The sequence below is a fragment of the Triticum aestivum genome, chromosome 6A (assembly GCF_018294505.1).
Source record: "Triticum aestivum cultivar Chinese Spring chromosome 6A, IWGSC CS RefSeq v2.1, whole genome shotgun sequence".
NCBI classification, from domain to species: Eukaryota; Viridiplantae; Streptophyta; class Magnoliopsida; order Poales; family Poaceae; genus Triticum; species Triticum aestivum.
The window spans coordinates 82,874,005-82,946,093 of NC_057809.1; the positions used below are offsets into that span (position 1 = coordinate 82,874,005).

A 72,089-nucleotide genomic window follows, 5' to 3' on the forward strand; every position below is an offset into this window, starting at 1 on the left:
TCAAACCAAATATCCGTGGAAGAAGAACTAGAGCTACAAGAATTCCCACCTATGAAACTCCCGAACCTTTCCGGTTATGCAATTAAGTGTTGGGGATACAGGGGAAGCATAATATCTCACCCAAATCTAGCAAATCCTACATCCAGCTGTATCCATCCTTCAACACATAACCGAGAAAAACTTCGGAAACCATCTACCTCAACCTTCGAAAAGCATCCGTTATACAAGTTATGGCGATACTCCCGAACTCCCGGCCCAGTACTGGGTGGCGTCGAGGTTATCTCACCAACGAACTGCATAAAAGAGATTTTCGATGTCGGCGTACTAAACTCAGGTATTCCAGAACTGCAATGATAAAATTATGACGACAACACCTCAGAGCTCAACTCCCCGGGACACTTCCACAAAACCCCTGACAGGAGGCAGCAAGACAATGTTCTCATCATAAAACCATCGGAACGATTCCAAGATACCCGCGTGATCCTAAATTTTTTTTTTGTGGAATTTGAGAAGAGAAGAGTCAAAACTCTACGTCAGGATGCCTTACCAGAGCGATGAGGAGACTGGGAAGTAAAAAGAATTCCTAAACTCTCCGATATATAATTCCTAAATGACTCAAAACATTTTTCTAGACACAACTCGGCCGCTAAAAACGATCAAGCAATGGAGCTCCTAAGGTCGGGGAAGGCTCTGATTACCAACTTGTAACACCCTCGATGCGACTATATCTCCCACGTGTCGAGGCACGACTTAGAGGCATAATCGCATTGAAGGCATATGTCGCAAGTTAGGCAATCTTCACAACATCCCATGTAATATAGATAATAAAAGGGGAGATAACATAGTTGGCTTACACTCGCCACGTCAATCAAGTACATAAATAACATTACATCATTCAGACACTCATGGCCCGACTACGGCGCCAAAAATAAAAGATAACCCAACATGCGACACGGTCCCGATCACCCCCAACTGGGCACCCCTACTGATCATCAGGAAAGGAAACATAGTATCGTTGAGAGTCCTCGTCGAACTCCCACTTGAGCTCGAGCGTGTCACCTGGAGCGGAATCATCAGGCCCTGCATCTGGTGTAATAGTAATCTATGAGCCACAAGGACTCAGCAATCTCGCACCCTCGCGATCAAGACTATTTAAGCTTAATAGGTATGGCAAGGTAAATATATGTGGACCTACAGCAAGCGACTAGCATATGTGGTGGCTATCCTGTTCGCAACGAGAGCGAGAAGAGGAGGCAAAGCGCGAGCGAGAAACTAGAGAGCAACCTGCGCAAGCATTACTCCAACATCGTGACCACTTCCCGGACTCCGCCGAGAAGAGGCCATCACGGTAACACACTCAGTTGATTCATTTTAATTAAGTTAAGGTTCAAGTTATCTACAACCGGACATTAACAAATTCCCATCTGCCCATAACCGCAGGCACGGCTTTCGAAAGTTCAAATCCCTGCAGGGGAGTCCCAACTTAGCCCATGACAAGCTCTCACGGTCAACGAAGGAATAGACCTCCTCCCGTGACGTTCTGATCATACTCGGTATCTCGGTTCTTCAAGACACTTCGACAGGTTAAAACAAATCCAGCAACACCGCCCGAATGTGCCGACAAATCCCGATAGGAGCTGCACATATCTCGTTCTCAGGGCACACTCAGATGAGACTAGCTACGGGTAAAACCAACCCTCAAGTTGCCCCGAGGTGGCCCCGCAGGCAGCTCAGTCAGACTAACACTCAGAGGAGCACTGGCCTGGGTGGGTTTAAATAAGATGACCCTCGGGCTCCGGAAACCCAAGGGAAAAAAGGCTAGGTGGCAAATGGTAAAACCAAGGTTGGGCATTGCTGGAAAAGCTTTAATCAAGGCGAACTATCAAGGGGTTACCATTATAACCCAACCGCGTAAGGAACGCAAAATCTGGGAACATGACACCGATTTGATGAAAACTAGGGCGGCAAGAGTGGAACAAAACACTAGGCGAGAGGCCGAGCCTTCCACCCTTTACCAAGTATATAGATGCATTAAGATAACACGGCAATATAATGATATCCCAACAATTAAATAAATGTTCCAACAAGGAACAGTCTCCAATCTTCACCTGCAACTAACAACGCTATAAGAGGGGCTGAGCAAAGCGGTAACATAGCCAATCAACGGTTTGCTAGGACATGGTGGGTTAGAGGTTTGACATGGCAATTTGGGAGGCTTTAAAGCAAGTGGTAGGCATCGTAGCATTGGCATAGCAAAAGAGCGAGCATCTAGCAAAGCAAAGATAGTAGTGATTTCGAGGGTATGGTCATCTTGCCTGCAAAATTGTCAGAGTTGACTGGATCCTCGAAAGCAAACTCAACGGGCTCCTCGTTAGCGAACTCGTCTCCCAGCTCTACCCAAACAAGACAAACAAACAACAAGGACACAATCAACCACGTGCAAAAGCTCAAACAATATGATGCAAAGATGGTATGCTATGCGGGATGCGATGCGGGATGCATATGCAAGATTTGACAAGGAATGAATGAACCTGGCCTCAACTTAGGAATCCAAGTGTGCCACTGGAAAGGTGAGATGAAATCGCTTGAAAACGATATAAAGAACGCCGGAATCGGAGTTACGGTTTGGAAATGGCAAGCGATTCAAATATGACCCCGTTCTGCGATTTACAACAAGTAGCCATCTAAATGCAATGAGATGAACATGCTACAGCACCCAAACATGGCAACAAAATACATGGAAGGGATGCATTCAATATGCTTAACAAAACTATAGCACTGAGCTACGGCCAAATCATCCATTAACAGGTTCAAACAAGCATGGCAAAAATGCATATGGTAAACAGATCTCAGACTTAGTGAAATTAACACTTGTCTGGAATTTCAGATCAGGTAGCACACTTCGGAGCAACAAAACTATATGCTACAGGACCTGACATGGCAAAGTAAAGCATGGCATAGAGCTACTCAAAGAGCTTAACAAACGTCCCTTAGTGACCTTGAGTCAAAAGGGATCAGAAAATACAATTGTAAGCATGTGAACATGGCAAAAACATTATCAGATCTCAGACTTAGTAAAAACTGGAGCATGCTGAAACAGATATCAAGTAGGCATGTTTACGAGCTCGATGCACTCACTACAGAGCAAGTCATGACAAGCTAAGCATACACCCATCAAGAATACACAAAATGCAAGCTAGACATGACAAGAACAATAGCATAGCATGCACGGATCAACTATAACATCCTCGGCAAAATCGCTAACAAGTAGACAATCTGCCCAGATTCATGAAGTAGCAAAAGTAGAGCTTGATTGACTCAATCTAGGGTGCTCCATAATTTCAAACAAAGACATGGATGGATAGAGCACTACAAGATTAACAAAACATCCTTACTGATCATCCTCAAAAGAGGCACGGATCTCTAGGAAACAACATGAACATATGGCCATATGAGATAAACAGCTCAAGGACTTGGTGGAAATGCTAAGTCCCTGAAATCAGCATTACCAAGTGCCTCACTTTGCAAGCTTGTGCTAGTCACCACACACATCACAAAAATACATGGGTTGCACCTCTGGAAAGATGGCAAAACCCCTAACAAAACATATGTAGAACTCATGGGCATATCATGCACACAATAATCATGGCAAAAATGACAAATATCTAAATGGAGCAGCAGATCTGACAATTATCTCAAGTAGCACTCTTCTAACAGCATTTCGGGCATGAAGATGAACTCAAATGAAAATGATGCAATGAGATGAAATGATGTGCTCTCTGAGGCGAACATTTTGATATGCTATATGCCCAAAACGGAGCTACGGATGCAAAGTTACGACACGATGAACATGGCAATATGAACTAGGGTTTCGGGAGAAAGTCAACCGAGATTTAAATCTCAGATCCAGATACGGGCTTCACACGAAACGAGGTTCACCGGAACTTCGCCGGAATCGCCGAGGAACTTTCCGGGGCGCCGGATCCGGGTGGCGAGGGGCCGGAGCGCTTGCCGGAGTGAGGAGGACGGCGAGGCGCCGGCGGGCGGCGGGGCGAGGCGCGGGCACCGGCGGGTGGCGGGACGAGCTCGCGCCGGCGCGGGGCGCGTCGGCGGCGGCGACTGGCGACGTGGCAGGAGCCGGGGGAGAAGATCCCGGGTGGCGGCGGGCGGCAATGGGCCTCGGGGGCCCCTCCTGGGCCTCCCGGGCCGGCGACGACGGGGGAGTGGGGCGGCGGCGCGGCCAACCCGCGGGCGACATGTGGCGGCGGCAGGGCTAGGCGGACATGTCCGTCGGTGGCTGTTTTTGTCCGGCGGTGGCGGATGAAATGGATCTAGGGTTTCGGGGGAGGAGAAAGAGAATTTCGGAGGGGGTTCTTTAAATAGGCATAGAGGGAGCTAGGAGAGTCCAAAAGAGGTGCGGTTTTCGGCGACGCGATCGTGATCGAACGCTCTAGATGATGGAGAAGGTTTTGGAGGGTTTTGGTCCAACTTGGAGGGGTGTTGGGCTGCAACACACACGAGGCCTTTTCGGTCCCTCGGTTAACCGTTGGAGTATCAAACGAAGTCCAAATGATACGAAACTTGACAGGCGGTCTACCGGTAGTAAACCAAGGCCGCTTGGCAATTCTCGGTCCAATCCAGAAATGTTTAATCCCCACACACGAAAGAAAGGTAGAAATGACCACCGGAGGAGAACGAAGCGCCGAAATGCAAAACGGACAACGGGGAAAATGCTCGAATGCATGAGATGCACACGTATGCAAATGCAATGCACATGATGACATGATATGAGATGCATGAAAACGAAAAAAAAACACGGAGACAAAGACCCGAACTTGAGAAAATAAAGTAACTTAACGCCGGAAACGGCAAGAGTTGGAATACATATTGGGTAAGTTACAACTGGGGTGTTACACAAACCCCCTGAGGCGAGATCCTCTACATCCTCCAGCTGAATCGTGGAGTGAATCCAGTCGCTCTGGATCTAGCCGGGCGGCAGGCCAGACCTCGAGGAAGACCCCCCCTGACTCGTATTCTTGCCCTTCAGCCTCCCCACCGCTGTCGCCTTCTTGGCGCGCTCCAAAGCCGCCGTCTTGTCCTTCCCCATCGCTGCAGGCTGCTCACGAGTGGTGCAAAGGTGTCGAGAGCGGTGGAGGACAAGGTGAAGAAACATAGGAAGGAGAAGGGGAATGGGATGCGCTGTGCAAACACACTGGCCGCGGAGCCTTTTATTCGCCCATTTCTGAGTGACTGACATGCGGGCCCGAGAGATCCTGTCAAATCCCGCAATAGCTGCGCACTCGGTACGTGGCAAAAAAGGCGGCGTGGAAATCGAGGCGCCCCTATCTAATTTGTCCTGATTATTGCGGCGCTCTCCGTCCTGCGCACTTCCCCAAATTTCGAATCCCGTGAGATTCGGGAATGGCAGCGCAATCAGTCACGCCGAAGATTTCGTTCTACTCCAACACTCGAAGCATTCTAGGATAATTCACTCGACAAAATTCTGAATGGATCAAGGCGATTGAAAATAAAGTTGAGGATCTAGCGTGGTTCACCAACACTGGTACGATGCCCCCGAAGCATGAGTACTGAGTCGGAACCATCTTCAACCTCTTCTACCCTCGGACCTCGATCCATTCAGGGGCTAATGACGAGGACATGTACCTAGGGTAGGGTAATAGGCCTGACCTAGACGCCCTCCCCAAGTTCACTACCTTAAGATCAACGACATTCAAGGCGCAATAGTTTTCACCGACTGGAATCACCTCAGAGTGCAACCCACTCGATCAATAATTCCACTCGGATAACCCAATTCCATTCGACCAGTATATCATCACTCGACCGAACAAGAAACCACTCGGAGTACAGAAGATCTAAAGTCACTCAGGATGGCAACGGTAAGGCGTTCACTCTGTAGTGTTAATGATCATCTATATGTCTTTATTGCTGGTGTTACTAGTAATGTATCACCTTAGTGTACATTGAACGCTGTGTAACATGGGACGGCTGGGGTCCTGGCGCACTCTATATAAGCCAGCCCCTCCTCTGGCACAAGGGTTCGCACCCTATGTAACTTCTAGCATAATCCAGTCGACCGCCTCAAGGCACCGAGACGTAGGGCTTTTACTTCCTCCGCGAAGGCCCTGAACTCATAAATCTTGTGTGCACAACCTCATCATATCTAGGATCTTGCCTCCTCCTACGTACCCCCTTTCTACTGTCAGACTTAGAACCACAACACCCGCCACGAGCCTCAACACTCATCGGATCGCATACATCAGTATGTATTATTTCCAATAAGTCAGTTGCGCGCTCCATTGTTCTGGAGAACGGAGTCTTAGTCATCTTGCCCATGAGGCATGGTTCGCAAGCATCAAGTGATTTATAATCAAGTGATTCCAAAAGCCCATCAGCATGGAGTTTCTTCATGCACTTTACACCAATATGACCTAAACGGCAGTGCCACAAATATGGTGTACTATCATTATCAACTTTGCATCTTTTGGCAGCAATATTATGAATATGTGTATTACTATGATCGAGATTCAGTAAACCATTCACCTTGGGTGTATGACCATAGAAGGTTTTATTCATGTAAACAGAATAACAATTATTCTTTGACTTAAATGAATAACCGTATTGCAATAAACATGATCCAATCATATTATGCTCAACGCAAACACCAAATAACATTTATTTTAGGTTCAACACTAATCCCGAATGTAAAGGGAGTGTGCGATGGCGATCTTATCAACCTTGGAATCAATTCCAACACACATCGTCACCTTGCTCTCAACTAGTCTCTGTTTATTTTGTAACTCCTGTTTCAAGTTACTAATCATAGCAACTGAACGAGTATCAAATACCCAGGGGCTACTGTGAATACTAGTAAAGTACACATCAATAACATGTATATCATATATACTTTTGTTCACTTTGCCATCCTTCTTATCCGCCAAGTATTTTGGGCAGTTCCGCTTTCAGTGACCATTTCCTTTGCAGTAGAAGCACTCAGTTTTAGGCTTGGGTCTACCTTTGGCTTCTTCATGGGAGTGGCAACTTGCTTGTCATTCTTCTTGAAGTTCCCTTTCTTTCCCTTACCCTTTTACTTGAAACTAGTGGTCTTGTCAACCATCAACACTGTATGCTCTTTCTTGATTTCTACCTTCGCCGATTTCAGCATCGCGAAGAGATTGGGAATCATTTTCGTCATCCCTTACATATTATAGTTCATCACGAAGTTCTAGTAACTTGGTGATAGTGACTAGAGAACTTTGTCAATCACTATTTTATCTGGAAGATTAACTCCCACTTGATTCAAGTGATTATAGTACCACAACATTTTGAGCACATGCTCACTAGCTGAGCTATTCTCCTCCATCTTGTAGGCAAAGTATTTGTCAGAGGTCTCATACCTCTCAACACGGGCATGACCAATTCAACTCTTGGAACATCTTATATGCTCCGTGGCGTTCAAAATATTTTTGAAGCCCCGTTTCTAAGTCGTAAAGCATGGTGCACTAAACTATCAAGTAGTCGTCATACCGAGCTTGTCAAACATTCATAACGTCTGCATCTGCTCCTGCAATAGTTGTGTCACCTAGCGGTGCATCAAGGACATAATTCTTCTGTGCAGCAATGAGGATAATCCTCAGATCATGGAGCTAGTCTGCATCATTGCTACTGACATCTTTCAACATAGTTTTCTCTAGGAACATATCATAAATAAAACGGGGAAGCTACACGCAAGTAATTGATCTACAACATAGATATGAAAATACTATCAGGACTAAGTTCAATAAATCATATTACTTAAGAACTACCACTTAGATAGACATCCCTCTAATCATCTAAGTGGTCATGTGATCCATATCAACTAAATCATGTCCGATCATCATGTGAGATGGAGTAGTTTTCAATGGTGAACATCACTATGTTGATCATATCGACTATATGATTCACACTCGACCTTTCGGTCTCAGTGTTCCGAGGCCATATCTGCATATGCTAGGCTCGTCAAGTTTAACCCGGGTATTCTGCATGTGCACAACTGGCTTGCACCTGTTGTTGTGAACGTAGAGCTTATCACACCCGATCATCACGTGGTGTCTCGGCACGACGAACTATAGCAACGGTGCATACTCAGGGAGAACACTTATACCTTGAAATCTAGTGAGAGATCATCTTATAATGCTACCATCGTACTAAGCAAAATAAGATGCATAAAGGATAAACATCACATGCAATCAATATAAGTGATATGATATGGCCATCATCATCTTGTGCCTTTGATCTCCATCTCCAAAGCATCGTCATGATCTCCATCGTAGCATCGTTGTCGTCTCGCCAACTATTGCTTCTACGACAATCGCTACCGCTTAGTGATAAAGTAAAGCAATTACATGGTGATTGCATTTCATACAATAAAGCGACAACCATATGGCTCCTACCAGTTGCCGATAACTATGTTACAAAACATGATCATCTCATACAATAATTTATATAATCACGTCTTGACCATATCACAACACAACATGCCCTACAAAAACAAGTTAGACGTCCTCTACTTTGTTGTTGCAAGTTTTACATGGCTGCTACGGGCTTAGCAAGAACCGTTCTTACCTACGCATCAAAAACCACAACACGGTATAGTGATTGCTTTTTGATCTTCAAAAAGAACCATGTTCATTGAATCCGATTCAACTAAAGTTGGAGAAACTGACACCCGCCAGCCACCTGTGTGCAAAGCACGTCAGTAGAACCAGTCTCATGAACGTGGTCATGTAATGTTGGTCTGGGCCGCTTCATCCAACAATACCGCCGAATCAAAGTAATACGTTGTTGGTAAGCAGCATGACTATTATCGCCCACAACACTTTGTGTTCTACTCGTGCATATAACATCTATGCATAGACCTGGCTCAGATGCCACTGATGGGGAACGTAGTATTTCAAAAAAATTCCTATGATCACACAAGATCTATCTAGGAGATGCATAGCAACGAGAGGGGAGAGTGTGTCTACGTACCCTCGTAGACCGAAAGCGGAAGTGTTAAGTAATGTGGTTGATGTAGTCGAACGTCTTCGCGATCCAACCGATCAAGTACCGAACGCACGGCACCTCCGCGATCTGCACACGTTCAGCTCGGTGACGTCCCTAGAACTCTAGATCCAGTTGAGGCCGAGGGAGAGTTTCGTCAGCACGACGGTGTGGTGATGGTGATGATGAAGTTACCGACGCGGGGCTTCGCCTAAGCACTACGACAATATGACCGAGGTGGAAATCTGTCGAGGGGGGCACCGCACACGGCTAAAACAATTGTCAACTTGTGTGTTCTAGGGTGCCCCCTTCCCCCGTATATAAAGGAGTAAGGGGGAGGCCGGCCGGCCCTATAGGGAGCGCCCAAGGGGGGCAATCCTACTCGTAGTAGGAGTTGACCCCCCCCCCCTTCCTAGTCCTACTAGGAGAAGAAGGAAGGAGAGGGGAAGGAGAAGGAAGGAGGGGGCGCCGCCCCTCCCCCTAGTCCAATTTCGACTAGGCCCATGGGGGGGTAAGCGGCCAGCCCTTGGCTGCTCCATCTCTCTCCCTTAAGGCCCAATAAGGCCCAAAACTTCCCCGGTGGTTCTGATAACCCTTCCGGCACTCCGATAAATACCCGATACACCTTGGAACCATTCCGGTGTACGAATATAGTCATCCAATATATCAATCTTTATGTCTCAACCATTTCGAGACTCCTAGTCATGTCTGCGATCTCATCCGAGACTCCGAACTACCTTCGGTACATCAAAACACATAAACTCATAATACCGATCGTCATCGAACATTAAGCGTGTGGACCCTACGGGTTTGAGAACTATGTAGATATGACCGAGACTCACGGAACCTGGATGCTCATATTGGTTCCTAAATATTCTATGAAGATCTTTATCGGTCAAACCGCATACGTTGTTCCCTTTGTCATCGGTATGTTACTTGCCCGAGATTCGATCGTCGGTATCATCATACCTAGTTCAATCTCGTTACCAGCAAGTCACTTTACTCGTTCCATAATGCAACATCCCGTAACTAACTCATTAGTCACATTGCTTGCAAGGCTTATAGTGATGTGCATTACCGAGAGGGCCCAGAGATACCTCTCTGATACACGGAGTGACAAATCCTAATCTCGATCTATGCCAACTCAGCAAACACCATCGGAGACACCTGTAGAGCATATTTATAATCACTCAATTGCGTTGTGACGTTTGATAGCACACAAGGTGTACCTCCGGTATCCGGGAGTTGCATAATCTCATAGTCAGAGGAACATGTATAAGTCATGAAGAAAGCAATAGCAATAAAACTCAACGATCATAATTCTAAGCTAACGGATGGGTCTTGTCCAACACATCATTCTCTAATGATGTGATCCCGTTTATCAAATGACAACACATAATCATCTTTGATTAACGAGCTAGTCAAGTAGAGGCATACTAGGGACACTCTGTTTTGTCTATGTATTCAGACATGTACTAAGTTTCCGGTTAATACAATTCTAGCATGAATAATAAACATTTATCATGATATAAGGAAATATAAATAACAACTTTATTATTGCATCTAGGGCATATTTCCTTCAGGCCGCGTCAAGCAGGAGAAGGACGACGAGGACAACGGTGATGGTGGCAACGTCGGCGACTTCGCCACGCTGAGCGAGTTCTTCCTATAGTCTAGGCCTTTGCTTTTTAGTAAATTTTAAATTTGCTATTCTAAAATTGTTTTAAGTCGCCGAAGTTTATGCCCGTTTGCCGAATAATAGACGAATATCTTTTAAAAAAAGCCTTCTGGGGCGACCCTGGGGCCGGCGCCTGGGAACCCGTTTGGCCCCAAGCCGATTTTATCGTCGGGTCGCCCCCAGGCGGCGATTTTTCGAGCCCCCTGGGGTCCAACGGCTGGAGATGCTCTAATGCTTGGTTAGACGAAGCGTCTGGTGACCTTAGGGCATCTCTTGCAGATCCCAACTTTATTCCCCTATTCTAGCCCCCATCTCAGGGGGAAAAAAGAGAGATATTTTAGGCATTAAACTTTTGTTTCATCTAGCAGATCCTTCAAAGTTTAATCCCCAAAAAACTTGATCACAATTTTTTGCACACAAATTTAAACTAGTTAATTGCATAACTAGGCACTACATACGGCGTCCATTGCTGCCTACTACATTAGCCGTTGGTACCACATTAACATCGTACATAACATAATTAAGTCTGTTGCCTACTGCATTAACACTACATCGACATCGAACTAGTTTAAGCATGTTCTATGTTGATGTCATTGCCTACTATATTAACACTACATCAACATTGAACAAATTTAAACTAGTTCATCGCCTGATCCTAACGGCAGGAGGGGCGAGATCGCCTACGGTTGCCGCATCGGCAGGGAAGTTTCGCTTCGCCAACGGCCCGAATAAGAGGAGTGCAGGCGTCATAGGCGTGCGACGCCTCCTCCGCGGTGTCAAATATGCAAAGCCAAACATGTTTCGCGTCGGCGTTGTGGATATCCCACTGCAAACTTGTCCCCATGACCGGTGATGGACGTCGTGATACTTCATTGGCGACAACAGCTGCGACGACGGAGGTCGGGGAGACGCCGCGGGGGCTCGGAGCTATGACAGGGAGGTGAAAATGGAGCTCGGGGAGGTGGCAGTGGCGAAGAAGATGGCGCACAACCGAGAGGGAGGCGGCGATGGAGCTTGGGGAGGCGACAGTGATTGATTCTAGGAAGACGACTCGGGGTAAGGAGGGCCGCGGGGCGAGGAGGGCGATCGCGGCCCGCGCGCGAACCATTTGCTGGGCTGGGAGGCGGTGCTGGGGCTCGGGAGGCGGAGGTGCTCAATCGTCGGCCGTGATCCTTGAGCTCGAGGAAGGAGGTGGCGACAACCTGATATCATGGAACGAAATGCCTGAATCGGGAGTGTCAATGGCGACAATGGATGCGCGGCGGGGTTGGATAGAGTTTGGGGCGGCAGTGGCGAGTTTTATAGCCGGAGCGAAGCGGATCGATCGGCACCTCGGTCGCCACGCCATGAAGGAAGTATCCCCATTTTAGTGCCTACTTCTAGAGCAAAAATAGGGTAGAGCTATAAAGTTTAGGGACATGGATTTTTCCTAACTAGTTGTGGGCACAACCTGAATCTTGACCGCAGATCAAGCATGATGTCCAATCGACATGGCCCACCTAGCTGTCAGGTCTGCATGCCCCATCCCTGTATACGAGCCATGTGACCAATTTCAACAGATGGTATAGTGAACCGTATTCCACCAGACTAGGTTGTAGGTGGGACCCACCCTATAGATTCTTTTTCCCCTAGATCACGCATGCCTTCCTTTCCCTCCAGTCTACCGATTACAAATGTTGACTCGACTAGGATTTGTAATTGCACCAGATTTCTTTTTAACGTGTGCTTAATTAATTATTAATGTATAAAACTCCCGTGGAAGATGCCAAAGTTCTTTTTAACACGTGTTTAATTAATTATTAATTATTAATACCTAAGTGCATTTATCTTCTAAAAATGTATCCTTCTTGGTAAATCTCTGGACATACAAAGCTCTGGACGCGTCCTCGCTAAAGTTTGACGCTAGCATGCAGAATTTCTGGTGGTACTGCTCACAAATGTGGGGCTCACTCGTCCACCCTCCACCACAAGCTCCTTCCCTGAGATTCTTTATGACTGTAAGGATATTGTACCAAATAAATTGACAAGTTCTGTGTTGAACAGCAGGAAAGTTCTTTATATTGATCTTTAATTTTTTTGCGAGGGATTCTCCATATTGATATAGGCCCATCCTTTAGAGCTCATTTGGTTGCGTGGGTTCCCCCCGGGATCCCACGTTTTTCCAGGGCCCGAAATCCACATGGAGACCCTCGCCTGGGAAAACAGCCTCCTCATTTGGACGACCCGTTCGATGTGGTGTGCCTGCCCGAACCCTGCCCTTTCCCCGGGAAAAGGTCCCACACCTCCACACTCGTGGAAAATCCTCTCGTCGTTTCCCTCGCGCGATCTGATCTCCGTTGCCTCGCTCTCCCTCCCTCGCCTGTGCCTTCCAACCCTCTCTTCCCCTCCCTTGTACCAACAAATGAGGAGAAGATCTCTCCCATGAAAAGGAAGGGAATTACATGTGCTCCTGAAGTTCCCCCGAAGGGATGTAGTACCCTGGGCGTTCTTCCCTGAGTCACCAAACAAAGCCTTAGCGGGAAATAGCCAATGGACCTCGGGTGCCATTGCACCCGAATTAATAAAAAGTTTAAAAATATTTAAAGAGTCAAAAAATATGAATCTGTTTTGTAACAAATCTGACTTAGTGTAATACTAGCGCGACGTGTTATTCTCGACGGGAACAAACATAATTGTACTACATAAAAGTTACTATTCTCATTTTTTGAACTTGCGATTTTGTCTTCTCTTTTTTGCTGAAGAAACCACGAGAATCATTCTTTCGTGAAACTTTTTACACGAGTAATACATTAGGCCATGTTTGCTACAAAAATAATTCAGAAAGTTTTAAGTCTCTTTTTTCTAAAAGTGTTTTTCCAATTCGGGTGCCTATGTTGTACCGCGTCACAAGCTTGTAGCAGCACTGTGCACTTCAAGCTAAATTCTCCACCCCCCTTGTATCTCCCACTCGCCAGTACTCGTGCAAACACAGTCAGCTAGGCCCTTGCTTTTCCATTGTGAATTTATATCTCGTTCAATAGTCCAAAAGATTCAAAAGACGCCTCGTCACTCGAGTTAAAATATGTTGCTCAATGCAGATCATCGTTTTCTCATATACAATTTAAGTGCATTAATATGACAATATCACAACCTAAATGGTCGGTCAGAGTATATTTAATCTCAGATGATATGAATGCCATAGGAGTAGTTATATGGCCGGTCAGAGTGTGTGAAAGTTGATACTAGGCGTTGAGTGAAAAAGGCCCGCTATCGGGTACATATGACTATTATCTCTAAAGCTCTTCATAGTCGATCATAAGAAGACCGCAATCAAGGATAAAAAGTGTGCATCGGCGATTATATGGGATGTAGCATCTAGTGATGACAGTATCACAATAAATGTGGTGTTGGTTTTCCAGAGATCCCGAATGAAAAAACTTACCGATCGATACAACAGTAACGTTCTTCATGATTGACTGTAATAGGTCCGCCTACGGGTACATATGGTTTCTATCTCTAAAGTTCTTTGCGGTCGACCATAAGAGAACCGATATCCAAAGGTGTTGGTTTCCCAAGATCCCCAATGAAAAAACTTATTGATTGATAAAATAGGATTACACTTCTTCTTGGTCGAGTGCAAGAGGCCGCCTTTGGATACATATGGCTGCTATCTCGAAAGTTCTTCGCGATTGATCATAAGAGGACCGCAATCAAGGATAATAAGTGTGCATCGGCGATTATATGAGACGTAGCATCTAGTGATGACAATATCACATTAATTGCGAGGTTGGTTTTCCAAAGATTCCGAACGAAAAAACATACCAATCGATATACAACATTAAAGTTCTTCATGGTTGAATGCAACAGACCCGCCTATGGCTACTATCTTTAAAGTCCTTTGCGGTCGACCATAAGAGGACTGGGACCGAGGATATAAAGTGCGCATCGATGGTTATATTGGATGTAGTGTCTAGTGATGACAATATCACAATAATTAAGGCGTTGGTTTCCCAAGATCTCCAATGGAAAAACTTACCGACCGATATATAACATTAAACCTCTTCTTGGTTGAGTGCAAGAGGCCACCTTCGGGTACATGTTGCTGCTATCTCTAAAGTTCTTCGCGGTCGGCTATAAGAGGACTGCAATCGAGGATATAAAGTGCACATTAATGATTATATGGGGCGTAACGTCTAGTGAAGGATTTGGATTCCTCTCCATCTTGGCTTGAGGAAGGAGAATCGCTGAAATCCGGAGGAATGCACCAGCCGTCGTCCTCCTTCTCTAGCTATCCCAGATCTGGGGCGTCCTCAGGGGAAGTTGGCTGGGAACAGAAGCTGCTCATGGACACGCCAAGATTGAGATTGAAGGATTTGACGGAGAAGACGATGAAAGAAAAAGAGTAGCTTATGAGAGGAGAAACCTGAACAGGGGATCTGTGAATGACTCCGCACCAAGATTCATTGGTCAATCGTTAAGAAACCTGTAGATCCGGGCGTGGTCGCGCGGGGACGGGAAGCGTGGTGGTTCTCGGCGATGCTGGTGCGTCTGCACGATTGGATTCAAATTTTGAATTGTGTCCAGGTCAGGCGGATGGGTCACAGGGTATATGGGACAGGCCCCGCAGGCAAGTACGAGCTAATTGTGGGCGTAGGTATAGGTCGCTACATACGATTTGACTGTATTCATTCCATATAGCATTAGCAAAACTGGAAACGCTTTATTCCGGTGGGCTATGTCGGGGCAGGCTCGCGCTGATCCACATGCAACAGCGACGGCAACGATTCGCGTTGCGCACGCAGGCAGTTAGGAATAGCCATATTCGAAAGTTTAGGAGTTCAAAAGTAATTTTTGTGAGACACTGAACTTTTTAGGGGATATGCTAGATGGGGTTTAATTAAAAAATCCTTAAAATAACTTTCGGAAATCATAGGGGTGCTTCTATTTCATATCTGGTCATTATGTAACAACTATTAAGGAATATCCAAAGTTGATCTACAAATTCCCTTGCGCATCCGTCTGTGGGCAGATGGGACCAGTCCACGGATACGAATGCGGGAGCCGGCTATCCAACGTTATCCGCATACATTTCATGTCGGGTTTTAGCAAACTGGAAAAAATTCATCAAACTCGACGGAATTCATCAAAATTTAGATAGAAAATAGCACAAATTGTGCATACATAGCATGCAAATAAGCCTAGTAAAACAATAGTTCAAATTCAAGGAGATTAACTGGATGTTCAATAAGTTTTTCATGAACGGGTCATGTTGTCCCACACATACTGCCCTTCCGGCTACATTCAATAGTGTATGTACGTAAATGGCCGTCCCTCCATCCTGTGGTACATCGCGACAGCGTGTACGAGCTACGCAATGTGTAGAGCAACATTGAGTGAATGAATGATTCAATCAAAAAGTTGAGCGAGAAGAAGAAAAACTCATGATCTCCTCCGCTGCCGCGCGCAATGGCCACCTTGCCTTCAGCCAAACAACTGCATCACAAACTTGGTGATGGTGTCTGGATGGCATACCATCGATACGATAACGACTTCACGTTGCGTTGTTGGATGATGTGCATCTCATAGGGTGCAGTGTGCTTTTGTGCACGAAATGAATCATGCACGCACTCCCAGAATAGCCCCCTTCTGCTCTTGCCTACGCAGTCCACTAATACAGCCAACCACGCATCGCACAACAACTCATCCTTTATGATCGAGTACCCCGCCATCCTTCATACTCTAGAAAACAACATGGCATTTGAAAAAAAAAACTCAACTGCATTTGAGCGAACACCTACCGGGCATGGGGTCCGCCATGGACGTCGTTGGCAGGGGCGGAGTGTACCTGGCTACGGACGAGTCCAGGGTGGACGGCACTATCGTAAAAGGCGAGCGGGTGCGCCGGTGCTGGTTGTGGAGGTCCAGCAATGTCTGTGTGGCGGACGAAGAGGTACAGCGGCAGCGGCGAAGAAGGAGGGTGCGGATGCAAAGCACGGGGGAGAAGGACGGATTGAAAGACAGAAGGACCGGGAGGGGAGATTTAGTGAGCCGGGGGTGTCGGAATCCTACGCGGCTCCTGTCCGGACTACCGCAACCCCCCACCCCTAAATGCTTCTATTTTTGGATAAAATATGCGTCAGGACCGATCGACAGACCGATACAAACCTGTGTTGAATGACAAAACACTGGACTACGTAGTCTGGATTTATACGGGCGGTTTAAGGGTAAGGGTGTTGGAGATGCCCTTACTATTTATTCATTAAAGAGGGGAGGGTTTTAATGTAGAAAAAGACGTTCCTCGTGACAAAAGTTTCCCGTTGCGTAGTACACTCCACAGATTTCTGCATGTCATGAATTTGATCAGCGACGGTGTCAACTAATGAATTGGTCGTCCTGTGTCCCAGGGATGCGTTGCGTTTGTCTTTGAGCGGCGTGTGAGTGAGGGCGCGAAATCAAGTTGATCAACTTGCGACGCAACGGGTCGATAATGGCACTGAAAGAAGCGACACGCAGTACTCATAAATTAATGAGTGGGTGCATGTGCATGCATGCAAGGAGAAAAGTTTGAGGGCAATTTAATTGATTGGACAGTCGGAATATTCGCCAGGTTTTGTACTGCAAGTTGATAATTAATTGCGCAGCCGACTATATGAAATTGCCGTGTCAATCATAAGACGTAGCCAACTTAATAATCCATTTGTACAATAATTAGTCATTACAACTCAACATATGCAGTGTTGATTGGAAATTGATGCAACATTCTCCCGTTTCATTTGTACCATCGTACAAAAATCGAATTTGACGTGTCTTATAGGCAGTCTATATCACCCTATCATACTTGCTTTATGGAGATATACTTCACAATTAATTACATGAAAAACAAACCGCTGCGCCATGCTGTCTGCCATGTAAAAGTTGCACTCTCAATGAACGGAGAGCAAATTAAGGTTCTACTAACGCTACTAGATTTGACCCGAAAAAAACACTACTACTAGATTTGTCAAGGACAATATTTAATCGTGTACTTCATTCGTTTTTATTTACTCTGAATATTACCTCTGTCTTGAGTTAAACTTAGGTCTTCTGCAAAAACAAAGGTTAAACTTAGGTAATGTTTATATAAAACAAATTGTGAGAATTTTTTGAAAACATGAACACTTTTTGAAATCGGAAACTCTTTTTGAAATTATGAACATTTATCGAATTCCTGGACATTTTTTACAAAATCATGAACAATTTATGGAATCATGAATATTTTTTACAATTCGCTATTTTTTGAATCCCTGAACATTTTTGGAAATTTTAGAACAATATTTGAAATTCAAAAATATTGGTTTTTTGTTTTCACAAACATTTTTTGAATCCATTAAAAAAATTTTTGAATCAGCGGATATTTTTTGAATCAGTAAATTTTATATATTTGTTTGGGAACAATTTTGAAATTTGTGAACTTTTTAAAAAAATCATGGACAATTTTCGGATTTATGAATATTTTATGGAATTCCAAACATTTTTTGAATTCATGAACAATTTTTAAAAGTAATAACTTTTTTGAAAATCCCGATCTTTTTTAAAATTTGAGATAAAAGTACAGGGGCGCGTGCGCACATGGGCTGGCCCAGATCGAGCACTGAGTAGGAGGTAGGGGAGCGCGCATTCGCTGAGTATCCAACGTGCAGGTCGCTGAATAGGGGCACCGGCAGGGACGCGTAGTATGTACTCCCGGGCTCAAATGCTATCTAATGAACAGTATAATCGGAAATTTATTGGGTACAAATTTTCAAAAATATTTTGTGTGCTTGCAAAAAATTATCATAAAATGGCATTTCAAGTTGTGGTAAAAAAAAAAACCGATGCTCCAAAAATGATATATTCAAAAGCAATTTTGGAGTGCTGATTTTGTTTCTTTTGCCATGACTTCCACAAATGTTGTTTCAAGATGAAAATTTTCAAGCACGGAGAACATTTGTCAGAGTTTGCACCCAAAAAAGTTCAGAACTTTCTGGAAAAAAAATCATTTTTCAGATTTACTGTTCATCCCAAGCTCATATGATATGAATTTGGGAGTAGAAAGGGACTTTCGCACCCACAAGGTACTTAGCCTGCCCATGCTTCCTATTCCTTATTCCTACAGCAGCAGCCTGACAAATCCGTTGTGTCCATAGTTCGTTCTACTGTGGCGATCTCCAGACAGAGATCCCCTGTAAACATCCTTGTGAACATCTCACTCAGAACGTGACGTCTCATACAACCTACCAAACACATATTCTATCTGGCCAGTCCCACAACACAAAAGCAACCAAACACATATCTCAGTCTACCATTGCATTAGCCCAGCCAGGCCACACTCAGCCAGCATGCTAGATGCGATGCAGCCAAATGTGACCCAGGCATCAAAACACCCCTAAATGATTTAAGTACTCTGACGCACAGCGGACGCACATCATCAGTCCGAGGACATCAACCAAACACACGTAGCCTCGCCAGGCAATATTTTCAATCTTCTCGGGCTCAATCCAGGCAGTCCATTTCTCCAGGCACGGTGTTCAGGTATCCAACCAAACAGGTCCTACAAGCGAGATATATACACCTCTCCAACATGCGGTAGCGTATCCCCATATTCAGATGTACAATCCATTTTATTCCTCTACTCATCAAATGGTAAAAAAAAATCTATACGGCTACCAGATCTCCACCTGCACCTAGCTACATTATTACAGAAACACACTGTTCCACCACGTAACCCAGCCAAAGAGACGGAAGATGGTACTACTTCTTGCCCGCGCCCAGCACTCGGCACCGGTACTCGCCTAGCGCCCAAATGGGGAAGATGTTCCTGTACTGGGAGTAACTGATCATACAGTTCTTGTTGAAGACTCCCATGATCTCCTGTTAAATGCGGCAAAAAACAAATTTAGATGATATAAGTATATAAAACTTGAGCTTCCCTAGTACTGTATCAAATATCATGCAAAAAGACAAGCAATTCCTATCTATTCAACGACATGTTTTAGACTGTCCAAAAAGACATGCAAAAAGGTCACAAGTATTGTTGCAAGATTCTGGTGGGGATGTGATGAAAAGAAAAAGGAAATGCATTGGAAAAAGTGGCAGGACATAGGTATCCCAAAATGTGAGGGGGGAATTGGGCTTTAGGATGCGTTTGGTTGCAAGGCTATCCTCCCACGGACAGGGATAGCCCCTTTTTACAGTGGTTGCCACTCGTTTGGATCTGAGGCAAAGAGGGATAAAGGCAGCCAGATGCTTCGAATATTCCCGAAAAACGGGGCTGGGGACACCCGCGAAAAAGCGGCGGGTCGCGGCAACCACCCCCGCGCGCACTCGCGAAACGTTTTTTTTTTGCTATTGACTCGTCCTCACCCCCTCCCGAACACCCATTACCGGGCTCGTCTCTCTCACTCGTGCATGGTGGCAATGGCGGCGCAGCGGCGTCGCATCTAGCAGAGAGGCCGGCTGTTGCGGAGGGTGCACACGGGAGATGCAGGACGGGGTTTGCGACGGCGGCACGGTTGGATCTCGAGATGGCCGGCGGCTGGATCTCGACGAGCCAGGCGGCGGCGCGGCTAGATCTCGAGGAGCTGGGGCCTGAGGAGACGCGCGGCCGGTGATTGACGGTGGGCCGGCGGCTGCGGGCATGGGGCTGTCCGCTGGTGGATGCATGAGACGATGAATCAGTATTTCTATCTTCAGTTTGCCATCGTGTGTTTTGCGCTTTTGTAGTTTTGCTGCTACTGTATTTTCTGCTGCTGTATGCACCGAGGCGTGCTTGATGTATGGTGGCCGTGCGTTGGTGCTCAATCAAAAATGCAGATTATGGGCTAATCTCATCACGTCAAGCAAAAATATCATCACAACCCTTATTATTCATCCCTTGAACCAAACACTTCAATGGCTATCCTCAACCACCCAACCAAACAAAAACAAGGGCTATCCCTAACCAGCTGGTTGGGGATACCCACAACCACCCTAGTCTATCCCTCAAACCAAACACATCCTTAGAGATTTTGGTCTAGTTAATCAAGCCATGTTGGCTAAACAAGGGTGGAGGCTAGACTGACCCTGACTCGCTTTGTGCAAAGGTGCTCAAAGGCCGATATTATCATGATTCAGATTTCTTGGCAGCAACAAAAAAGAGGAACTCCTCTCATACTTGGAGGACCCTTGATCTTGAGAATCCCTGAAACTAGGGCTGATTAAACGTGTGGGGGATGGTGCTAGTGTTAACATATGGGAGGACCCTTGGATACCCTCTATGGCTATCGTCCAATTATTCAGTTACCAGGGGATACAGTCACTAAGGTGGAGGAGCTTATTGATCTTGAGAATAATAGTTTGGATCTTAATGTCTTGGAAGCAAACTTTGCAGCACCTTATGTTCAGGCTATTGCTAAAACACCAATAGGTAACTAGGGTGAAGATTGTTGGGCCTGGGTGTTGGTGAGGAATGCTAATTTTTCTGTTCGGTCGGTGTATAAAATTCTGAGCACAAGTATGACACATTCCTATGAACCGTCTTCTTCAGGCACGACAGGAAATGTCTTCTGGAACAAACTATGGAAACTGCCGGTACCACCAAGAGTCAGGAATTTTTGGTGGAGAGTTATAAGAGGATTTGTGCCATGTTAATCTGTTCTGCTCACCAGACACATAGAAAAAATCCCATTCTGCGACCTATGTTGCAAGGAGGAAACTATAACCCATGCTCTGTTCGAATGCACTTGGGCGAGACTCTTCTGGAAGGAGATGAAGACCATGATGCATATAAAAATCCCAGTGCTACATCGTGCCTGAAGAAAACTGGGATCAGACCAATTTGTATGCATTGTATTGTGTGGCTGCTGGGAGGTTTGGTCTGAAAGGAATGCTCGTACTCACGGCGAGAAGGGCCGATCAGTTCAAGCTTCTGTTCGGTGGGCACTTGGTAATGCCGTTGATTTACAACAGCAGGTGAAGTTACTTGCCCTGCGGTAACAGGGAGGAAGCTTGCTGGCTGTGGCATTTCTTGAGCAGGCAGGCTGTGGAAGCACAGGGATGGTGGTCCAAGATTCAGAGGGCAACCTAATTCGAGCGCAAGCCTTCTGGTATCGATTTGCATCAGGTGCTCAAACTATGGAGCTATACACTATCCAGGACCAGATTCAACTAGCCAAAGAATGGGCTACTCTAGGATATGTGTTGAAATTGATGCTAAAGAGATGGTTAAGATGTACAACTCTGGATTTTCAGAGAGAGCAGCGGATGCAGCTGTTTGCCATGAAATCAAAGAGCTTTTGGGAGGGTTTATGAGCTAAGGTCTGGTGTTTGTGCAAAGGGAAGCCAATGAAGCAGCCCACCGGTGTGCAAAGCAAGCCACAGAAGAGAGGAAATGTTTGTGGATTAATTATATGCCCTCTTTCTTAGTTGGTTGTATTCAGCTACCGTGTAATCCTCCTAACTGAGTAATAAAGCTCTTGATTTGCAAAAGAAAAGGCTTTCTCTGGTCAAATAGTAGTTACGTTTCGCTGCACTGGTTTGAACTGCCTTCACATGCACAGCTGTGTTTATTACTAAAATGTTTTCCTTTGGATCTAGAGAAAATTTGTTTGAGAAACCATGAGATGGTGGTAAAGCATTTATGACTTACTTGCTGAGGAAATTCCCCATCCTCTGATTGTAAGTTTACCAAAACCTTCGCTGCTCGATGCAGAGGCGTTGGATCTCTCTCAGCCTGTACCCAAACGAGATTTTAAGAACCGTCGTGAATGAAGACATCATATGGTACTACCACAATCCACAGGTAACTGTAAACACACCTGTCCTGCATCAATTAGAGTCAGCATGGCCCAGCCAGTGTTGACAGCATGAGTATGCTTCCCTTCAAGATTGGTGTAAACCTAATTGAATGGAAGTCAAAACATGATTATTGGTTAGTAAAAATTTCTTATGGTCCCCAGGAAGACGATGTGCATCTAAAGATCAAGATGCAAGAATACCATGCTTTACAGGGCATGCAGTTGTGAACGGTGAAAGCAGGAAAAAGAGCAAATGACTCTTTAGATGAAAAGGAGAGTTTTATATCAAGTTGACGTCCATTACTTTGACTCAGATGTAACAATATTAACATTAATTCTAATAGACTGGCATACAATATTTATCACAGCACACTGACGATGAAGATTGGAATATAGAGATGCAATCCGGTATTCCAGTAAACAAGATTGCAAGTATATTCAAAACTAGGTAGAAATGTATCTACCTGATCCTGAGATGACAGATAGCTTTCTCCCCAGCCACCGAAAGGAAGCTCTTTTGACAACAGAAAGTCACATGCCTTTCTGATTGCAGGACTGGTCTTATATGTTCGACCTGCAGCTACTAGGCCCTTCACGCCGAACCATGTGCCATAGGTGAAGCACACAGCCCAAGAGCCATACCTGTAGGAAAACAGATATAGAACAACGCAGTGTTATATGCATGTATTACTTGTATTCTTCTACATGGAGTCTGAAAATTTACCATGACCCATCACTTCTTTGGATGTTCTCAATGTAATTAGCAGCTTTGTTGATACAGTTATCTACATCTTTCCTGCGGTGCCCAGGATAGAGCTTTTTAAATGATGTCAGGGCCTGAATTGCGGCTGATGTACATTCCACATACCTGACACCAATTGAGTATTTACATTTTTTTCAGTTTGTCTCTCTATGGCAAGCGGCATAAAAATTGACAATTGAAATATTATTGCATCTTACGGGTAATCAATCACAATATCTCCGAAGGTCTCGGCAGGGTTGATAAGCTGAACAGTTTAACAAACAATCAGATGGAAGAATTTTCGTAAATCAATAAGAAAGATTATATGACTAATGATTGGTTGTAGTTTTCAAACGAAGGAAACATCGGTCCAGTAAACCTGTATTAATTCAATATGAATTGTTTAATGGATGTACATGTCCTCTTTGACTTGATATTTAATGATTCAAATTAGGCAATTACTTCATGAAGCACACAACTTAAGAGCAACCTCCTAGTTGTAATGGTAGCACAATAACAAACAAATGAGGCAGGTACATACCTCAAGCCAGGCATAAGACCTTTGGAGTTCATATGTTGCGAAGCCGCCATTTTCATTCTGTAAAGATTAAAACAAATTTGTTAAAATGGCACGTCTCAAAATAATGCTTTACATATAATGCAAAAAAATACATAGAAGAGAACTGCTGGGAACAAAACTTTGGAGACTTTGAAATACAGGTTTCTTCAACAGTTTTGTATATGTTATCCCTGGGGCAATAATCTGGTGGAGCAACCAGGGCAACCAAGATTTTCAAAGCAAAGTCCGATTTGCAACTACACAGTATCCATTAATCCACTGCTCCACTTTGGTTTTGAAGTGAATACAGCAAGGGAGAGCCCTGGTGTTCAGTAAATAACACCACTTCACTAATACAGTGTTGCCTTATGATCTGTGCAATTTAGCAGAAGATAGAAATACTACTCGATATTAATCAACAGCTTAGCCGTACTTATCCTGAAGGCCGAAAGCACTTGCAGATAAAATACCTTGTGCGATATAACCAAACTGCAGCTTTGTAAAATATCAAAAGTTTACCATTTCACAGTAATGTACTGATAGAAAAAAAGCACTTGCAGATAGAATTATCCTATATGACAAAACCTATCTGATGCTTTATAGTATATACTAGCAACCATCCACATGCAATGCACATTTCTCGCCATATATAGTATTACAAAAATAGGGCGTACCCAGTGCTGAAAGCTCCCACAAAAGGTGGGAAGTGGGGAAGGGAATCTCTAGACAGCCTTACCCTTGCATAATAATTCTGCAGGGAATTTCTTTTTTTTTTTGATAGAAGCCTTGGCGCAGTGGTAAAGCTGCTGCCTTGTGACCATGAGGTCACGGGTTCAAGTCCTGGAAACAGCCTCTTACAGAAATGTAGGGAAAGGCTGCGTACAATAGACCCAAAGTGGTCGGACCCTTCCCCAGACCCTGCGCAAGTGGGAGCTACATGCACTGGGGCTGCCCTTTTTTTATAGAAAGACTGTAAGGGAACCCCCTACAGTATAATTGGTGCAACAAACCCAAATTGCAAGTACCATGCCTTGAACCTGGGTGTGTGGGAAGGCATCAACCCCTCCCCACCACTAGGCTATGCCTTAGTCTGCTGCAGGGAATTTCTTGCCATATATATTGCATAGAATAAAATATATCCATATATGTAGAAACCCAAATTTATAATGTAAGTGTACAGTATTGAAATTACTTTTCACCATGTACATTACTCAAAGGAAGAAAGGCTAAGCACTAACCATACACTAAACGGTAAGCTACAAACGTACAACTAAAATAGACAATCCATTATTATTTATGAACTATCGATCAAATAGACCATTATTAGAGGAGAGAATAAGGGGTAAGGTTCCAAGTAAAATTCTCAACCCTTGGATCTGTGAGATGAAGATCATAAATATTAAGAATGGCTAAAGATTGTTTGGATCAAACTCTAACTCATACTTTTCATATTTGCATAGATATAGATATATAAAAAAGTAACAATTCACAACTCCTAGACTGAGTGGTCACATGACATGAGAGAGATATATCGACCCTCTTCTAGCAAACTGATACAATAGTTACAACTAACACAATCTAAAAGTTTGAATGCATTTACCATCCAAGACATCAAACAATTGACAGCATCATATAGTCTGTTAACTTCCACTGGTTCGCCCACAATTTCTGGAGAAATCTTTGATAGCAATAATGAGGCCTGAAGGTAAAAGAAAATTCAACAATTAAACTATTTAAAACAAATGGTTATGCATACGAGAACTTGGCAGTTGACACAACATACCAGCAGCTAAAAACCAAATCTTATACATATGAGAGTCAGAATGATTCTTATTCCGTATGTTGCAAGAATAAAAATTCCTAGATTTCAAACAGGACAAAGTTTTAACTTCGAAGGTAGCTCCTTGTTGGTAACACTGACGGCCTAACTCACCTTTAGTCCTTCTGCAGTGCAATCTGATATAGGCCAACCATGATCAGCTGTAGAAAAGGGCCATGCACCTTTAGATATGTGACGGTACCAGTAACTCAGATCTCCAGGGCAGTCATCAACAACCTTCCATATAATAGCAACAGGTAAGTACTAAGTACTGAAATGTAAGTATTAAGTACTGAAATGTACTTAAACGTTACTTTTTTGTACTATGTACTGAAATGTACTTAAACGTTTCTTTTTTGTTAAGTAATGCACTTCAAGTGTTGACTGGTAAACAAATAGCCATGTGACATGTACCTGAGAGTTCTTAATGTAATCATGTGCCAGCTTAAGAGTGGGAGCAAACTCTTCAATGAGGTCAGTGGCTGCAATAGCTTGAACTGCAAAAGCTGTATCCCAGAGCTGGCTGCCATTATAACCCTACAGTGGACAGAAATTGGATCGATTATGATCAAAGAGAAAGAAAAGCTAATGATGGACTGGTATAAGCAGGAATTCCGGTTACTAACCGAGTACAAAAAATCAACTTTCCAGTTCCATGTAAAGACAGTAAGACATAGACAAATACTCCCTCCGTCCGGAAATACTTGTCGAAGAAATGGATGTATGTAGACATATTTTAGTTCTAGATACAATAACTTTTATCTATTTCCGAGACAAGTAATTCCGGACGGAGGGAGTAGCTGTCTCTTATCGTAGCAGCTGCCTTGGTGAAAAGTAAATGAATGAAGTAAATAAAAACTCATTACCTGCATCTTCATGCCATCTTCAGCAACCCATAAGTAATCATATATTCTTGGAATGTGTAGCTTGAATGCTTCTGAGTTTGGATCTTCAATCCAGCAAGCAAGCATATTTAATACCTGCACATAAATTTATTCAATAATCAGTTGAACAGTATGAATTTTTTTAGAATATATTAAACTTATCTAGACATTATTAAGGTTTAAACTCCTGCTATGTAAGTTCACAAGCTTTGAACAAGAAATCATAGAATATGAGGATTCTTTCTCCACTAAATCAGCAAGATAGGGAGAAGTGAACAAAATGAACATATGTCCCAAACTAAAGAAATCGTCATATATATTAAGGCACTAAGAACAATTTCCGATTTAAAAATATTATGAATTGGAGCAGAAATGAAATAAACCCCTGTAAAGCTTCACAAACTATTCAAATAATGCTTGTTTGTAACTTTTGTGTGCTTTACAGAGGATTATGGTTTAGCATTACTGAACACTATGGTTTGCATTAGGGGACACTAGCTTGGTATTAGAGGATACTGTCCACAAGTCCTTCAGCCCTTGTGACATAGAAGTGTACATGTTTTAAAACCAAAGGGCAAACCCGCAATATATAATCGTGGCATATGGTATTACATGAAGTAACAATAGGTGAACTTGCTGCTGCAATTGTGGTCAATTACAAGGCTGTAGAGAGAAATATCTTTAGTTCTCACATGCGATTTGGGCACAGGAAATGCTACGGTACAGTGGCTGGACAATCAGGCCAGCAAAACCAGAAAGTTTAAAGAGGCATGCATGAAATAAAGCACTGCAGTTATTATGTTTCCATCTTACAAGACGAAAGGATCATCCTGATGCTTGAAGCAAGAAAAAGACAAAAGGCGGATCAGCAGGCAAGCATATTCTTCAAATTACCTTGTTCACAGGACCAATGCAAATGTATCGAGTGTTCTCATCTTCATAATGAACATGCTGCATGACATGGTTCAAAGATTTCTCTCTCAGTTTGTTCCCAGGCCAGTGCATCATAACAGGTTCGACAAATTTATGGAGAGTGGCCCATAAGATATCTTGTATGAGTGGATGTGGGTAGTACAGATCTTCCTACAATAAAGCACAAGAAAAAACCTTCAAAGAACAATCTTAATCATTAGATCCTAAATAGACATCATGCAGATAAAGAAAGATAAATAGGGCAGCTTAGGCTTCTATAAATTTCAAAGATTAACTATAAATCTATAATTACTTCCCTTCCGCTAAGACCAGTAATCTATAATCTATTCTTTGAAGGAAAAGGGAATACTCTCAATGGTGAAGATGTTATTGATTGTGAATCCATATAGGCTATTTGTAAAGAGGAATGGGAAAAAAATCACGGAAAACCGGACTATTATACAATACTTACTATCTTATGTAACACAGAGGGATTATTTCGCTACTATGTTTACACAAGCAATAACGGTAAATGCACCAGAATTCTTGAAGAATATTCAAATACCACAAAGAGCCAGCTACATTAAGATAATTATGTTAATTGAGTCTGCAATTATGAAGCAAGCACGAAAGAGAGGGAACCATGCTCTTCATGCGGCTATGGTATCCCAATCTATTGTGTTTTCAGATGTTATCACCTATTGAATCATGAGTTATAACTAGCACAACAAAACGCTTTGACCACATTCACATGGAAGATGCACCGCAATCAGTCTTTCTCCTGCACCAGGTAGTGTACGATAGCAACTTACAAGCATGAAAATCTGGGAATACAAGGCAATCCCCATCAGGTAGTGTACGATAGCAACTTACAAGCATGAAAATCTGGGAATACAAGGCAATCCCCATCAAGTTTGTAGGCTGCTTATATCAAAGCCTCCGAACCAAGGACTAGTAAACTATTCAGTGGTACAACGAATATTTCTGAAACTGTATTTCACATTCATGGCCCACACTGGTATTGAAATCGAAATGGCTATGCCAACTCATTATGTTGGCAATGGGAGTTCTTAAAGACCTTGTACTTTGGCAATGAGGTTTCTTAAAGACTTTGTACCTTGGCTATGGGTCATCTTAAAGGCTCTTTCCTAGAGTGAGGACCACATTGGCACAAGTAGATCTACTTAGGATTTTTCCATTAACTCTGGCTCATCATGGCCCATAAGAAATTTAGCTCGCACACATCAACATCACTAAGAAAGATTGAGATAAGCAAACCTTAGCACAGAGATTGCGAGCACTGTCCCAATCAACCTCGCTGTAGGGGACTTTGAATAGTTCATTTCTTAGTTCCAATATAATTGGTGTAATTCGGCCGACAAACCTCTTTCCATAAACGTAGCACATGGGTAGATACACCATTCGGCAGTGACACCACATTCGACCTGCACGATAGCGTCAGGCATATCAGCAAGACATAACCAACATGGAAGATCAAAGCAATTAATGCTGACATAGTGCAAAAAAGAACCTGGGTGGACTGGCAGGCAATACGGCAACATCCATATTTCCGGTGGCAGTGGATTGTTACCAGACCAATCAAATACACCAAGTACCTTAAATAAATCAGGGAATTAGGAGGAATTCCTTAGGCCATAGTCAGATTGTGCAAAATGGAAGCAGCCTTCATACAGAGTAAAAAGTGTTAATTCCATACCGCGAGCCAAAACTTTCCCCATGATGTTATATAAGTTGCTCCCCCATGGTCTAAAATCCAGTTTCGACCTTTCTCCATAGCTCCATCTCCACTATCTGGTCCCTCACCAAGCAATCTCAAAGAAACATAGGTCAAGGCTGAGCCAAACATGGTGCTTGGACCCTCAATGTGTAATCCCCAACCTCCATCTTCATTCTACAGACAATTGCCAAAAAATTATTTACTTTATCCACTGTGAGATGGCACAGTTGGCAAATAGATCCTTGCCTGATGATTATAGAGATATCGACGGATCTCCTTTTGATGTTCTGGTGATAAAACAGTGTTCATTGCTCCAGTAACATGTAGCATTATAAGCTGAATAGAAGATAAAATGCAGTGAGTAAGTTTCCATATGACATAAACAAGTTTTTAAATGAAAATGTCAACCCAGGGGAAGTACCAATCCAGGCATAAGGAACATAGGACCCCCATAATCCCCAGGCCAGTGTCCATCGTGTGCCTGGAGAGTAGAAAAGGTGCTGAGCGCCCTTTTCAAAGTGGTCGACACGGCTTCCTCTGTGACATCTTCATTCTCCCCCAGCTTGATAGCAGGAAGATCCAACTTAAGTGGATTTTCTTTTGCAAGCTGCAGTACATACAAGAGCACAAACACTTCAGAAGCTATGGAGAACGCTACTCCAAAGCGAAAAACCTAGTTTTAGTAGTACAAAGAATCCACAGGCAAGTTGAACTGAAGTGGTAGAACAAAAAGGAAAAGACTCAGGAAAATATCACTATTCCAGCATCAAGAATTGGTCTGCCCTGTTGCTAAATACTGTTAGAGCTCTATAAACTGTGCTTCTGGTCTTAACCCAGTACCAAAAAGTATTAACCATCTCTGTGGTAAGGTAATTGGGCTAAAACCTTTTAACCTGAAGGTAAGGGAAATGACTCTAGTGGAGATAACAGTGATACCGTGTCCTTCCTTTAACATCGTAGACCTTCTGACCCCAAATGCTGTTATAAATGGCGATAGCTACCGTTCAGCTGTTGCACTGCATTGCTTAAATCGAGTCTGCTACAGGATAAACTCTCCTCGCTTGCTCTTTGGGGTTGCTTGATAAAAACACAGCTGTAATACGCCTCGAAATTCCATGGTTTATAACTTTATATTAACGGAAAGAAAGAACTGCAGGCGTCATGCGTCCCGTTCAGAGAACCAAGTGCCCACCGTCAGCCAGCACACTTGCCGATCGCGTGCACTGTATGCGCTTCTGGCGGGCATTAAAGGCTGAAGTGGGAGCAGTTGGCAACGGGAAAGGAGGGGCCGTGCCCGTGCCCATCCAGAGCGTGGCGCTTGCGTCTCAGATATTCATGGTAGTATATACGTATGCAAGATCGGATCTCAGCATACTCGCTGCGCATTAAAACTCTTTGCCAAGTGGTGTGGGAGAGACTTGACAGTCTGATGCTGCAATCTTCCTTTCCTTAGAAAGGTTGGAGCATTATACTATTATACTGTACTCTCGCTGCGCATTAAACTCGTTTTGAAGGGTGAGGCGGCTCGCTGCTGCCTTGATTGAGCAGTACGCGACGACTAGTCGCCGGAAATTTCGGGCGGCCTGACGGCCTCATCCAGGTTAAAAAATGTAGTTACGGTAGAAAAAAAAGGTGTGGGGCTTCGCCGTCACGGAGCCACCCGGAATTCGAAACCGTGGCATGCAGGGCAGCGGCGACCGAGGGGGAGGGGGAGGGGCGGGAGGGGGCATTCGGTTCGTCGGGTCACCTGGATGCGCATGGGGAGGTCGGCGCTGTGCTTGAGCTGGTGGCGGCGGGCGGCGAACTCCCGGCGCGCGGCGTCGACGGCGGCGAGGGCGTCGGGGTCGTCGGCGGCGGCGTCGAACTCCCAGACCTGGCGGCCGACGTGCGCGTTCTTGGTGCGCAGCCACGGGTCGGCCCCGCCCTCCGCGATCTTCAGCCGCCACATCCCTCCGGCCCCTGGCGAGCCTCCCCGGCGACGAACCGAACAGTACCGCACAACCGCCGCCGGCACTGGCAGCGGGAGGAGCAGAGGACGAGGGCGGAGCGGGGCAAATGGGCAATGGCGAGATCTGCCGGCCCGATCCGGCGAGGAATTAGATAATGGGGCTTCGGATCGCGCGGCGCGGGGCGGGAGTGGGGTTTGGACGGGAGCGGCGTGGCGTGGGACGTCTCTCGCCCCCTCTACTCTATCTCTCTCTCTCTCTCGGCAGTGGCTTTTTGGCTCGGCGCCTGCAGCCTCCTCTGACCCGCTCGGCGGGGGGGTTGGGGTTTTGTGGGCAGGTGGCGGAGCGTGATACGTGTCAGCGTCCTGGATAGTACCGTGATGCCGTCCGATCTGTTCCCCGTCGACGACGTCCAGCTCATCGTCCAACCAGCACCACTAGTCCATCTCTCTCCTTTTTTTCTATGCGGGAACGCATCACTGCCCATCCTTGCGCATCCCTGTATCCCCTCTGCTTACTTTTTTTTTTGGGTGAATAATTAGTTTATTCCACTAAAATAGTGTTACAGTCTGCTAATACAAAACTAGACACGCTGTCTGGAACACGATGCAACCAACAGGCGGTGCAACCTCCAGAACGACCAATATTAGCAAGACAGTGAGCAACACTATTTTGATGCCGATCTAATTTCTGTGGAATAAACTCATGCTGTTCCAGGAGCCTCTTCATTTCCAAGATTAGATGTCCATGAGCAGATTTGTTCAATGAGTCATCCGTTAAAGCCGCCACCAGAACAAAGCAGTCAGATTGAATGATGATTGGTAGCTCTGATCTTTGAAGGCTAAAAGAGATACCTTCCAGCATTGCACTCACCTCGGCTTCAAGAGCATTCTTGCAATAGAATAGGAATCTGTAAGCGGAGAAAATTACATTGCCGATCGAGTCCCGCAGAACCATACCCGTTCCGGCCCGTCCTGTGTCCTCAAAGTAGGAGCCATCAGTTGAAAGGGCCACCCATCCTGTAGGGGGTTTCGGCCAAGGTAAACTAACCTTTCCCACACGGGTAGGACTAATAGGGAGATCCACCACCGGCATCTTCCCCTTCAGAATGTCCTCAATGCCAAAATTATGTGCTTGGTTATATGATGTCAAGTAACTGCATAAGAAGGTCTGTGTAATCTGTAGAGGGGGGTTCCCCTTATGATGTAGCAAGTCATTCCTCAGGTTCCAAATCCTCCACGGAAGCATGATGACCATTGCTCTTACTTCCTCATTCTCATTCATCAGGATATTGAACAACCATTCCTCTCCACAATGCTGCAACTTTTCATTTGGTGGAAGCGGCCAGATCTGCCGTAGCACGTTCCACACCTCCATTGATCGTGGGCAGGTAATGAGTGCGTGAAAGGAATCATCACAGGTAGCTCCGCAGAGCCGACAATCCTCAGAAACAGCGATGTGACGTCTCTTTTTACATGCCCCAGTCGGCAGTGCGCCCACCACTACCTTCCAGGCAAAAGAACGCATTTTCGGGGGAACCTTCGCCCGCCAAATAAGATTCCAACTCGAGCGCTCGTCATCGGGTCTTGAGATGCATGCACCAGGTACATGTGCATGTACATGATCTTGCATGGCCAGTTGGTATGCACTCTTCACTGAAAAAAGGCCGAACCTTCCTGGGAACCAAGCCAAGAAATCTGAACCCTGGCTAGGGCTTGTCCGAATGCTACTAATCACCTGTACATCCGCTGGCCAGAAGAAGCGGTTTAGTAATTCCACGTTCCATACACCACTAGGGCTTAAAAAATCGGCCACTCTATTTAGTCCGCACCTTCCTTTCGGTGTGATAGGCCTAAGGGAAGGACCACTCGGAACCCACGGATCCCTCCAAGTTCTGATCGTTGTTCCATTGCCTACACGCCAAATCATGCCCTTCTTCACTAGCTCCAATCCATGTTCAATGCCATGCCACACAGCTGATGCATTCCCAGAGAACACGGTGTCCATCAGGTTCCCCGTAGGGCCCGCCATTGATCATCTGCACAAGCTCTGTCAAGTCGTACTTGCACATTTCTTTCAGCATGCTGATTGTTATTGTAAGTGTATGGCATTCCAAAGAACCCCAAATCAGTCAGTTCACACACCTGAAGACAGTCCCGAAATGCCTCCATTTGTGGCGAACCAAGAGTAGTATTTGAGATATGCTCGTGTTGCCACAAGCACTCGTTAAAGTCACCGCAGACTAACCATGGTTCACTTGATAATCCTGTCAACCTTGCCAGTGTTGGGGATCGTAGCAGAAATTTAAAATTTTCTACGCATCACCAAGATCAATCTATGGAGTAATCTAGCAACGAGGAGAAGGGGAGTGCATCTACATACCCTTGTAGATCGCTAAGCGGAAGCGTTGCAAGAACGCGGATGAAGGAGTCGTACTCGCAGCGATTCAGATCGCGGTTGATTCCGATCTAAGCGCCGAACAACGACGCCTCCGCGTTCAACACACGTACAGCCCGGTGACGTCTCCTACGCCTTGATCCAGCAAGGGGAGAAGGAGAGGTTGGGGAAGACTCCATCCAGCAGCAGCACGACGGCGTGGTGGTGGTGGAGGAGCGCGGGACTCCAGCAGGGCTTCGCCAAGCACTACGAGAGACGAGGAGGGAGAGGGGTAGGGTTGCGCCAACAGGGGGATTGAATCGTGTGTTGGGCTGCCCCTTTGCCTCCACTATATATAGGGGGGAGGGAGGGCTGCGCCCCCACCTAGGGTTCCCACCCCAAGGGGTGCGGCAACCCTAGATCCCATCTAGGGTGGCGGCCACAAGGGGGAGAGGGGGATGCGCACCTAGGGTGGGCCTTAGGGCCCATCTGCCCTAGGGTTTGCCCCCTTCCCCTCTTGGAGGCGCCTTGGGCCTTGGTGGGAGGCGCCCCAACCCACCTAGGGGCTGGTCCCTTCCCACTATTGGCCCATGTAGGCCTCCGGGGCTGGTGGCCCCACCTGGTGGACCCCCGGACCCCTCCGGTGCCCGGAACACTTCCGGTGGCCAAAACGATACTTCCTATATATCAATCTTTACCTCCGGACCATTCCGGAACTCCTCGTGACATCCAGGATCTCATCCGGGACTCCGAACAACATTCGGTAACCGCGTACATACTTTCCCTATAACCCTAGCGTCATCGAACCTTAAGTGTGTAGACCCTACGGGCTCGGGAGTCATGCAGACATGGCCGAGACAACTCTTCGGTCAATAACCAACAGCGGGATTTGGATACCCATGTTGGCTCCCACATGCTCCACGATGATCTCATCGGATGAACCACGATGTCAAGGATTCAATCAATCTCGTATACAATTCCCTTTGTCCATCGGTACGATACTTGCCCGAGATTCGATCGTCGGTATCCGATACCTTGTTCAATCTCGTTACCGGCAAGTCTTTTTACTCGTTCCGTAACACATCATCCTGTGATCAACTCCTTGGTCACATTATGCACATTATGATGATGTCCTACCGAGTGGGCCCAGAGATACCTCTCCGTTTACACGGAGTGACAAATCCCAGTCTCGATTCGTGCCAACCCAACAGACACTTTCGGAGATACCTGTAGTGTACCTTTATAGCCACCCAGTTACGTTGTGACGTTTGGCACACCCAAAGCACTCCTACGGTATCCGGGAGTTGCACAATCTCATGGTCTAAGGAAATGATACTTGACATTAGAAAAGCTTTAGCAAACGAACTACATGATCTTGTGCTAGGCTTAGGATTGGGTCTTGTCCATCACATCATTCTCATAATGATGTGATCCTGTTATCAACGGCATCCAATGTCCATGGTCAGGAAACCGTAACCATCTATTGATCAACGAGCTAGTCAACTAGAGGCTTACTAGGGACATGGTGTTGTCTATGTATCCACACATGTATCTGAGTTTCCTATCAATACAATTCTAGCACGGATAATAAACGATTATCATGAACAATGAAATATATACAATAATAACTAATTTATTATTGCCTCTAGGGCATATTTCCAACAGTCTCCCACTTGCACTAGAGTCAATAATCTAGTTCACATCGCCATGTGATTAACACTCACAGGTCACATCGCCATGTGACCAACATCCAAGAGTCTACTAGACTCAATGATCTAGTTCACATCACTATGTGATAAACACTCAAAGAGTTTTGGGTTTGATCATGTTATGCTTGTGAGAGAGGTTGTAGTCGACGGGTCTTGCCATATTCAGATCCCTATGTATTTCGCAAAACTTTATATCGTAGATGCTGCTACCACGTTCCACTTGGAGCTATTCCAAATTGTTGCTCCATTATACATATCCGGTATCTCTACTCAGAGCTATCCGGATAGGTGCTAAGCTTGCATCGATGTAACTCTTTACGTCGAACTCTTTATCACCTCCATAACCGAGAAACATTTCCTTATTCCTCTAAGGATAATTTTTGACCGCTATCCGGTGATCTACTCCTAGATCACCTTTGTACCCTCTTGCCAGACATGTGGCAAGGCACACATCAGGTGCAGTACTTCAGCATGGCATACCGTATAGAGCCTATGACAAAAGCATAGGGGACGACCTTCGTCCTTCCTCTTTCTTCTGCCGTGGTCAAGCTTTGAGTCTTACTCAACTTCACACCTTACAACTCAGGCAAGAACCCCTTCTTTGACTGATCTATTTTGAAATCCTTCAAAAACATGTCAAGGTGTGCGTTCTTTGAAAGTATCATCAGGCGTCTTGATCTATCTCTATAGATCTTGATGCCCAATTTGTAAGCAGCTTTATCCAGGTCTTCCTTTGAAAAACACTCTTCAAACAACCGTTTATGCTTTCCAGAAATTCTACATTATTTCGGATCTACAATATGTCATCCATATATACTTATCAGAAATGTTGTAGTGCTCCCACTCACTTTCTTGTAAATACAAGTTTCTAGCAAACATTGTATAAACCTAAAAGCTTTGACCACTCCATCAAAACATATATTCCGATTCCAAGATGCCTGCTCTAGCCCATAGAAGGATTGCTGGAGCTAGCATGCCTTTTAGCATTCTTAGGATCGTCAAAACCTTTTATTGTATCACATACAACTTTTCTTACGAAAACTGGTAAGAAAACTTGTTTTGACATCCATCTGTAAGATTTCATAATCGAAAAATACAGCTAATGCTAACATGATTCCGACGGACTTAAGCATCGCTGCGGGTGAGAAATTCTCATCGTAGTCAACTCCTTGAACTTGTGAAAAGTTTCTTTCCCACAAGTCGAGCTTCATAGATGGTAACATTACTGCCCACGTCCGTCCTCTTCTTAAAGATCCATTTATCTCAATGGCTTGCCGATCAACGGGCAAGTCCACCAAAGTCCATACTTTGTTCTGATATATGGATCCTATCTCGGATTTCATGGCTTCTAACCATTTGTTGGAATATGGGCCCACCATCGCTTCTCCATAGCTCGTAGGTTCATTGTTGTCTAACAACATGATATCTAAGACAGGATTACCGTACCACTTAGGAGTAGTACATATCCTTGTCGACCTACGAGGTTCGATAGCAACTTGATCCGAAGCTTCATGATCACTATCATTAACTTCCTATTCAACAGACGTAGGCGCCACAGAAAACATCTTTCTGTGTTGCATCACTCTCTGGTTGAAGTAAAGGTTTGACAACCTCATCAAGTTCTATCTTCCTCCCACTCAATTCTTTCGAGAGAAACTCCTTCTCGAGAAAGGACCCGTTCTTAGCGACAAAAAAATTGCTCTCGGATCTAAGATAGAAGGTATACCCAATTGTCACCCTTGGGTATCCTATGAAGATGTGTTTGTCCGCTTTGGGTTCGAGCTTCTCCGGCTGAAGCCCCAAGCATCGCATCCCCAAACGTTAAGAAACGACAACTTTGGTTTCTTGCCAAACCAATGTTCTTATGATGTCATCTCAACGGACTTAGATGGTGTCCTATCTAAAGTGAATGCAGTTGTCTCTAACGCATAACCTTAAAATGAAAATGGTAGATTGGTAAGAGACATCATAGATCGCACCATATCTCATAAGGTTCGATTACGACATCCGGACACACCATAACCCAGTGGTGTTCCAGGTGGCTTCAACTGTGAAACAATTCCACAATGTCTTAAGTGTTTGCCAAACTCATAACTCAGATATTCTCATTGATCAGATCGTAGGAATTTGATCTTCTTGTTATGATGATTCTTAACTTCACTCTGAAATCGCTTGAACTTTTCAAACATTTCAGACTTGTGCTTCATTAAGTAGATATACCTATATCTACCCAAATCGTCAGTGAAGATGAGAAAATAATGATATCCACCGCACGCTTTAATTCTCATTGGATCACACGCATCAGCATGCATGATTTCCAACAAGTCACTTGCCCGTTTCATTGTACCTGAAAACGGGGTCTTAGTCATCCTGCCCATGAGGCATGGCTCGCATGTGTCAAGTGATTCAAAATCAAGTGACTTCAAACATCCATCGACATGGAGTTTCTTCATGCATCTTACGCCAATATGACCTAAGCGGTAGTGCCACGAGAAAGTGGTACTATCATTATTAAGTCTACATCTTTTGGCATGAACATGTGTATTACCACGACCGCGATTCAATGAACCATTCATATAGGGTGCATGACCATGAAAGGTATCATTCATGTAAACAGAATAACCATTATTCTCTAATTTAAATGAATAACCGTATTGCAATGAACATGATCTAATCATATTCATGCTCAACGTAGACACCTGATAACATTTATGTAGGTTCAACACTAATCCCAAAGGCAGATGGAGCGTGTGATGGTGATCTCATCAACTTTGGAAACACTTCCAGCACACATCGTCACCTCGCCCTTAGCCAGTCTCCGTTTAGTCCGTAGCTTTTGCTTCAAGTCACCAATAATAGCAATTGAACCGGTATCCAATACCCAGGTGCTACCAGGAGTACTAGTGAGGTACACATTAATAACACGTATATACTTTGTTGAAGTTGCCAGCCTTCTTATCTACCATGCATTTGGGGTAATTCCGCTACCAGTGACCGTTCCCCTTACAATAGAAGCACTCAGTCTCGGGTTTGGGTTCAACCTTGGGTTCCTTCACTGGAGCGGCAACTGGTTTGCCATCTATGAAGTTTCCCTTCTAGCCCTTGCCCTTCTTGAAACCAGTGGTCTTGTTAAACCATCAACACTTGATGCTCCTTCTTGATTTCTACCTTTTGCGGTCTTAAGCACCGCGAACAGATCCGGGATCAACTCCATCCCTTGCATGTCATAGTTCATCACGAAGATCTAGTAGCTTAGTGATAGTGGCTGGAGAACTTATCAATCACTATCTTATCTGGAAGTTTAACTCTCACTTGATTTAAGTGATTGTAGCATCCAGACATTCTGAGCACATGCTCACTAGTTGAGCTATTCTCCTCCATCTTGTTGGCTAAAGAACTTGTCAGACGTCTCACACCTCTCAACACGGGCATGAGCCTGAAATCCTAATTTCAGCTCTTGGAACATCTCATATGTTCTATGGCGTTTAAAACGTCATTGGAATCCCAATTCTAAGCCGTAAAGTATGGTGCACTAAACTATCAAGTAGTCATCAGGACGTGTTTGTCAGGTGTTCACAACATCCACAGACGACGTTGTAGGGGTTTGCACATCGAGCGGTGCATCAAAGACGTAAGCCTTCTGTGTAGCAGTCAGGACACTCCTCGGACTACGGACCTAATCCGCATCATTGCTTACAATATCTTTCAACTTAATCTTTCTCTAGGAATGTATTGAAACAAGGAGCTACAACGTGAGCTATTTATCTACAACATATTTGCAAAGACAATTTAGACTATGTTCATGATAATTGAGTTCATCTAATCAAATTATTTAATGAACTCCCACTCAGATAGACATCCCTCTAGTCATCTAAGTGAAACATGATCCGAGTCAACTAGGCCGTGTCCGATCATCACGTGAGACGGACTAGTCAACATCGGTGAACATCTTCATGTTGATCGTATCTTCTATACGACTCATGCTCGACCTTTCGGTCTTCCGTGTTCTGAGGCCATGTCTGTACATGCTAGGCTCGTCAAGTCAACCTAAGTGTATTGCGTGTGTAAATCTGGCTTACACCCGTTGTATTCGAACGTTAGAATCTATCACACCCGATCATCACGTGGTGCTTCGAAACGACGAACCTTCGCAATGGTGCACAGTTAGGGGGAACACTTTTCTTGAAATTTTAGTGAGGGATCATCTTATTTAAGCTGCCGTCGTTCTAAGCAAATAAGATGTAAAACATGATAAACATCACATGCAATCAAATAGTGACATGATATGGCTAATATCATTTTGCTCCTTTTGATCTCCATCTTCGGGGCTCCATGATCATCGTTGTCACCGGAATGACACCATGATCTCCATCATCGTGTCTTCTTGAAGTTGTCTCGTCATCTATTACTTCTACTACTATGGCTAACGCTTTAGCAATAAAGTAAAGTAATTACATGACGTTTATGTTGACACGCAGGTCATAAATAAATTAAGACAACTCCTATGGCTCCTGCCGGTTGTCATACTCAACGACATGCAAGTCGTGATTCCTATTACAAGAACATGATCAATCTCATACATCACATATATCATTCATCACATCCTTTTGGCCATATCACATCACACGGCATATGCTGCAAAAACAAGTTAGACGTCCTCTAATTGTTGTTGCAAGTTTTTTACGTGGCTGCTATAGGTTTCTAGCAAGAACGTTTCTTACCTACGCGAAAACCACAACGTGATATGTCAACTTCTATTTACCCTTCATAAGGACCCTTTTCATCGAATTCGATCCGACTAAAGTGGGAGAGACAGACACCCGCTAGCCACCTTATGCAACTAGTGCAAGGTCGGTCCGGGCCGCTTCATCCCACGATGCCGCCGAATTAAGATAAGACTAGTAACGGCAAGAAAATTGAAAATATCCACGCCCACAACTGCTTTGTGTTCTACTCATGCATAGAAACTACGCATAGACCTAGCTCATGATGCCACTATTGGGGAACGTAGCAGAAATTTAAAATTTTCTACGCATCACCAAGATCAATCTATGGAGTAATCTAGCAACGAGGGGAAGGGGAGTGCATCTACATACCCTTGTAGATCTCTAAGAGGAAGCGTAGAATGCGGATGAAGGAGTCGTACTCGCAGCGATTCAGATCGCGGTTGATTACGATCTAAGCGCCGAAGAACGGCGCCTCCACGTTCAACAAACGTACAGCCCGGTGACGTCTCCTACGCCTTGATCCAGCAAGGGGAGAAGGAGAGGTTGGGGAAGACTCCATCCAGCAGCAGCACGACGGCGTGGTGGTGGTGGAGGAGCGCGGGACTCCAGCAGGGCTTCGCCAAGCACTACGAGAGACGAGGTGGGAGAGGGGTAGGGCTGCGCCAACAGGGGGATTGAATCGTGTGTTGGGCTGCCCCTTTGCCTCCACTATATATAGGGGGAGAGGGAGGGCGGCGCCCCCACCTAGGGTTCCCACCCCAAGGGGTGCGGCAGCCCTAGATCCCATCTAGGGTGGCGGCCACAAGGGGGAGAGGGGGATGCGCACCTAGGGTGGGCCTTAGGGCCCATCTGCCCTAGGGTCTGCCCCCTTCCCCTCTTGGAGGCGCCTTGGGCCTTGGTGGGAGGCGCCCCAGCCCACCTAGGGGCTGGTCCCTTCCCACTATTGGCCCATGTAGGCCTCCGGGGCTGGTGGCCCCATCTGGTGGACCCCCAGACCCCTCCGGTGGTCCCGGTACACTACCGGTGATGCCCGGAATACTTCCGGTGGCCAAAACCATACTTCCTATATATCAATCTTTACCTCCGGACCATTCCAGAACTCCTCGTGACGTCCGGGATCTCATCCGGGACTCTGAACAACATTCGGTAACCGCGTACATACTTTCCCTATAACCCTAGCGTCATTGAACCTTAAGTGTGTAGACCCTACGGGCTCGGGAGTCATGCAGACATGGCCGAGACAACTCTCCGGTCAATAACCAACAGCGGGATCTGGATACCCATGTTGGCTCCCACATGCTCCACGATGATCTCATCGGATGAACCACGATGTCAAGGATTCAATCAATCCCGTATACAATTCCCTTTGTCCATCGGTACGATACTTGCCTGAGATTCGATCGTCGGTATCCGATACCTTGTTCGATCTCGTTACCGGCAAGTCTCTTTACTCGTTTCGTAACATATCATCCCGTGATCAACTCCTTGGTCACATTGTGCACATTATGATGATGTCCTACCGAGTGGGCCCAGAGATACCTCTCCGTTTACACGGAGTGACAAATCCCAGTCTCGATTCGTGCCAACCCAACAGACACTTTCGGAGATACTTGTAGTGTATCTTTATAGCCACCCAGTTATGTTGTGACGTTTGGCACACCCAAAGCACTCCTACGGTATCCGGGAGTTGCACAATCTCATGGTCTAAGGAAATGATACTTAACATTAGAAAAGCTTTAGCAAACAAACTACATGATCTTGTGCTAGGCTTAGGATTGGGTCTTGTCCATCACATCATTCTCCTAATGATGTGATCCCGTTATCAACGACATCCAATGTCCATGGTCAGGAAACTGTAACCATCTATTGATCAACGAGCTAGTCAACTAGAGGCTTACTAGGGACATGGTGTTGTCTATGTATCCACACATGTATCTGAGTTTCCTATCAATACAATTCTAGCATGGATAATAAACATTATCATGAACAATGCAATATATACAATAATAACTAATTTATTATTGCCTCTAGGGCATATTTCCAACAGCCAGATGTTCCCACATATATCTCCGATTCTCAACACGGGGCTCTCCGTAAACAAAAGTTTCTCTCCATTGTTTGCCATCCCCTGTATCATGGATTATCACATCAATGAACCTATTACAAGATCCAAGTACTGTAACCTGGAGCGACTCGCCCGAGAAGAGACCAAGACCTCCACTTTTCCCTTCAAAGTCGACACCTTTAAAACCACGAAGTCCAAGCCTCCATTTTATCTTTTCTACTTTCCCAGCAGGTTGCCTCGTCTCGCAAAGAAAGACGAGCTTGGGGTTGTTGGCCTTTGCAAGGGCCAACAGGTCACGAACTGTCCGGCAGTTCCCCACCCCCCGGCAGTTCCAAATTAGGTGACTCATTGCGCCCGGCGGCACCCCACGAGGGGGTCCGCCAATGTATTGGATTTACCTTCACTTACATCATCTATCTTGGCACATTTACTATCCTGACTGCTAGTTGGTGATAGGACATCTCCTTCCGCATAAGGCTTGTTGGACAACAGCAGTGGCCTCGAAGCATCATTTACAAGTGTAGCGTTGATAGTTTCTTTCTCATCAACATTCAGACGCTTCCTTGAGTTCATATCAACATTCATTGCAATTATACCTGGAGTCATAAGCGGGCTGGTGGTAGTATCTTTTAGATCATCACCCTTCTTCCCAGCTTCAGGAACTCCTCCAGGCATCGGGCTCCTCTGAGCACTAGCCCGAGCACCCCCCATAGGCTGTGTGAAATTTGGGGGGTCAGCATAGAGCCAGTCTCCAAATCTGAGATCATTTGCAGCATGGATACCAGTGCCACACTCTTTGAAATCATGTCCTATCCTGCCACAAAACTTGCAGAATTTAGCTAATTTTTCATATCTCACCGCAAACACCTATCTTTCCTTCCCTCTCACAATACTGACATGTTTGGTTAAAGGTTCCCGAACATCATGACGAACCCGAACTCTGATGTAATCACCGCGTGAATTTCCTTGCAGCCGAATCTCTAATACCTCTCCTGCCTTCTTGATCAACTTCTCCACCAGATTGTTCTTACAGTAACCGTCTGGTAGCTTGTGGATTTGTAGCCAAATCGGCATATGGAAAATCTCAATCTCCTCTGTTTTGCTGAAGCCATCATACGGCTGCAACAGTACATCCAAGTTCCTGAATAACCAGGGTCCCTTCTCCATGATCCTCTCCCAATCGCCAAGGCATGATGCCTGAACCATGAAGAGATTTTTGCCCACCGGCCTGAATCGAACTTGTTGCGCCGTATTCCACGTCGCATGCATATCTCTGAAGAATATCGCCTGACTAAAGTTCTTTGCAGTGTGAACCCTAGCCAGAGCAAGCCATCGCACACTATCATTGATCTTGGGATCATCCTCATCAACCACCAGGTCCTCGAACTCTTCTCCTTCAAGGTCAAGCAGATCAAAAAAATCGCCCAGATCCCTGGGATTTACATCCCTAACTCCGCCACCCGTCGCCGATAGGGCATCCGCCGGGGACGCCATCACCTTGGATGAGCTAGGAGGCGATTGAACGAGGAAACGGTGGACCAGACCAGGCACTGTTACGGGGTGGACTCTGGCGGCGGTGGAGTCGCCGTGGAGGAAGACAGACCCTAGACGCTTCTTAGGGGATTTATCCCCTCTCTGCTTACTTAACCAAAACCACGCCATCGGACGGCTGTCAACAAGATAAATTAATCGGACGGCCGTCCACTATGATTTATTTTCGGGTCCTCTAATACCTAAGTTATTTACTATACTATAAAGCCAGAAGGCGGGCGCTGCTCCTACACAGTGTCAACAAGATAAATTAATCCGAGACTTGATTGCCCACGATCTTGCTCGACACAGTGGTTAATTGAAATGAAATTTCAAAAAAAGGCTTTGCTTTTTCTGGGTTTTTCTGTAGAGTCAAATACACCACGGATGTCTCAACTTGTCCGATGCAGTCATTTTGGTGCCTAAACTTGTAAAATACACAAAACTGATCCGTAACTTGTCCGAGCATTCAAATACGGTGCTTCCATCCGTATCCGGGCATATGCACTGCCCAGATGGCGTGCCAACCTGGCATCAGCCCACATGAGAGGAGAGGAGTGTGTTGGTTGTTTTACAGAAAACTCCTTGTACTTTATATATTTTTCATAAAAGCTCATGACATTTTATTTAAATACTCCCTCCATTCCAAAATATAGTGCGTCCGCGCTTCCCGAGGTCCAACTTTGACCATAAATTTAACCAATGAAACCAACTGCGGCGGGAGAAAAAATTATATAATTGAAAACTTCTTTCGAATATGAATTCACTGATATAATTTTTGCTCCCGCCGCAATCGGTCTTGGTAGTTAAATTTACGGTCAAAGTTGAAGCACGGGGATAGAGGAAGCACTACATTGTGGAATGGAGGGACACTACTAGGGAAAAGCCTAGCAGCAGCGCGGGTTTTGGGCCTATTAGTAGCGCGGGGGCCGATGCTACTAATAAGGCGCTACAGCTAACGTATAGCAGTAGCGCGGGTGCCACCCGTGCTACTACTAACCTGCGGAATTTTTTTCAAAATTTTTGCCTGAATTTTCAAATTTCTGAATTATTTTAATCTCTAATCTCTAATCATCCTCATCGCTGCTCAATTTAATCTCTAATCACCCCTCATCATTCCAAATCATCTAACTTCCCGGACAGTCACCCATCCTCTCACTACTCCAGCTTGAGCACGCTTAACTTCCGAGTTCTATTCTCCCTTGATTCCAAGTCTGCACTTGTTGTTTTCCTGATAATAGTAAGATGTCAATCCTATTAACCCTCGGGAGTTTCGCTTGAGCATGAAGTCACACATTTCGCTGTTTGAGTTTAAAAACTATTGTTCTAAAAAACAATAATTATTTAGTAACACTAATATTTCTTGAATAAGGAGTTTGACCACATTTTGACCAAAGTTTGACCAGATTTGACCAAAATTCCAAAAAACTGAAATAATTATTTAGTAACACTAATATTCTTGAATAATTATTTAGTAACACTAATACTTCTTGAATAAGTAGTTTGACCACAGTTTGACCAGATTTGACCAAAATTAAAAAAAACTGAAATTTGAGCATAACTTTTTTTCCTTTTAGAATTTGAGGATTCTAAAAATTTGCAAACAGGCCGTAGGCGGTCTCCATCGGATGCGGATTTTCATGCTGAACATTTTGATATATTATACGTTTTTCCTGACATTGTATGCAAAAATTATAGCCGTTTTACATTTTCCCTACACTTTTTGCAAAACATGTCCAAATGTAAGTGTTTAAATTTTCCTAACTAGTAGATGTAGTAACATAACTACATCTCGAAGGATTTTAATTTTTGAAACATTTTGATATATTATACATTTTTTTTCTAACATCGTATGCAAAAGTTATAGCCGTTTTACATTTTCCCTACACTTTTTGCAGAACATGTCTAAATTTAAGTTTTTAAATTTTCCTAACTAATAGATGTAGTAACATAACTACATCTCGAAGGATTTTAATTTTTAAAGTTTTTATCATTTTCTTTTGCTTTTCACAAAACCGAAAAGGCGATCCACGCGGGGGGAGGGGGGGTAGAGTTTCAAAATGGGACCTTTAATAGTAGCGAGGGTTTTTACCCCTCGCTACTACTATGACATGTCCCGGAGGGGCACGGTTGAGACCTCTTAGTAGTAGCGAGCGGTAAAAACTTAGTAGTAGCGCTGGTTTATAACCCTCACTACTACTATGGCATGGCCCAGGGGCATGGTAAAGACCCCTTAGTAGTAGCGAGGGGTAAAAACCAGCGCTACTGCTATCAACTTAGTAGTAGCGAGGGTTAAAAACCCGCGCTACTACTATGGCATGTCCCGCGGGGCACGGTAGAGACCGCTTAGTAGTATCGAGGGTTAAAAACCAGCGCTACTGCTATCAACTTAGTAATAGCGAGGGTTAAAAACCCGCGCTACTAGTAAGTAGCAGTAGCGAGGGATATAAACCCGCGCTGCTAGTAAGCGTATGTGTATAAGCTTTTCCCTAGTAGTGGGAGTATGTCAAACTGCATTGATCCCGCCTATCACATCTAGGCCTTGCATGTCAGCACATGGGATATTCAACATATTACCTGCCATCAACTTTAAAAAAATATCATCATATTTTTGGAAAATCCCCACGTGTATTCAGAAATTATAAATGTGTTTTTAAAAAATGTCTGTCATGCATTCAAAAAATTTACAACATCTATTTCATAGAATGTTCAATATGTATTAAAAAATAGTGTAAAATTATTCTTACATTTCTACAAACATGTTTAACATGTGTTAACACATTTATAGAATTTATTGTTTCTACACAATGATTTTTAATACATGTTGAACAATTTTAAAAACTAGTAAATGTGCACGTGCAATGCACGTCTAAATTAACATAAAATTAGTCAAACGTGGCAGTCATCGTACATTATATTAACTAATACAAATTTACTCAAACTTATAATAACAAGCACAAAAGATCGCATTGTTGCATGTCATGAAACAACAAAGTATTTTTTATTCAAATACCTCAAACCTTGTAATTTACTCTATACAAATATAACTATCTTTTTCTACACATGATGCATTACGCACTGCAAGTACATAATGAAAGTGTGCATATTCAAACTATTATTGCCTCAATAATGACAAACCCAGTGCTAAGCTTCCACACCAGGACCTCTCGAGACAAATGGGGAGTATTTCACCCACTCAAGACAAATGGGGAGTATTTCACCCACTCGGATACATTCACAAAAAAAGTATCAATTTGCTCGCTCAAAAAAAACTAAAATTGTTCGCAAAAGGCATCCCTAAACACTTGGATACATGCAGTGCGGAAACAATCCCCTCGCCCAGCATCTCGGACAAACTCCCATCAAGATGAACACACACCTGCACAGTTCCTGATTTGTTACTCGATGAAACATACAGTTATTTTCTTTCTAGAATACACTTAATCTTTAAAAAAATAGGTAAACATGTTTTAGCAAATTCTCCCATCCATTTTAACAGCTTCTTTGATGTTCCTTTCTTGCTCTGCAATAAATGAAGTACAGGTCCCGACGCCGCTTAATCATGCAGAGCTCATAATTTAGAAACTTTCCAGCCCATTCGGTAACACCATACATGATTATCTCACATTGCACAGCCTACAGATGATGAAACACGTTAAAGATCATCAGCTACAATGGTTAAACATTGTACACACATATATAAATTGATAATTAGGTTTTGATAAAAAATCAAAACAGAGTACCATATCCTGTTGAGACCGTGATGGCACATACTGAAGTTCATAGATATCTAAGATTGCTAGGTTATGAATTATCCTTTTGGAACGTTGCACACGTGCAAGTGCACAGTCAAACTATATATGCATCAACATATGACTCAATTATTCATGACATATAGGACTGCCACGAGGATCAAATAGATAACAATTATGAGCAAATGGTGTTGTGTGACATCTCCCAACTCGATTAATCAAATTTTTTTGTTACTGAATTATCCATATGTGAAAATTTCAATGTAGAACTAAGTTATTTTTGTATAGAGAACTTCTTCCTTGGTTCACAAAGAGGTTCAGCAGCCATCCTAAATGAGCAATGAAACATACCTTGAATTACTTGAGCAAAGAAGATGTTTGCAGAGGGAAGTAAGTCGAACCCTTGTCTTATCAATTGTACAATTAGTCAGTCGGATATTGCAAAAAATGGTCATCCATCATCTAATGGTTCCATATTAAGAATGTTGACAGACATGCAGGTCTCCTCAGTATTGTTAGACAAACCATTTGAAAATAATCATGCTCCAAAATGTGCATGATTAATAAGACAATACATGTGCAATTCAAGCCTTATATTAGCATGTGTTTCCAGACCTGCCTATTATATCAAAGAAACAATATAGATATTAACTAAAGTCGGAAAAGACCGTACTCTTCCTAAATGTATCAAATGGAACCACCTGTCTAAATGATGTGCAGAAATAAATATTAAATATGCATCTATTGGAGCTATCAGTCACCTTTTAATTGTTACATAGTGACTGTGGATTAGTGGTAAAGCTTCGCAAGCTGTTGCACTCGCCCAAACAAATCAGAAACCAAATCAGTTCTAGTTAATCCGCTAAAAAATATAAGAAAATAAAATTCAAGATTTACCATCAAATAGCTTGAAATGTGAACATGTGTGAATCAAGAGAGGCCCATTGTTTAATCCATTGCAAATATATCGAGAACCTGCAAAGGTGGGACTATCATGTGCATGAAGATGGGATCAAATACCAACTCAACAGGTTCATGGCTGCAGTACTCATTATCTGTATTTACCTGACATAATGCTAATTTAGAGATGCTGGATGCAAGCTGATGGAGCAGTGGGCAGCATCAATCAGACATACTGGTAGATCAGGTGACTCTGCTGCTCCACCCTCAGTGTATTGGCGCTGCTGCCTGCTCCTTCCCGCGACGCTCCAAATTGAATCTAGCCGTTTGCCCTTGAAGCACTAAAGATGACACGAAGCAGAACATATATGAACTTCTAAGAAATTAATCACATCGTAACCTCGTTGGTTTGAGCTTGCCCATCCACTTTATTAGTGTCATTCCCAAGCCCTTCAAAAAACATAGGAGGTGGAGGCTCAATTGCGGCTACAACATCATCCATACCGACAAAGTCTGGATTAGTATTATCATTGTCTAGATTCATGAAACACAGTAATAAGGATTCACAAAATACAACTCATTAAGTACACAGTATTTGAACCTTGGACAACCGGGCTTGTTCTGCATGTGCATCATTGTGATACGATTGCTCCTCAGCTGGGAGGATATTCAAATCTGGAATTAGCAGTCTGTACAATGATTTAGGAAAAACAAGTATTGGGTGCTTGCAATTTTTTTTATCTTATATCGATCAAATAAATCCTTTCAGGAAATAATAACTTATGAACGGCCTAATTTCTTAGTATGAAGCATTGTTCTTAAATAATCCAAATAGGCCCTTCCAGAATCTAAGAACTAATCAATGGCGTTTTTTCTTAATATGATAGTTAGTAGGTAAATATTTCAACATAGTGTTCTTTCATCGGCAAGGATGCTTCCAGGTAAGGGAGTTCCGCTCCCGAGCTTTGGTGAGTTTACAACAATTGGAAAAGATATTTAAATGCTTCTAAACCTGGGCTACCAATAATTTTTCAGGGATGGTTCCAGACTACATATTTGCACTTGTTAGTGAAGCTTCTGAAAAGTACGCATTGATAATCAAGTAATTGTACCTCTTACATGCAACCTGATAGTAAGGCTAAGTTTTACATCTGACCACTGATCACATGTTGATCGATCCAAAATTTCGGAAAATTCAATACAAGAGGTAATCGAGCATACACAGAAGGTCTACTTACATATTCCACCAAATGATATGTATATATTTACTGATAGGTAATTGAGCATACACAGATGGGTGCTGCTGGCAAACTCATGTGACCTTCTCAATCTGGATCGTCTACTAAAACCTGCTGATGCACAGAGACGTTAGAAAGAGAAATTGGATGCAGAGGGTGTGGTGGTTTCTACCGCCGCCGCAGGCCCTTACGCCGCCGGCGTCACAGCCGCGAGCCCGCGACGCCTTGCTGCAGATTGAGAGAGACGGGAGAGCAGAGAGGGGAGAAGGCACAAAGAGTGAGATGGAGAGAAGGATCCTAATCGGATCTGCTCGGGGCTGCGCTCATCTATGGTAATGGCCCCACCCCCGTCATCCTTCCATGTCTCCGCCGTGGAACCCTTTGCCGCTGCGTGCGACAGCAGCGCCACATGGGCATCGAGCGTCTGGTGGTGGGGCGAGGTGTGGGGCGGTGGCCATAACTGCCCTGGAGGCGTGGTCGCGAGAGGGCAGAGACGTCGTGAGGATTTTTTTTGACGGGACGTGTTCCGACGATGTTAACCCAATGGCATGATGAGTAATTAATTAACATAATGGCATGGTGGGTAGTTAAAGCATAAAACGCGTTTAGTATGTTTGAGGGATGTAGAGCATTAGATTGCAGGTTTTGATGGATAGGATGATTTGGTTCTTCGCCCTCTCGTGCTTTTATAGTGGTAGTAGATACAACGTTGTTGATTTGTAATAATTATGTATTCTAAAAATACAACGAAGATACAAAATAATTCTGTGTGCTTGTGATCCTGAGTGAAGATGCAAAACAAATTTGTAATATTTTATAATATATGTTGAACTGTTCAAATCAACATAAATTTTAGAAAAAGTTCATGGTTAAATCTTTGAACTACAAATAATAAAAAATAGAATAAAAATTTAAATAGACAGTAATCACATATTGATAATTATTATATTTTAATATCAAAATATTGTATATCATAAAAACCAAACAATAACTTACAAAACAGAATAGAAATTACAGAGCGATAGATAGACTTTCTAGCTAACAGCTGTACACAAAGTACTGCTTTATTTGTTTTGGTGGCTAGCGTGTGTACTAGCTATTTAACCTGGATGTCCCAGGGTCGAAACCAATTCAAAGATGCTGTTTATTGGCATATATACAGAGCAAGGGCTTATTTGTGACTTTAATTAAATCTCAGGGGATTTTTTGCCAAAAAAAACTCACACACATTTCACCCAGCACATGCATCGCTCGCGTCCACTGACATCTGGGTCAACCACCAGCTGTCAATTCACATGGACAACACATACGGTGTCATACGGGCGGAGGCATCGTGCGACAAGTTATAGCATCATTTTTGTGTATTTTACAAGTTTATGCACTAAACTGACCGCAACGAACAAGTTAAGGCACTGTGATGTATTCAACTCTTTTTTATTAAATTAAGATTCAATTATTCATTTACATTCATGTCACTGAATAGTAGTGAACAGTATCACGCGTGAACAGTACATGTGCATGAACGGTGCCCTCGATTTTTCTGGGGTGTTTTTTGAAGAAAAAACTTCGACTGTTCATTTACACTCATGTCATTGAATAGTAGTAGTGAACGGTATCACGCGTGAACAGTGCCTGTGCATGAACAGTACAGCGTGTCAACAGTGCGCTCGAATAATCTGATTTTCCCTTACTTTTTTTTAGCTTCCACCGAAAAGTGCCACACAACGGCCCGCCAGCACTAGCACCAGGAGGAGCAGATGATTAGGGCAGCCTCATCCACGTGAAAAAAATATGTAGCTACGGCAGGGAAAATAATGTGGGGCTTTGCCGTCACGGAGCCACCCGGAATTCAAAAGTGTGGCATGCAGGGCAGGGCAGCGGCGACCGAGGGTGAAGGGACGAGAGGGAGCATTGGATTCGTCGGGTTACCTGGATGCGCATGGGGAGGTCGACACTGTGCTTGAGCTGGTGGCAGCGCGCGGCCTCATCCAGGTGAAAAAAAATGTAGCTACGGCAAGGAAAGGAAGATTGCAGCATCAGTACGCAACGACTAGTCGTTAAATGTGGTGGGCGGTCTCATCCAGGTGAAAAAATATGTAGCTACGGCAGGGAAAAAACTGCGGGGCTTCGACGTCACGGAGCCACCCAGAATTTGAAATCGTAGCATGCAGGGCAGGGCAGCGGCGACCGAGGAGGAAAGGTCGAGAGGGAGCATTGGATTCGTCGGGTTACCTAGATGCGCATGGGGAGGTCGGTGTTGTGCTTGAGCTCGTGGCGGCACGCGGCGAACTCCTGGTGCACGGCGTCGACTGCAGCGAGGGCGTCGGGGTCGTCGGCGACGTCGTTGAACTCCCAGACCTGGCAGCCGACGTGCGTGTTCTTGGTGCGCAGCCATGGGTCGGCCCCGCCCTTCGTGATCTTCAGCTGCCACATCTCTCCGGCCCCGGTGAGCCTCCCGGCGACCAACCGCCGGCACTGAAGGAAATATGCCCTAGAGGCAATAATAAAATAGTTATTTATATTTCCTTATATCATGATGAATTTTTATTATTCATGCTAGAATTGTATCAATCGGAAACTTAGTACATATGTGAATACATAGACAAACAGAGTGTCCTTAGTATGCCTCTACTTGACTAGCTCGTTAATCAAAGATGGTTGAGTTTCCTAGCCATGGACATGTATTGTCATTTGATAAACGGAATCACATCATTAGAGAATGATGTGATGGACTAGACCCATCTGTTAGCTTAGCACCATGATCGTTTAGTTTATTGCTATTGCTTTCTTCATGACTTATACATGTTCCTATGACTATGAGAATATGCAACTCCCGAATACCGGAGGAACGCTTAGTGTGCTATGAAACGTCACAACGTAACTGGGTGATTATAAAGATGCTCTACAGGTGTCTCCAATGGTGTTTGTTGAGTTGGCATAGATCGAGATTAGGATTTGTCACTCCGATTATCGGAGAGGTATCTCTGGCCCCTCTCGGTAATGCACATCACTATAAGCCTTGCAAGCAATGTGACTAATGAGTTAGTTACGGGATGATGCATTACGGAACGAATAAAGAGACTTGTCGGTGACGAGATTGAACTAGGTATGATGATACCGACGATCGAATCTCGGGCAAGTAACATACCGATGACAAAGGGAACAATGTATGTTGTTATGCGGTTTGACCGATAAAGATCTTTGTAGAATATGTGGGAGCCAATATGAGCATTCAGGTTTCGCTATTGGTTATTGACCGGAGATGAGTCTCGGTCATGTCTACATAGTTCTCGAACCCGTAGGGTCCGCACGCTTAATGTTTGATGACGATTTGTATTATGAGTTATGTGATTTGATGACCGAAGTTTGTTCAGAGTTTCAGATGAGATCATGTACATGACGAGGAGTCTCGAAATGGTCGAGACGTAAAGATCGATATATTGGAAGGCTATATTCAGACATCGGAAAGGTTCTGAGTGGTTCGGGTATTTTTCACAGTACCAGAGTTACGGGAATTCGTCGGGGGAAGTATTGGGCCTTCATGGGCCTTAGTGGAAAGGAGAGAAGGGTCACAAGGGGAGCCCCCCCCATGGGCTGGTCCGAATTGGACTACGGAGGGGGCAGCGCCCCCCTCTTTCCTTCCCCCTCTCCTCTCCTTCCTTCACTAAAAAAAGACACATCCGTGACATTTTGGGCCGAACGAAAAAAATTTCAGTCATACATATGACACTTCTATGACGATTATTGTGACAAAACCCGGTATCATCATTTATGTGGTGGGCTCCTACTTCTATGACAAAAAATCATGACAGAAAATGGGCTTTTCGTCCTGGGCGGGCCGGAGACGCAGCTGCATGACATTCTTTGGGCCGTCCATGACGGAAAAAACCGTGGTAGAAGCGAGGGCGAGGAAAATTTCGGGGAGTTCCCGGTTATGGTGGGAGGTCGGGGGCCGAGCGATGCGCGTTTCTCTCGTACACGTACGCGCGTGTGTGCGAGGCGTTGGCTCTAACTGAACCCGAGCGAGGCGTTGGGCTCTAACTGAACCCGAGCGATTGCACTCCAGGCTACGCGTTACTGAACCCGAGCGATCGATCGATGGCTGTTAACTGAACCCGATCGAGCAATTCCTTCGCTACTGCTGCTAACTGAAGCTGATCGATTGGATGAACAGTGAGCGTTGCGGGGGGGGGGGGGTGGATGAACAGTGAGCGGTGGCGTTGCCTCTGGATGAACAGGACCCCGTGGTGTGGTGGAGGGCTAGATGAACAGTAGACGGTGGAGGGGTGCCCGTGGAGGGGTGGTTGAACAGGACCCGGTGGTGTGGAGGGCTGGATGAACAGTAGACGGTGGAGGGGTGATTGAACAGTAGCCGGTGGAGTAGCGTGCGGTGGAGGCTGGATGAACAGGAGCCCGTGGAGGCTGGAGGAGGTCGACGGTGGAGATGAACAGTATCCCGTGAAGTCCCGTTTTGCGGTACGCCACACCCCTCCCGATGAACAGGACCCCCGTTTCGACCGTAGGAGGTCCGTTTCGTCCGTTTTGCGGTACGCCACACCCCTCCCGATTAACAAGACCCCATTTCGACCGTAGGAGGTCCGTTTCCTCTGTTTTGCAGTATGCCACACCCCTCCCGATCAACAGGACCCCCGTTTCGACCGTAGGAGGTCCGTTTCCTCCGTTCTGCGGTACGCCAGGCCTTGTTTCCATCGCCTGTTCCGTCCAAGCCCTCCCGATGAACACGACCATGCATTCGGTTCCGACCCAGTCGTTTGGCTCCCACGTGTTTCGTTGCCTCCCGATGAACACGACGCATTTTGTTGCCTCCCATGAACACGACGCATTCCGTTGCCTCCCCATGAACATGACGACGACGCTGTTTCTCCGTTCCGACCCAGCCATGTACACGAGCCCTGGCCGTACGTATGCGCGAGTAGGCGTTTGAGACCCTGCCCATATGTACACATACATGGCCGTATTTTCTTTCTTGCACCCTGGCCGTTGTACGTACTTGTACATGCTATGTGCGTGCCTCTACTATGACACGTGCGCGGCTCTACTATGACACGTGCGCGCCTCTACATCGACCAGTATGTAAGTACACGTTCGCGACCAGAATGACAACGCTACGTACGCTTCGACCAGGTGGTTCCCGACTGTCAGGCACTTCCTTGCCTGCGAAGATGTAGCTGGTGGGTCCCAGTAGTCAGGGGGGCGAATCGTTTTTTTTGGACGCACTTCCTTGCGTGCGAAGGTGTAGCTGCTGGGTCCCAGCAGTCAGGGGGGCGAATCGTCTTTTTTGCCCGGACGCACTTCCTTGCGTGCGAAGGTGTAGCTGGTGGGTCCCAGCAGTAGGGGGGGGGAATCGTTTTTTTCGGACGCACTTCCTTGCGTGCGAAGATGTAACTGGTGGGTCCCAGCAGTCAGGGGGGCGAATCGTTTTTTTCCCGGACGTACTTCCTTGCGTGCGAAGATGTAGCTGGTGGGTCCCCGCAGTCAAGGGGCGAATCATTTTTTTGCGAAATACGGTGGCCCGTCCGGTGGGTCCCCGCTGTCAGGTGGAGGAATAATTATTTTGCGCGTAAGAAGGAGACACTTCCTTGCGGCTGCCGTGGACCCAGCTGTCAGCCTCTCCACGTACAGTCCACGTCCGATGGAAGTCGTTCCTTGACCACGTTGACCACGCCGCGCCGAGAGAACCAGGGCGGTGGACGACAGCGAGGCCTAAGAAGGGGACGACTGTTGGGTTTCATAGTAATTTCAAAAAATTTCCTACGCACACGCAAGATCATGGTGATGCATAGCAACGAGAGGGGGAGAGTGTGCTCTACGTACCCTTGTAGATCGACAATGGAAGCGTTAACTTTGGTTGATGTAGTCGTACGTCTCCACGGCCCGACCGATCAAGCACCGAAACTACGGCACCTCCGAGTTCTAGCACACGTTCAGCTCGATGACAATCCCCGGACTCCGATCCAGCAAAGTGTCGGGGAAGAGTTCCGTCAGTACGACGGCGTGGTGACGATCTTGATGTACTACCGTCGCAGGGCTTCGCCTAAGCACCGCTACAATATTATCGAGGACTATGGTGGAAGGGGGCACCGCACACGGCTAATAATATGATCACGTGGATCAACTTCTGTCCTTAGGGGTGCCTCTTGCCTCCGTATATAAAGGTTCAAAGGGGGGGGGCAGCCGGCCAAGAGGAGGCGCGCCAGGAGGAGTCCTACTCCCTCCGGGAGTAGGAATCCCCCATTTCCTAGTTGGAATAGGATTCGCGGAGGGGGGGGGGAAGAGGAGAGAGAGGAGGAAGGGGGGCCGGCCCCCTCTCCTTGTCCTATTCGGACCAAGGGGGGGAGGGGCGCGTGGCCCATCTCTGGCCACCTCTCCTTTCTTCCACTAAGGCCCACTAAGGCCCATATACCTCCCGGGGGGGTTCCGGTAACCTCTCGGTAATCCGGTAAAATCCCGATTTCACCCGGAACACTTCCGATATCCAAACATAGGCTTCCAATATAACAATCTTTATGTCTCGACCATTTCAAGACTCCTCATCATGTCCGTGATCACATCCGGGACTCCGAACAACCTTCGGTACATCAAAACGCATAAACTCATAATATAACTGTCATCGAAACCTTAAGCGTGCGGACCCTACGGGTTCGAGAACAATGTAGACATGACCGAGACATGTCTCCGGTCAATAACCAATAGCAGGACCTAGATGCCCATATTGGTTCCTACATATTCTACGAAGATCTTTTATCGGTCAGACCGCATAACAACATACATTGTTCCCTTTGTCATCGGCATGTTACTTGCCCGAGATTCGATCGTCGGTATCCCATACATAGTTCAATCTCGTTACCGGCAAGTCTCTTTACTCGTTCCGTAATACATCATCCCACAACTAACTCATTAGTTGTAATGCTTGCAAGGCTTCAGTGATGTGCATTACCGAGAGGGCCCAAAGATACCTCTCCGACAATCGGAGTGACAAATCCTAATCTCGAAATACGCCAACCCAACATGTACCTTTGGAGACACCTGTAGAGCTCCTTTATAATCACCCAGTTACGTTGTGACGTTTGTAGCACACAAAGTGTTCCTCTGGCAAACGGGAGTTGCATAATCTCATAGTCATAGGAACATGTATAAGTCATGAAGAAAGCAATAGCACCATACTAAACGATCGGGTGCTAAGCTAATGGAATGGGTCATGTCAATCAGATCATTCAACTAATGATGTGATCCCGTTAATCAAATAACAACTCTTTGTCCATGGTTAGGAAACATAACCATCTTTGATTAACGAGCTAGTCAAGTAGAGGCATACTAGTGACACTCTGTTTGTCTATGTATTCACACATGTATTATGTTTCCGGTTAATACAATTCTAGCATGAATAATAAACTTTTATCATGATACAAGGAAATAAATAATAACTTTATTATTGCCTCTAGGGCATATTTCCTTCAGTCTCCCACTTGCACTAGAGTCAATAATCTAGATTACACAGTAATGATTATAACACCCATGGAGCCTTGGTGCTGATCATGTTTTGCTCGTGGAAGAGGCTTAGTCAACGGGTCTGCAACATTCAGATCCGTATGTATCTTGCAAATCTCTATGTCTCCCACCTGGACTAGATCCCGGATGGAATTGAAGCGTCTCTTGATGTGCTTGGTTCTCTTGTGAAATCTGGATTCCTTCGCCAAGGCAATTGCACCAGTATTGTCACAAAAGATTTTCATTGGACCCGATGCACTAGGTATGACACCTAGATCGGATATGAACTCCTTCATCTAGACTCCTTCATTCACTGCTTCCAAAGCAGCTATGTATTCCGCTTCACACGTAGATCCCGCCATGACGCTCTATTTAGAACTGCACCAACTGACAGCTCCACCGTTTAATGTAAACACGTATCCGGTTTGCGATTTAGAATCGTCCGGATCAGTGTCAAAGCTTGCATCAACGTAACCGTTTACAATGAGCTCTTTGTCACCTCCATATACGAGAAACATATCCTTAGTCCTTTTTAGGTACTTCAGGATGTTCTTGACCGCTGTCCAGTGATCCACTCCTGGATTACTTTGGTACCTCCCTGCTAGACTTATAGCAAGGCACACATCAGGTCTGGTACACAGCATTGCATACATGATAGAGCCTATGGCTGAAGCATAGGGAACATCTTTCATTTTCTCTCTATCTTCTGAAGTGGTCGGGCATTGAGTCTGACTCAACTTCACACCTTGTAACACAGGCAAGAACCCTTTCTTTGCTTGATCCATTTTGAACTTCTTCAAAATCTTGTCAAGGTATGTGCTTTGTGAAAGTCCAATTAAACGTCTTGATCTATCTCTATAGATCTTTATGCCTAATATGTAAGCAGCTTCACCGAGGTCTTTCATTGAAAAACTCTTATTCAAGTATCCCTTTATGCTATCCAGAAATTCTATATCATTTCCAATCAGTAATATGTCATCCACATATAATATCAGAAATGCTACAGAGCTCCCACTCACTTTCTTGTAAATACAGGCTTCTCCAAAAGTCTGTATAAAACCAAATGCTTTGATCACACTATTAAAGCGTTTATTCCAACTCCGAGAGGCTTGCACCAGTCCATAAATGGATCGCTGGAGCTTGCACACTTTGTTAGCTCCCTTTGGATCGACAAAACCCTCTGGTTGCATCATATACAACTCTTCTTCCAGAAATCCATTCAGGAATGCAGTTTTGACATCCATCTACCAAATTTCATAATCATAAAATGTGGCAATTGCTAACATGATTCGGACAGACTTAAGCATCGCTACGGGTGTTAAGGTCTCATCGTAGTCAATCCCTTGAACTTGCCGAAACCCTTTTGCGACAAGTCGAGCTTTGTAGACAGTAATATTACCGTCGACGTCAGTCTTCTTCTTGAAGATCCATTTATTCTCAATTGCTTGCCGATCATTGGGCAAGTCAGCCAAAGTCCACACTTTGTTCTCATACATGGATCCCATCTCAGATTTCATGGCTTCAAGCCATTTTGTGGAATCTGGGCTCACCATCGCTTCTTCATAGTTCGTAGGTTCATCATGATATAGTAGCATGACTTCCAGAACAGGATTACCGTACCACTCTGGCGCGGATCTTACTCTGGTTGATCTACGAGGTTCAGTAGTATCTTGTTCTGAAGTTTCATGATCATTATCATTAGCTTCCTCACTAATTGGTGTAGGTGTCATAGAAACAGTTTTCTGTGATGCACTACTTTCCAATAAGGGAGCAGGTACAGTTACCTCGTCAAGTTCTACTTTCCTCCCACTCACTTCTTTCGAGAGAAACTCCTTCTCCAGAAAGTTTCCGAACTTAGCAACAAAAGTCTTGCCTTCGGATCTGTGATAGAAGGTGTATCCAATAGTCTCCTTTGGATATCCTATGAAGACACATTTCTCCGATTTGGGTTCGAGCTGATCAGGTTGAAGCTTTTTCATATAAGCATCGCAGCCCCAAACTTTCAGAAACGACAACTTTGGTTTCTTGCCAAACCATAGTTCATAAGGCGTCGTCTCAATGGATTTTGATGGTGCCCTATTTAACGTGAATGCGGCCGTCTCCAAAGCATAACCCCAAAACGATAGCGGTAAATCAGTAAGAGACATCATAGATCGCACCATATCTAGTAAAGTACAATTACGACATTCGGACACACCATTACGCTGTGGTGTTCCGGGTGGTGTGAGTTGCGAAACTATTCCGCATTGTTTCAAATGTACACCAAACTCGTAACTCAAATATTCTCCTCCACGATCAGATCGTAGAAACTTTATTTTCTTGTTACGATGATTTTCAACTTCACTCTGAAATTCTTTGAACTTTTCAAACGTTTCAGACTTATGTTTCATTAAGTAGATATACCCATATCTGCTTAAGTCATCTGTGAAGGTGAGAAAATAACGATATCCATCACGAGCCTCAACATTCATCGGACCACATACATCTGTATGTATGATTTCCAACAAATCTATTGCTCTCTCCATAGTACCGGAGAACGGCGTTTTAGTCATCTTGCCCATGAGGCACGGTTCGCAAGTACCAAGTGATTCATAATCAAGTGGTTCCAAAAGTCCATCAGTATGGAGTTTCTTCATGCGCTTTACACCGATATGACCTAAACGGCAGTGCCACAAATAAGTTGCACTATCATTATCAACTCTGCATCTTTTGGCTTCAACATTATGAATATGTGTGTCACTACTATCGAGATTCAATAAGAATAGACCATTCTTCAAGGGTGCATGACCATAAAAGATATTACTCATATAAATAGAACAACCATTATTCTCCGATTTAAATGAATAACCGTCTCGCATCAAACAAGATCCAGATATAATGTTCATGCTTAACGCTGGCACCAAATAACAATTATTTAGGTCTAATATTAATCCCGAAGGTAGATGTAGAGGTAGCGCGCCGACCGCGATCACATCGACTTTGGAACCGTTTCCCACGCGCATCATCACCTTGTCCTTAGCCAATCTTCGCTTAATCCATAGTCCCTGTTTTGAGTTGCAAATATTAGCAACAGAACCAGTATCAAATACCTAGGTGCTACTGCGAGCATTAGTAAGGTACACATCAATAACATGTATATCACATATACCTTTGTTCACCTTGCCATCCTTCTTATCCGCCAAATACTTGGGGCAGTTCCGCTTCCAGTGACAAGTCTGCTTGCAGTAGAAGCACTTAGTTTCAGGCTTAGGTCCAGACTTGGGTTTCTTCTCTTGAGCAGCAACTTGCTTGCTGTTCTTCTTGAAGTTCCCCTTCTTCTTCCCTTTGCCCTTTTTCTTGAAACTAGTGGTCTTGTTGACCATCAACACTTGATGCTCCTTCTTGATTTCTACCTCCGCACTTTCAGCATTGCGAAGAGCTCGGGAATAGTTTTATTCATCCCTTGCATATTATAGTTCATCACGAAGCTCTTGTAGCTTGGTGGAAGTGATTGGAGAATTCTGTCAATGATGCTATCATCCGGAAGATTAACTCCCAGTTGAATCAAGTGATTACAATACCCAGACATCTTGAGTATATGCTCACTGACAGAACTGTTCTCCTCCATCTTGCAGCTATAGAACTTACTGGAGACTTCATATCTCTCAATCCGGGCATTTGCTTGAAATATTAACTTCAACTCCTGGAACATCTCATATGCCCCATGACGTTCAAAACGTCGTTGAAGTCCCGGTTCTAAGCCGTAAAGCATGGCACATTGAACTATCGAGTAGTCATCAGCTTTGCTCTGCCAAACGTTCATAACATCTGGTGTTGCTCCAGCAGTAGGCCTGGCACCCAGCGGTGCTTCCAGGACGTAATTCTTCTGTGCAGCAATGAGGATAATCCTCAAGTTACGGACCCAGTCCGTGTAATTGCTACCATCATCTTTCAACTTTGCTTTCTCAAGGAACGCATTAAAATTCAACGAAACAACAGCACGGGCCTTCTATCTACAATCAAACATACATAAGCAAGATACTATCAGGTACTAGGTTCATGATAAATTTAGGTTCAATTAATCATATTACTTAAAGAACTCCCACTTAGATAGACATCCCTCTAATCCTCTAAGTGATTACGTGATCCAAGTCAACTAAACCATGTCCGATCATCACGTGAGATGGAGTAGTTTCATTGGTGAACATCACTATGTTGATCATATCTACTATGTGATTCACGCTCGACCTTTCGATCTCCATGTTCCGAGGCCATATCTGTATATGCTTGGCTCGTCAAGTATAACCTGAGTATTCTGCATGTGCAACTGTTTTGCACCCGTTGTATTTGAACGTAGAGCCTATCACACCCGATCACGTGGTGTCTCAGCAAGAACTTTCGCAACGGTGCATACTCAGGGAGAACACTTCTTGATAATTAGTGAGAGATCATCTTATAATGCTACCGTCAATCAAAGCAAGATAAGATGCATAAAAGATAAACATCACATGCAATCAATATACGTGATATGATATGGCCATCATTGTGCTTGTGATCTCCATCTCCGAAGCATCGTCGTGATCACCATCGTCACCGGGGCGACACCTTGATCTCCATCATAGCATCGTTGTCGTCTCGCCAATCTTATGCTTCCACGACTATCGCTACCGCTTAGTGATAAAGTAAAGCATTACAGTGCAATTGCATTGCATACAATAAAGCGACAACCATATGGCTCCTGCCAGTTGCCGATAACTCGGTTACAAAACATGATCATCTCATACAATAAAATTTAGCATCATGTCTTGACCATATCACATCACAACATGCCCTTCAAAAACAAGTTAGACGTCCTCTACTTTCTTGTTGCATGTTTTACGTGGCTGCTACGGGCTTAAGCAAGAACCAATCTTACCTACGCATCAAAACCACAACGATAGTTTGTCAAGTTGGTGCTGTTTTAACCTTCACAAGGCCCGGCGTAGCCACACTCGGTTCAACTAAGGTTGGAGAAACTGTCACCCGCAAGCCACCTATGTGCAAAGCACGTCGGGAGAACCGGTCTCGCGTAAGCGTACGCGTAATGTCGGTCCGGGCCGCTTCGTCCAACAATAATGCCGAACCAAAGTATGACATGCTGGTAAGCAGTATGACTTATATCACCCACAACTCACTTGTGTTCCACTCATGCATATAACATCAACACATAAAACCTAGGCTCGGATGCCACTGTTGGGTTTCGTAGTAATTTCAAAAAAATTCCTACGCACACGCAAGATCATGGTGATGCATAGCAACGAGAGGGGGAGAGTGTGCTCTACGTACCCTTGTAGATCGACAACGGAAGCGTTAACTTTGGTTGATGTAGTCGTACGTCTCCACGGCCCGACCGATCAAGCACCGAAACTACGGCACCTCCGAGTTCTAGCACACGTTTAGCTCGATGACGATCCCCGGACTCCAATCCAGCAAAGTTTCGGGGAAGAGTTCCGTCAGTACGATGGCGTGGTGACGATCTTGATGTACTACCGTCGCAGGGCTTCGCCTAAGCACCGCTACAATATTATCGAGGACTATGGTGGAAGGGGGCACCGCACACGGCTAAGAATATGATCACGTGGATCAACTTCTGTCCTTAGGGGTGCCTCTTGCCTCCGTATATAAAGGTTCAGGGGGGGGGGGGCGGCCAAGAGGAGGCATGCCAGGAGGAGTCCTACTCCCTCCGGGAGTAGGACTCCCCCCCTTTCCTAGTTGGAATAGGATTCGCGGAGGGAGGAAAGAGGAGAGAGAGGAGGAAGGGGGGCCGGCCCCCTCTCCTTGTCCTATTCGGACCAAGGGGGGAGGGGCACGCGGCCCATCTCTGGCCACCTCTCCTCTCTTCCACTAAGGCCCACTAAGGCCCATATACCTCCGGGGGGACGGGGGGTTCCGGTAACCTCCCGGTAATCCGGTAAAATCCCGATTTCACCCGGAACACTTCCGATATCCAAACATAGGCTTCCAATATATCAATCTTTATGTCTCGACCATTTCGAGACTCCTCGTCATGTCCGTGATCACATCCGGGACTCCGAACAACCTTCGGTATATCAAAACGCATAAACTCATAATATAACTATCATCGAAACCTTAAGCGTGCGGACCCTACGGGTTCGAGAACAATGTAGACATGACCGAGACACGTCTCCGGTCAATAACCAATAGCGGGACCTGGATGCCCATATTGGTTCCTACATATTCTACGAAGATCTTTTATCGGTTAGACCGCATAACAACATACGTTGTTCCCTTTGTCATCGGCATGTTACTTGCCCGAGATTCGATCGTTGGTATCCCATACCTAGTTCAATCTCGTTACCGGCAAGTCTCTTTACTCGTTCCGTAATACATCATCCCGCAACTAACTCATTAGTTGCAATGCTTGCAAGGCTTCAGTGATGTGCATTACCGAGAGGGCCCAGAGATACCTCTCCGACAATCGGAGTGACAAATCCTAATCTCAAAATACGCCAACCCAACATGTACCTTTGGAGACACCTGTAGAGCTCCTTTATAATCACCCAGTTACGTTGTGATGTTTGGTAGCACACAAAGTGTTCCTCTGGCAAATGGGAGTTGCATAATCTCATAGTCATAGGAACATGTATAAGTCATGAAGAAAGCAATAGCAACATACTAAACGATCGGGTGCTAAGCTAATGGAATGGGTCATGTCAATCAGATCATTCAACTAATGATGTGATCCCGTTAATCAAATAACAACTCTTTGTCCATGGTTAGGAAACATAACCATCTTTGATTAACGAGCTAGTCAAGTAGAGGCATACTAGTGACACTCTGTTTGTCTATGTATTCACACATGTATTATGTTTCCGGTTAATACAATTCTAGCATGAATAATAAACTTTTATCATGATACAAGGAAATAAATAATAACTTTATTATTGCCTCTAGGGCATATTTCCTTCAATGACGCGGAGCCGGGGAAGACACGACAGTGGATGCACACGCGGAGAGGAGTACGAGAGTTCACTGGTTCGGCTGTGCTGCCATCGCCGCAGAATAACAGGGGGTGTTGGTGAGTGGAGGGATGGCCTGGCCAGCGGTGGGAGTAGTAGGGGGCGGTGAGGCCTCCGCGGCAGCACAGCCGGCCATGGGAGGCAGGAGCAGGCGACACGACTGGCGCTGCTTTGGGCGGCTAGAACAAGAAGACTAGAGGTTGAAGAAGCACGACGGCCGTTGGATGGACATCGTACGGTCACTGCAGCTAGAATCATTTATATTGACTAAGTTGACAAAGCCCTTGGTACGTCAACTTAGTAGGCCCACATGTCAGCTTCCGAAACGGTGTGCCCCAGATGTCAGGGGGAGGAATCATTTTTTGGGCGGGTGAAGCTAGAATATCCGAGATTGAAGAAGAGGCACGACACCCGTTGGATGGACATCCAACAACCACTGCTGCTAAAACCGTGTGTTGACTATAAGTTGACAAAGCCTTGCATACACGTCAACTCTGTTTTTTAGGGACGCGTCAACTTAGTAAGGCCAGAAGTGTGTGGCAGAGAACTTATAGCCTATTTGAGATTTGTAAAAATGTGTATCCCATTTTTGAATTCTAATGGAATTTACTACAGCTCGTTTACAGTTTGTTAAAAGTACAACCTATTTCAACCAACCGTTCAAAACAGAATTTAATAAAATTTCCCACATTTTGATGGGATCCGAAATTTTTTTATCCTGAAATTTCTAGTCAGATTAAATACAATTTCAATATAAATTTATATTACGTAAAAATCCAATGAAACATTGCTCTCGCAACAATTAATGAAATTAAAATTTTCAATATTCAAAAATAATATTTTATAAAGTAATCACGTGTTTGGTGCATTTTTTTATAGTTACTGCCCAGTTTTTATAATTACATCTCATTTATTATTTCTTAAAGCCCATTTTCTTGTTAAGCCTAATGCATCCCTCCTAGGAAATATTTGCAGCCCAGTGGGGCAGAGAATAACAACTTGACCTTACTTGGGTATTCCTAAAAAAAGTATAGTTGGGCTAGCCATTTTCAGCTTGAAAAAATTAATATCTGGGCTGGATATCTGGCCTGGGTTAGACGGGCCATAGCCCGCCCAGTTAATACCTTCAGCGATGTTTTCGTTGTTGTTCAGAGGAGAAAAATTAATATCTGGGCTAAACATCGAAAACTCTGTAGTGCTCACACCTCAAAAACACAAATACTGCTCGAGCTGCTTGGTTCTAGGTGTCGGCCGCTTCTTGTGCAATTCTCTCATTTATTGAACTACATAGGTTAACAATGGTGTGGGACCATGATGTCAGGAAACCAGAAGGAAGCAAAATAAATTATAGTTATATATATATATATATATATATATATATATATATATATATATATAATAAGGAGGCACTTGCGTACGTGAGGCTATGGACCTGGTGGGTCCCCATTGTCATCCTCTCCAAGTAAAGTCATCTCCTCGCCCGCACGCGCTTTCCGCCCGAAACAGTCAGCGCCGCCCTTCCCGCTTCCCGGTGCAGGCGATTGCTCCGCCTTCAAACGACACAAGTGTCGTCCGTCCGTCCATCTGCCGCCCACATTAATGATACACGGTTGCTGAGGCGGCTACTCCGGCGCCACACGCCCGTCCCTCCGCCCGCCCACCATTGCTATATAAACTGCTGCGCCGGCCATAGCCGCAGTCATCCGCATCCGTTCCCTTTCTCTTGTCCACACCATTATTGCCCACCATGGCTTCCTCGCGCTCCAGCGCTCTTCGGGATGGGCGGACGACGGACCACAAGGATATGGCAGCCATTGCTGCCGACCGGCTGGCCGGCAGGCAGCCGGAGGACGACGACGTCCCAATGGAGAACATGGTAGTCGACGATCCGGCGCCAACCCCCTCATCCGCGCCATCCTCGCCGGTGCATTGCACCATGACCATCGGCGAGGCCCGTGCCCAATATATGGATAGGGTGAGGCAGATGCGTGAGGAGTAGTTCCGGGAGGCGTAGGCCAATGCCGCCTACAACCACCACCTCCTCGAGGAGCACCTGCAGGCGGAGGAGCAGATCGCCGCGGAGCGGGCGGAGCAGGAGGCGCTGCTCGACTCGTACCGCTCCGCCCGCAAGGGCCGCCTCGAGCGCTGGCGGTACCACATGCAGGCGATGGAGGCTGCGGACGCCTACAAAGAAGCTAGCAAAGAGGGCGATGAAGTGGGCGAGGCGCTGTTTGGCGAGACCGAGGACGAGGCAGAGGACAATTCCGGCTCCAACGATTCCCCGCTCCACTGGCATCGACAAGGCCCTGCTCCACCGAGGCCCCGCAGCGCCAACAACAAGGCAGAGGACACCGCCGGCTCCGCCGAGGCCCCACCCCGCCAACAAAGAGGCAGAGGACACCACCGGCTCCGTCGAGGCCCCGCCCCGCCAACAATGAGGCAGAGGACATCATCGGCTCCGCCGAGGCTCCGCCCGCTGCCAACAAGGCCGCGCCACACAGAAAACGAGGAAGAGTAGAACACGGTAGGTCGCCGCCGCTCGGGTCCAAGTAAGGCCACCGCTGCTACCCTCCGGTTGAAGCCAAGCTAGGCGGGTTGACCATTGATGGACGGTTAGCTTCTTGGCGGCGACGTGGAGTCGGAGAGCTGCGCTGGAGAAGAACGTTGCTTCTACATAACTGCTGGTGCAGTTGGCTGACTGACACGTGGGCCCAACAGGCCACATGTCAGTTACGCAACTGCACCTGCAGTTAAGTCACTGAAGCTTCTGTTCGGCTCAGCGGGACACATGTGGGTAGCTTTGGTTAATTAATTATACCTCCGGCGCACCCCTTTTTAGTTGAAAAATGTATGGAATGTAATGAAATCCGGCATGTTTATATGAAATCCGACCATGTATGAATGAATTTATTTCGATTAGTTCAAATTCCTGTATCACTGGCATTGGATGAACATGCAAAACAATACGTACTAGCATTATTCCCAGGGTGATCACCTCGTTTGCAGCAGTTTCACATGTACTCCCTCCGGTCCTTTCTAGTCTGCATACAAGTTTTGTCTGTAGTCAAAGTATCTCTACTTTGACCAATCTTATACAAAAAAAGTATGCACTTTCACAATGTGCAAAGTAAAAAGTAACAGAAGGAGTACAAAGAGTTTGAGCAGCTTTTTAGCGTTTCTGTACATTGCAATCAAACACACAGGCCTGTCAATTCATAGAGAACATTCAAAACAATTGATGATTATGCATCTCAGCGACTCACATGTTAGAGGCAATATTTACTTCACAACTAAAGAATAAAGAAAAAATTGATCGATGCTGCTGACAGCAAAGGGAGTCCCATTTGAAAATATCAAACGCATGTCTTGCTAAAATCAATGAGCAAAATTTGACAAGGTTGTCCCATTCCAAAATATCAAATGCCTACGATTGTGGAATGGGCAGGGTTTGCTATCAGTTCGGACATTGACATGGCACCTCGTGCTAAATAAACCAGCTATTCTTTTTGTGCAGTTCCACCAAAATCAACCAAATTCGTGCGTAACTTGTATGATTTCGCCCTTATATGTTGCAACGCCTTGAACTTATCGACACCTCCTTTCTTATGGTGGAAATGAATGCTTCGATGTATTCATGAACATTTTGTGCAGTTCCCATTGAAATCAAGCTGAGCACCCCTGTTTTCACAAATACAAAAAAGTGATTAGTATAAAGCAAACTGTACTATGAATTGACAGTTTCAATAGGCACATACATGATCCATGTAGAGCACACTATTAAAAAATGGAACTCACCAGAAAGAATCCTAGAACAATATTGTACTCGCGCATCACAGCAAAAAGATGGAGATTTGTCAGTCCTTCTAAGCTGAAGTTAGTTTGGTCTTGTGGGGAGTAATGTAACCATCCTTCAACTGCTCCTTCTGATGAGAAGATAGACAAGGCTTCTTCATCCTGGCATAATCGGAACTAGTCACTTCATGCACTCCATATTCTTCTTCAGAGGAAGATGATCCTGTTGTGCAAAGACAAGAGGACTACTAAATGCTAGCATCCCTGTTTGCTCGAAAAAAGGAAATGAAATATTTAAAACAACACAGATGAAGTACTTCTCAAGGACAATACCACTTTTTCATGACAGTATCTAAACAGTAGCACAACACCAATAGAGATGACAAAGCTCAATCATATGGATGAAATCAGTGGGCGAGTACCAACCTTTGTCAGGAGGCTTATTGTGTAGAGCATACAGATGAAGCACTTCTCCGGAACCATCTGTTGCTATCTACGATGGTGGCCATGCTTACTATATACTCCTCGATTAGTTTAATGTTTCCAACATCTTCTTGTGCAGTTCCACTAAAATATATGGTATCTTCAAAGAAGATCCCTGTTTGCACAAGTTGAGATAATTACATATTACATTAAGAGTGGCATCAAATCAGTGGCAAAACAATTGCTTGTTCCAGCCATAGCAATAAATTAAGATGCAAAACTATATCATTACTTGTGTCATCACAGTTCCAGTGCTTCATTACAGCACCGGGAGTTGATTTTTGTTTTTCTTCCGCTTGTTCTTCCCCTTCATCACTTGGTTCAATAACAGACAAGCTTCACCTTCAATGTAAGATTTGGCATGTCAATTAGGGAGCACAAGTATAGTACTAAACTTAATTTTCTGATGAAAGTGGCAAAATACAGGCCAGCAGTTGTGAAATATCCTTATCTTACCTCAATGGGATATTACGGTGCACATACAGATTGGAAGTCTTGTCTCCATTTGTGCAGTTCACTAAAATCAAGCAACATTATCGTACAAGTAGCACAACATATGAAAGCACACTGCAGAATCATGTGAAAGAAGGCTAGTACTGACCTCTCATGATGCGGAATTCAAACAACTCACAAGAAGAAGATCTGAACCAAATTCGCCTTAACGGATAGGAAGTAAGATCTCCTCTTGTGCAGTTCCACTAAGATCAAGCAATCAAGCAACGTTGTCGGTGTGACATTTTGGTTGAACTGCACAAAACACTCTTAAAACAAAAGTGTTTTGTGCAGTGCAACAAAAGGTCACAATGGCAACGAGGTGAAGTAGATAACCCTGTTTACACAGAGGTGCAAAGGAAACAATTAGTGGTCAATAACGGTGGATGACACAGAAGCCAACAAAAAGAAGCATCTACCTTATCTAAATGGGAAAGAAAGCAAGACAGTAGCATTTCTCAAACGGTGGCATTGATTAATATTAACATAGAGATTATATTAACAATAAAATTCGTTAAACATGTAATTTGCTTTTAACTGTGGCATTGCATCAATTTTCCAGCGGCATTATTAGAGGGTGTTTGTTTACAGGGACATTTTGGTGTAGGGACTAAAAAAACTCCGTGTCAGTCCCATCTAAACCAAACAGGAGGGACTTTTAGGGACTAAAAGTGGGCATTTGGGACTAAAGAAAGAAGACCCCGAGGGAGTCTTTTTGGGACTTTTTCCAACAGTTGCCCCTGCCACGCATCGCACCTTGTCTCTATTAGTTCATTACTAGGGGTAACATGGTCTTTTAGCATGTCATTTAATAACCTCTAGTCCATGTTTAGTCCCTGGAACCAAGCAGGTAGGGACTAGGTAGTTTTTAACCAAACAGGGCCTTAGATTAACAACAGCTAATGAGTTGCACGGGACAGTGGACGCACCAGCACCATGTGCATCTACCGATGTACTGTGGTCATGCACAGTCTGTTGCAACAAAGAACAAACAACCAAGGAGCATATTTGTGTTGGTCCCAGTTTTGTTATCTTTAGACACCTTTCCCTATGTGAGCGCAGCAAATCTAGTCCTGCTCAAACTCTACAGCCTTGTCCCTTCCTTTCCTTTTTGAACTAGTACTTTCGCCCCTTCCTTTCCTCTTTGAACCACGTCCTAGATTTATGCGATACAACTTTCCCCACTACTTTCCCCCATTCCTTTCCTCTTTGAACCACGTCCTAGATTCATGCTATACAACTTTCCCCCTTCATTTCCTCTTTGAACCACGTCCTAGATTCATGCTATATACAACTTTTCCCACTACTTTCCCCCACTCCTTTCCTCTTTGAACCATGTCCTAGATTCATGGTATACATGCAGCTAGAGCAATGCATGTGGAGTAAGTAAATTATGCCTTAAGGTTCTTAGGGCGTGGTTCGGTGGGCGACGGGACGGCGGCGAAGAAGAAGGGGTCGGAGGCCCTCCCGCGCCGCTGGGTGGAAAGTGAACAGCTACGCCGGTAGTCCCTCGCCGACAGCGACAGCGTTAAGCCTCCTTCCCTTCTCGGCGGACAGATCCTGCCGGCTCTTTGAGCAGCAGTGAGGGGAGAGAGACGCCAACGAAGTCTTGTTTAGATCTAGAGAGGGGCGAGAGAGTGTGAACAGAGCAACTACTCCCTTCGTTCCAAATTACTCATCGAAGAAATGGATGTATCTAGAACTAAAATACATCTAGATACATCCATACCTGCGACAAGTAATTCGGAACGGAGGGAGAGGGCGAGAGAGTTTGAAGAGAGCACCTACAAGCGCTGAGGCTCCAGCGTGTATATATATACTGGAGAGAGAGTGTGAAGCGTGCAAACCCTAGAAAACATTTTGACCAGTCAAAGAATCCTCCTGGCATAAATTATGCTCAAGTGTAGTTATCGAACCTGAGACCTCAAGTTAGAATGTGCAACGGGACCAAGGTGCGTGTGTGTGTGTGTGTGTGTTTAACAGCATGTGTGTGTTAGAGAGAGCGACAGATCGACCTACTCCTACATAGAGATGTTGTGTAGTGTACGATTTTAGCCGCGAGAGTCGGTGCATCCTCTCGTTTTCGGGCGTGTCCGGTAGGGACATGCGGACAGCTGCCACGTCCGCTCCTGACCAGCCTGGCCCACCCAAAGCCCCTTCATCGCCCGCGCGCGCTTCCCGCCCGAAACGGTCAGCACCGCTCCAAAGAATCGGTGCCGCATTCATGCCCGGGCAGAGCGGACGTGACCTCTCACTGGCATAAGAGTGATGGTTACTGCTGGGTCTATGTGATTTGACGGCTCATTGGTCTTTATTACTGAGGTGGTAGGACTGCTGGATGTCCCACGCTTTCGGCGAAAGGAGGTACTACTACTAGATTACAATTTTCTCCATTCTTACAGCGGAGGCGTGCAAGAGCAGTGAAAACACGCAGGCTCAGTGATTACATGGCCCACCTCACACTATCACCGTGCGACACCTAACTCTTTACATAGTACTCCCTCCGTTCCTAAATATTACTAGATGAGTCCCTGCGCGTTGCCGCGGAACAGCGGTATATCTCTCTGCGCAAAATTATCGATTTCATAGAACTAAAAAAACTCTATAACCGCATGACAAATGTGGTAGCCAAACTAAATAAACTCCCATCATCATTTAGATCATCCCACGTAAGGAAAAAAGATCAGCCAACTCCTACTGCATAATGGGATTATATTTTTCTTTTTGACATGTTAATGGGACTTAAAAGCTCACTTACATGCATGCTACCGGTGCATGCTTGCATGCAGACATGTTGATGTGATTTAAAACCCACTCACATGCATGTGCCACGGTATTTCTGCATGCTTGCATGTGGCTTAGTGCGGAGCCTCTCAACGTCTAGATCAGACGGCTATTATGGACTGATTTACTTCATCTAACGGCTACATCAATTTTGATGATGTGGCTCAAGGAGAGGATAGAGAATTCCTAGTAGTGGGGGCTAGCTATTACTAGTAGATAAGTCTTTGTAGATATTCCACTACATACGGAACAAAATGAATGAATCTACACTTAAAATGCATCTATATACATCCGCATGTGGTTCATGGTGAAATCTCTACAAAGACTTATATTTAGGAATGGGGGAGACGGCGTACTAAGCAAGCTTCTCCTCATTCTGCGAGTTGACGGGACACATCAAAAGTACTCCAGTGTATAGAGCCTTGCCTCTAAGGTAGGCCCCACATGGTTTGCCTCTTTTTTAACATAACACATCAAGTCGCAATTTGTTTATTCACTCGTGGTAGACGATCCTCCCTCCACCAAGTGGACAACCAGTACACGTGCCAAATTACCACGTGGGCTGCCTTTTTCGTACAGAAATGAGCTCCACAGTGTACCCGCGCGGGTGTGGTTGGGAAAGAGACGGGAGTACGTGCGCCGTGCA

The 72,089-nt window shown here is 44.9% G+C and overlaps 1 protein-coding gene and 1 long non-coding RNA gene across 14 annotated transcripts; both read right to left on the bottom strand.

Annotated features, from left to right (window-relative positions):
- Positions 1-19,156: 19,156 nt before the first annotated feature.
- Positions 19,157-31,386, bottom strand: LOC123132185 (cycloartenol synthase). Its single transcript, XM_044551956.1, has 18 exons — positions 30,890-31,386; positions 29,564-29,749; positions 29,389-29,478; positions 29,122-29,316; positions 28,936-29,020; positions 28,683-28,849; positions 27,387-27,575; positions 26,475-26,588; positions 26,023-26,145; positions 25,723-25,845; positions 25,390-25,488; positions 23,772-23,828; positions 23,449-23,495; positions 23,213-23,356; positions 22,953-23,130; positions 22,510-22,590; positions 22,341-22,424; positions 19,157-19,585 (listed from the first exon to the last, which is right to left on the bottom strand). The coding sequence occupies exons 1-18, from the start codon at positions 31,088-31,090 to the stop codon at positions 19,466-19,468; spliced, it is 2,283 nt and encodes a 760-aa protein (XP_044407891.1). The 5' UTR covers positions 31,091-31,386; the 3' UTR covers positions 19,157-19,465.
- Positions 31,387-46,477: 15,091 nt separating this feature from the next.
- Positions 46,478-49,845, bottom strand: LOC123132186 (uncharacterized). Of its 13 annotated transcripts, none has more exons than XR_006464549.1 (4): positions 48,313-49,830; positions 48,145-48,222; positions 48,009-48,057; positions 46,478-47,866 (listed from the first exon to the last, which is right to left on the bottom strand). It is a non-coding gene; the product is annotated as an uncharacterized lncRNA (long non-coding RNA). The 13 variants fall into 13 exon arrangements; XR_006464551.1 differs by having other exon boundaries at positions 46,478-48,222; positions 48,313-48,633; positions 48,749-48,804; positions 49,417-49,823; XR_006464552.1 differs by having other exon boundaries at positions 46,478-48,222; positions 48,313-48,633; positions 48,749-48,804; positions 49,386-49,823.
- Between the last annotated feature and the right edge of the window lie 22,244 nt (positions 49,846-72,089).

Bases quoted from the DNA above. Each gene is read 5' to 3' on its own strand.
- LOC123132185 (XM_044551956.1), bottom strand. From the start codon at position 31,090: ATGTGGCGGCTGAAGATCGCGGAGGGCGGGGCCGACCCGTGGCTGCGC. The intron at 29,479-29,563 runs GTACTTCCCCTG...TCTTCTATTCAG, and splicing joins TGTTCCTTATGCCTGGATTG to CTTATAATGCTACATGTTAC. The intron at 28,850-28,935 runs GTTCTTTTTTGC...GCTATCGTGCAG, and splicing joins TTGCCTGCCAGTCCACCCAG to GTCGAATGTGGTGTCACTGC.